At 42.8% G+C, this 72,089-nt stretch overlaps 1 protein-coding gene across 1 annotated transcript; it reads left to right on the top strand.

Moving 5' to 3' along the window:
- Positions 1-25,167: 25,167 nt before the first annotated feature.
- Positions 25,168-37,382, top strand: LOC310995676 (uncharacterized protein; the record flags this gene model as incomplete). The annotated part of the gene is made up of 7 exons (XM_083984793.1): positions 25,168-25,261; positions 29,702-29,826; positions 31,208-31,212; positions 31,831-31,998; positions 32,217-32,307; positions 32,872-32,940; positions 37,212-37,382. The coding sequence occupies 7 exons, from the start codon at positions 25,168-25,170 to the stop codon at positions 37,380-37,382; spliced, it is 723 nt and encodes a 240-aa protein (XP_083840919.1).
- Between the last annotated feature and the right edge of the window lie 34,707 nt (positions 37,383-72,089).

Here is a 72,089-nt window from a genome sequence, read left to right on the forward strand (position 1 = left end):
ATGTTTATTTTGCAGGGACGATACATACAACATTGTCACAAAGAATGAAAAATGTGATGCATACAAGACGTCTAGCTTCAGCTAATTTGCAAGTCCAGTCATTTTATGAGAAAAGGTTAAACAAATTGCAACAGTAGCAAACTCAACTGATTTTGTATCCTCAGCATGTCCTGAGTGAGAGAAAAAAAGCCCCGAAGAATCCCATTAGGGGAAAGTTTCGAAAAACACCCGCATACGCATATAAAACATTTTTTTCACATGAATAGGGTAACATTTTTAACCTTTAGATATCTCCATGAAAATTACTGAGTTGATTACTTACATTAAGACAAACAAAAAATGTATTACAAGTTTTTTGAAATTCTTTGTTAACATGAGCAAATGTGCATACATTTGCATAAATCTGCATAAATTGCACCGTTTTGATGGCACATGTACTGTATATATGAAGTTGCTGTGGTGGTACCGGCATGGAAATTGGAGTGAGTTGACTCCATCGGTCAACCGACAAGTTGACCACTTTAAATTTCAAGATGACTGTAAAATCCCCTGATCGCACAAACTGAAATACGCTGCTATGGCCGGGTTTTGGTTGATTTTTCAAGACAGCCACATCCTTAGTAGAGCAGGTATGACATGAGCCAATAGTGCATAATCCAATTATGTATGGCTAATTTGCATACATACAGCACTTGATCTAAACATTGGGTAGAGCAGGTGAAAATGTCTTGTTCAATCTTGTTAACATATTACAGTTAAAAAACTTAAGGAATGGAACCAATTTAGGCCCATGAGCATTAATAGAGACGGAGCATGTCATACCTGCTCTACTAAGGATGTGGCTGTCTTGAAAAATTGCAGTCATCTTGAAATTTAAAGTGGTCAACTTGTCGGTTGACCGATGGAGTCAACTCATTCCAATTTTCATGTTGGTACCACCACAGCAACTTCATACATGTGCCATCAAAACGGTGCATTTTATGCAGATTTATGCAAATTTGCTCATGTTAACAAATAATTTCAAAAAACTTGTAATACATTTTTTGTTTGTCTTAAAGCAGAAGTAAGTGATATATTTGTGTTAATATAAGTCTTAAATAGTTATATCTTCCGACAGCAATCACTTACATAGAGTGTTTGGACCGAAACACGGGTCTGTCAGTCACTCTGCTCTGCGCTGAGCCGAGGAGAAAACATTTATCGTATCCTACAGTTTTTATCCAATGAGGAGAGAGAACGGCATGCAGGGCTGTGTGTGCAGCCAAGGGACGCCGTGAATGTGGTGACGTAGCGACGAGGACTGTTATGGTGCGTTCAAGGAAACTCGTAGACTCGTGTTTTTCCGTCCTGTGAAGTTGTATCAGTTTGATCTGGTACGAGTTCACGGGTCGGAAGTTACGAGTGGCCGTTATAGTGACTTTCACCGGTAAAACAGGTCGGAAAAACACGAGTGGGTTGCCTGAAACGCTACAAAGTCGTAAGTTGTGACTTGAAGCTGTAATTTACGATTTCAAAAGCCTGCCTGGAACGCAGCATTAGCGAAAACGACCGGACCACTTACTTCTGCTTTAATGTAAGTAATCAACTCAGTAATTTTCATGGAGATATCTAAAGGTTAAAAATTTTACCCTATTCATGTGAAAAAAATTTTTTATATGCGTATAAATGGGATATGTTTGGGTGTTTTTCGAAACTTTCCCCTAATGGGATTCTTCGGGGCTTTTTTTTCCCTCACTCAGGACATGTTGAGGATACAAAACCAGTTGAGTTTGCTTCTGTTGCAATTTGTTTAACGTTGACCCCTTTTTTGGCCTAAAATTACTGGACTACTATGCAGATGACCTCATTCTGTTGTCCCCAACCAGTGACGGTCTCCAACATAACCTGACCATCCTGGAACAATACTGCCACAACTGGGCCTTGGATGTTAACCCTCTAGGCGCCAGAGTTTATTTAGGAAAATATTAAGTTTGGATTTCAGGATTTCACAAGGCTGTAGCTTTTAAATGGTCAGAGATAAATCTATGGTGTAAATGATAAAAATATTCACGGTTGACGAGTGTGTGTGTGTGTGTGGTGTGTGTGTGTGTGTGTGTGTGGGGCAGAGTCCTGCATCGGGTCGGATCCCCGCGGGTATCCGACGGGTACCCCGCAAAAACGGTGTTCAACGGGTGGATAAGCTGTCATGTGAAAATTCACGGGTCGGGCACGGGCGGAACTCAAATGAACGCGGGTGGGTACGCGGGTGTATGTGTAGGCCTACAGAGGAAAACTCACGCGCAGCTGCATGAACCAGCGCAGCAAATAATTTTTTTTTATCACTCACGGCAACAACAGAGCAGCATCTTGATGTAAATAAACGATCTTTGGCCGCTCGTGTGACCGCTCACAGCTTTCCCTGGAGTTTAGCCTGTCATGGCTTGTCTGCTCAGCTTCTGGGTAAGCTACAAACACACTGATGGGATCAATGTAAAGGCTGAAGTGTCCTGCTTTCATTAAAAAAAGAATTACGTCGCTATCATTCTCCGTTCCGGAAATAGCCGCGAAAGAGTACGCCCCCCCCCCCCTCCTCTCTCTTTTCTTTTTTCTAAAGAGTACGGCTGTACCTCCGTTATCGCCGGTGAAGACGGCGATCTAACGGGCAGCGGGTCGGGCAGCGGGTCTTAATATTGACGGGTGGGTCGGATCCGGGTTGTAATCAGAAATAATCACGGGTGACGGGTCGGGACACGGGCTTAAAAACCAACGGGTCGGGCGGGCGCGGGTTTCCAAAATTGGACCCGTGCAGGACTCTGGTGTGGGGGGGGGCGCACGGTGTTTCTCAAGACCTGAAGATCACTTCCTGGTCGCTCTGAGCTGCGTGAGCTCAGCGAGAAAAAGCGGAGCGCCTGTGCGCCAATCAAACTTTTTTTCCTCAGATATTTTGTAGAAAAACACACCCACAAATGACGTCAGGATTGAAGTTGAACGTGTTCACCATCTAGTGGTACCAAGCAGTAACAATATAGGGCAGTAGATTTAAAGATATGGGCTGTTTTATCCAAGCATGCTGCCTGTCGCAATAATGCGACTTTGGCGCCTAGAGGGTTAACTTCAAGAAAACCCAAATCATGATCTTTCAAAAAAAAAACAGATGTCTTGAAAACAAATATCATTTTACACTAAACAATAGGCTAATTGAACATACAAAACATTACACTTACCTTGGTCTGACTATATCTGCATCAGGAAGTTTCAATTTGGCAATAAATGCACTCAAAGATAAAGCACGTAGGGCAATGTACGCATTCAAAATAAACTAATCAACATCAACATTCCAATTCGAATTTGGACAAAAATATTTGATCATGTAATTTCACCAATTGATAGCTTTCATGTGACGTCACGGCCCGTATGGAACGCCCCCCTGGCGGTCAAAACAATCCACTTCCCCGCTGTCCGCGGATTAGGACAAGGCAGAAAAACACACACTGCTCCCTGCTGCTTCAAAAATACCGGTGTTATGGCCCAACTAGTGTCTGATTTAACTGGTTACCAAACCGAACAACAGCTGTGCTGCACTTCCGTCCGCAGATTTGTCACAAATTCACAAATAAAGCCGCAGTTCACATGTTACTGCAGCCAATATACGTCTGTGAGTGAACCTGTTCCACCAATCTACAGTCAGTCAGCGCCACACTACTCTCACTAGTCTGCACACCACTGCACAGTATGACAAAGCCTGTCATGTTAAAGTTACGAACTAATGGAAAACACTCTGAAAATACGCTAAACAACACCGGTCATCGTCCTCGCCGCGCCGCGGTCGGTCCCGACCCTCGTTACCGTGTCGCTGCCGCCGCGGGCGGTACTGTTGCCGGTGTCCGGTGGCGGCGGTCCCGCTGGGTTACCATCGCCGCCGCCGCCGGTCCCGCTGCTGTCGGACCGCCGTCAACGTTGCCGTCGGTAGCGGTGCGTAGCAAAGCTCCGGGGGGTAAAGAGGGGGCAGCTGGTCACCGTGCAGCCCAGCTAAGGGCTCTGGTTTGTGGGTGAGAGGAGCAGGGAGCCTGGGCTCAGTGGGCTGGAGCTCAGACTGTGGAGCTCAGCGGAGCTGCGGTACCAGGACGGTGTTCCCACACAGGAAAGTTACAGGTACATTTCTACCACTTCAATGAGTTCAGAAACATTATTTTAAGATAAAAAAAAAACTACTAAATGGGGCTTTTAATCAGAAACCAGTTGAGCCATAACACCGGAGGTATTGGTTGCAAGCGTGGAGGATGATGGATTCTCCACCAGGTAATAAACATCGCCCAACTGGAGCTTCGGCAGGGAACTGGTCATTTTAAACAGCTGGTATACAGCAGCTGGTGTTGAATATGGGTCACAAGTGCCCAAAACTTCAAAGTTGTTTTTATATCTTTCTTTCTCGGCCGCTGACAGATGATTTAAGTCATTACTCGGTTGTTTAGCTATAGCTTTCACTGACGTCACTTCCCAGGGACCTGGCGGTCAAAAAGCAACATTCCAAAGTGGCCCCGCAATGGACTTTCTATGGACAAACAACCGAGTAATGACTTAAATCATCTGTCAGCGGCCGAGAAAGAAAGATATAAAAACAACTTTGAAGTTTTGGGCACTTGTGACCCATATTCAACACCAGCTGCTGTATACCAGCTGTTTAAAATGACCAGTTCCCTGCCGAAGCTCCAGTTGAGCGATGTTTATTACCTGGTGGAGAATCCATCATCCTCCACCGCTTGCAACCAATACCTCCGGTGTTATGGCTCAACTGGTTTCTGATTAAAAGCCCCATTTTGTAGTTTTTTTTAAATCTTAAAATAATGTTTCTGAACTCATTGAAGTGGTAGAAATGTACCTGTAACTTTCCTGTGCGGGAACACCGTCCTGGTACCGCAGCTCCGCTGAGCTCCACAGCTGAGCTCCAGCCCACTGAGCCCAGGCTCCCTGCTCCTCTCACCCACAAACCAGAGCCCTTAGCTGGGCTGCACGGTGACCAGCTGCCCCCCCTTTACCCCCCGGAGCTTTGCTACGCACCGCTACCGACGGCAACGATGACGGCGGTCCGATAGCAGCAGGACCGGCGGCGGCGGCGATGGTAACCCGGCGGGACCGCCCGCCACCGGACACTGGCAACAGCACCGCCCGCGGCGGCAGCGACACGGTAACGGGGGTCGGGACCGACCGCGGCGCGGCGAGGACGATGACCGGTGTTGCTTAGCGTATTTTCAGAGTGTTTTCCATTAGTTCGTAACTTTAACATGACAGGCTTTGTCATACTGTGCAGTATTGTGCAGACTAGTGAGAGTAGTGTGGCGCTGACTGACTGTAGATTGGCGGAACAGGTTCACTCACAGAAGCATATGGCTGCAGTAACATGTGAACTGCGGCTTTATTTGTGAATTTGTGACAAATTTGCGGACGGAAGTGCAGCACAGCTGTTGTTCGGTTCGGTAACCAGTTAAATCAGACACCAGTTGGGCCATAACACCGGTATTTTTGAAGCAGCAGGGAGCAGTGTGTGTTTTTCTGCCTTGTCCTAATCCGCGGACAGCGGGGAAGTGAATTGTTTTGACCGCCAGGGGGGCGTTCCATACGGGCCGTGACGTCACATGAAAGCTATCAATAGCTCTGTATGGAAGTGAGGTCTGGGGTCCACTCAGTTGTTTACAGTGTGAGTCATGGGATAAACACCCAACAGAGGCCCTTCACACGGAATTCTGTAGAAGAATTCTGAAAGTTCAGAGAAAGACCCCAAATAACGCCTGCAGAGCAGAGCTGGGTCGTTTCCCATTATTACTAAATATCCAAAAACGGGCAATGACATTTTGGAACCATCTAAATAGTAGCCCAAAAGACACACTTCCCTTTAAAACATTAAAAACCCAAGAGCTGAACCCGGAAAACAGCCCCCTCACTCAGCTGATGGAGAAACTCAGTAACCTGGCTCCCATCAGCTCAGCCTCAAAACACCAGAGAATTAAAATTATCATTAATCAATCAAAAGATTTATATTTAGAATATTGGGAAAAGAAAACAAAAACTCAAAGCAGACTAAATTGAGAATATAAATTGGCAGAATACCTCCACTCTGTTAGAGACATAAAACAAAGAGGGATCCTGACCAAGTACAGGCTGAGTGACCACCAGCTGGCTGTAGAGAAAGGACGACACCGACAGACATGGCTGCCCAGAGAGCAGCGGCTATGTGCTCACTGCTCCACAGGAGAGATAGAGACAGAGATGCACTTCCTGCTCCACTGTGAGAAATACTCTTTAATAAGAGACTCTCACTTTAAAGAAATAAGTAAGAAAATCAAAAGATTCCACCTACTAACACCAGAGGAGAAAATGTCAGTCCTGCTAGGAGAAGGGACAGCAGCTCCTCTGGCAGCCAGGTATGTGTCTGCTTGCCACAACCTGAGGGACTCTTTAACATCCTGACTTGCACCATTGTTTGTACCTGATTGTACTGGATTCTATTGTGGTGTAGTTTTATGGAATATTGTTTATTTGTTATTGAATATTAAGATGTGTATATTTAAGCAATATCACACGAGAGGGAGTGCTGTTGTACTGTATATAAGCACGGCTGTGATTCGGTCGTAGGCACGAGGCCGCAGGCCGAGTGCCGCAGATAATCACACCGTGCTGATATACAGTACAACAGCACGACCTCGAGTGTGATATTGCTTTTATACAACAGTGCTACGAGCGCATTTTAGAACAGTAATAAACTACAAGAGATTATGATTTGTTTGTTTATTTAATCATTTATTTGGCTCCGCCAACAGAAATAGTTCCGCAACTGGGAAGGGAAACAAGGCTGTTGCCAGGCAACACATTAACATTTCATACTAGCTTGCTACTAGCTACAAGCTTTTCCACCGAGCTGCTTCCAGTGCTGGTTCTGGTTCTGAGCCCGTGTCTGATCAGCACCGCAGCAACAGGACCAGCGTGAAGACACAGAGACGTTATCGACACCGTATTGCATTTGTTTATCATCTATGTAATCAATATAAACACAGTTGAAGCTAAGTAGCTGAGCTACGTGGCTAACAACAGCTAATGCTAATATCAAAACACATCACCGTCAAAACGTAGTTGCCCCCGCGGCGATTTTTTTCCCAGCCGGGTTTAGTAGAGATGTATCGCCAATTAGACGGACCAGGTCAGGTCCAGGTTTTAATGTTCACGTCCGTTTATAACTGTAACAGCAGCAGCAGTAGCAGCAGCAGAGAGATGGGGCAGCTCCTGTATGGGGAGCCTGGCTCTGACTTAGCTTCTGTCCAGCTGAACAGCGGAGTGATACTGTCTGTAAAAAGTCCCAGTGCTGTTATACTGTATATCAGCACTATGGAACGTCTCGTTGTCCAATCAAATTGCTCGGTTGGGACCGGTCGGAACTAACTGTTGTATAAGTACTGTATATGGGTCATTCCAGAATTGGAGGACATTTCATGTCCCACCCATTCATTTTCAATAAATCATGCATGAAATTCCAAAACTTGCATTTGTGGTGAAAATTATAATTACTCTGAGACAAAATATAAATATAGTTATACAAAAACTGGTTCCAAAATATTATTTAAAATACAAAATAACTCTAAGCACCCCCTAAAATGGCCTTTTTCTCTTGTCCCACCCTCTTAATGGCCAACATGCATGTCAAATAAAGCGGTTAAAATAAGTTTAAAATTTTAATTTTTTTGTATGATTTTGTTGATTTATGTCTTTTGTAAGTGTAAAAACACTTAGTTTAATCATAAACATATTTTAAATAAAAGTAATTTTGCACTAAAGTTGTGTCCCTCAACATCCACGCAACCCTGTTACCAAAACCTTTTTAGCAGAGAAGAAGAAGAAAAAGAAGTATGAGACACATGACACAAAATAATTTGTATTATCAAACTGTTAGATAATAGCATGGGTAGACACAAGGTAAGTCCTCTCTTCTATTTTTCATATTTTTCATATTTCGTCTGCCCTGATTGAGTGCGTCACTCTAACCAATGCAACCCTGTTACTCATATTACCAGAATAAGGCAAAATATTTTCAAAGTTTTCTTTGTTCCTTTAAATAACTAAGTTTGTTCTCAACCTTACAGTAACATTACATTCCATAGCTAGCATCTTTCTTCTGCTAAACAGCTGACATAAGCATTGATTTGCAACCCTGTTACTTGCAACCCTGTTACTTCAGAGTAACAGGGTTGAGATTTATGTCACAATCTACAATCAAAAGTAATTAATCTATTCAACCCTGTTACTTTGTTCAACCCTGTTACTCTAATTTCAACCCTGTTACTGTGTAATTTATCTTAAAATTATCTTAAATGACTGTATCAGCTCATGAGGGTTTATCCTATTGTCATTTTGGTAGTGTGTATGATTATATTCATTATGTATTTTGGCAAATATTTATAGATAAATACTTATATAATACCTTTACAGGTTCCTGAGTATTGGTAACAGGGTTGCACCAAGCAGCACACACAATATATAGAATATCTAATAAAAAGTGTCACTTTGAGTCCTGAGCTGGCCAAACATAATTATTTGATGATTAATTACCTGTATTTCTTAAATATATAGCAGAAAATGATCAAATAAATAGTAAAATTTTGAGGTGTTTCAGTCCTTAAATGTCCTCCAATTCTGGAATGACCCATATATGTTATATTGAAATGTATTTGTGAGTGGTTTGTGCAGTGCTTTGGCAACAACGGGTTTCTGTTCATGCCAATAAAGCTAATTGAATTGAAATTGTGTGTGTGTGAGTGAGAGAGAAAGAGAGTGTGTGTGTGTGTGTGTGTGTGTGTGTGTGTGAGTGAGAGAGAGAGAGAGAGTGTGTGTGTGTGTGTGTGTGTGTGAGAGAGAGAGACAGACAGACAGAATAATCAACATTCTATTACAGTTTTTCTCGATTGCTAAGACACATTTCTTGAAAGCTTCTCACCTTTTCTCTAAACTGTGAACACAAATCCCAATTTTCAAGCTACATTCACAAAACCTCTAGCCTGATGCATCAGCCGCTTATTTCATTACATTTCATATAGCGTCTGAACACGAGCCATAGGGATTCGTTTGCTTCCGGGAGGCGGTTGCTTACATTTGCTTCAACTAATCGCTGCTGCTTGGTGGTCACGTGTGCTATACACCGGTTAAGCTCATAGGTTAATCTTGAGCGCTTGAGTTCAACGTCATCGCCTTCACTTACCCGTCTGTTCGCTGATTGGTCAAACCGAAACGCATTGCTAGTTCCCTGACTACATGGTTGAGGCAAATTAAATTTGCCGGAACCAGTAGGCGGCGCTAGCCTGGCTACAAAACCTCAGACTCTTCTTGCAAAACCAAACTTTCACCTCAAAACAGTTCAATCTGTGCCCAAAACTGAACTATGTTGTCAAATCATGCCCCAAGTCAATCAAAATTAAAAACACTACTGAGCAGTCACTAAACACTACATAGAAAAATAGAAAACACAATGCTCAGGACATGAAGCTGTAGAAATATATGTTTATCTTTCACTGTAGCTAAATGCAAGTTGCAAAACAAAAAACCTGTGCCTTTACACTGTAACACTTCTCTCCTTCCCGTTCTTTCACCCTCCTCCTTCCCTCCCCACGTCCATCTCATCCCCTTTTCCTTCCTTCTTCTTTTTTCTTCCCAGTTCATCCCTCCCTCCCTCCCTCCCTCCCTCATCCTTTCTTCCTTCACCCTGTCGTCTTTCATCTTCTCCTCTTGCAAAACAAAAAACCTGTGCATTTAGCACTTGTACAGTACAAAAACAAACAGAAATCTTGTGCATTTAGCACTTGTATACAGTAAGCCTACGTAAAAATAAAGTACAAACATATAGAAATGAGAAGTGCACAACTTGTAACAGCCAGAGTATAACAGTGCACTACCAGTTAACGCCACATGGTGGCGCCTCCTTTTGTTTGGTCACTTGATATCACCTTTCTCCCCTAGTCGACTTCCTTGACTCACTCTAGTAATGTGGACGCTGGTGAAGGCTACAGGTCACGAACTACTTTGTCCTCCGTTTATTGTTTTGCTGAGGGTAATAGTTTATGCCGTGAGACCTGGCTTGTATGGTCTGTATCTGTGAATAAATGTACAGTGCGGAAATCCCTCCACTTCGTCTCCGGCCTCTCAACTTTATTTCGTGCTGGAGCTGAGCTATTAGCATCCGTGGCTAAGCTTCTCGCCAACCCCACGTTACAAACTCAGCCACAGCATCATTTCTCTGTACTGGATCAGGCCACAGGACTTCATTCTGAACTAGCTTACAGTATATGTGCCCTCACATCATTGGACACAAGTAGGGTTGGGCACCGAAAAACGGTTCCAAATAGGAACCGGTTCCGGAATCGCTAAGAAGCCGTTTGAATTTCGATTCTTTTTTTCGGTTCCTAAATGTCCGCACTAGTTTGTTTTTTTTACTCCGCTCGCACTAGTTTGATGTAATTTGACCCGCCCCGCACCACCGCATCTATTTTCACAACCATCCCCGCCGCTATTACAGTTTTTTTACGATTGAATAAACACAATTTTGATTGTTTTGTTTTGTTTAGCAAAACCCAACACACGAATAGCACAACCACATACCCAATTAGCAAAACACCTTAACTCCTTTGCAAAATGAACCACTCTTGTAAAAACTATACACTAACTTATCAAAACCATATTTTTTTACCATATGAAACACACACGTTGCATATGACTTAACTCTGTTTGCCCCAGTTACACTCTGCTGTTGAAAACCTTAAACACTTTCGGCTAATTCTGCTTCTAAGTGCATAGAGTAGTATGGGTGAAGCACACAGTGAATTTGCAAAACATCGCTCGGATAAGTACAAAAAAAGAACCCCCCCCAAAAAAGAAAACACAGCACATAAATTGCTACTGTTGGTCTCTTCTCCTAGCTGGATCTGGCCAGAGAATTTCATCCACATCACAGGCGATATCCTCATTTGCAAGACAGCGGGGAAAGAATCGCCGTGCATGCCGTATCCACCCCTGTATGGCTGTGGCCTCAATCTGGTCACAGGCCTCCTCCATGGCCTGAATGAGGGCTACCCGAGCCAGGGGGTGCAGATCGTAAACCTTCCACCGCCATGCCGAGAAAAATTCTTCAATTGGGTTAAGAAATGGAGAATATGGTGGCAGGAAAAGGACTGTGAAATGTGGGTGCTGCGTAAACCAGTTCTGAACCAGAGCAGAGCGGTGGAATGAAACATTGTCCCAGGTGACAATGTATTGGATCTGCATGTTATTTATGATTGTGAGGTTGTATACTCTGTCCAAAAATGTAAGGATGTGAGGTGTTTTATACGGACCCATGTTGGCATGGCGGTGGAGGACCCCATTCTGGGTGATTGCCGCGCAAAGGGTGATGTTACACTAATAATTGCCCTCTGGCCAATTACATTTCTTCCCCTCCTTCTGACCTTTGAGAGGTTGAACCCCGCCTCGTCTATGTAGATGAACTCATGCTGAATGGCCTCAGCATCCATTTGTAAAACTCTCTAAAATACAGTGAAAGACAAGATTGTGTAGTTCAGCATAGATTTAGTGTACAGTACATTTACATGTAAAAAAAGGTTATGTGTGCAGTATGCAACATCAGAGTGCTAAAGTGAACAATACATACCTCCACATACTCATGCCGCAGCTGTTTGACCCTCTCTGAGTTCCTCTCAAAAGGCACTCGGTACAACTGTTTCATTTGTACCTGATGTGCCTTCAGGATACGAGCTATGGTGGACAGAGAGACCTGATTCACATTATGAAAGATGATTTGGTCTTCAATAATTTTGGCCTGGATTTCACGAAGCCTGATGGCATTATTTGCCAAAACCATATTCACAATCTCCCTCTCCTGCAGTGGTGTGAAAATGGGAGCCCTTCCTCCTCGTTGTACTCGACCCTCAATCCTATGTAGAACAAAATACATGTAACCTACTGTAAAATGTCACAGCAAGGGGTATCAAAAGTGCTGATATGGGGTGCATACAGTAAGAAGCTGTAAACAGGTAATTTTTTTTACCTGTTTTCCAGTCTGAATGCCCTTATGACAGATGCCACGGTGAATCTGCTGAGATTTGGCTGGACTCTCAGTCCAGCCTCCCTCAGCGTCAATCCATGGTTCACAACATGGTCCACAAGAGTTGCGCGAATTTCATTGCTTAAAGTTGGACCTCTTCTCCTTTGAGCTTCACCTACTCCTGCTTGAGGTCTTCCTCTTCCTCTTCCTCGGCCACGGCCTCTGCCTCCTTCTTCTCCTCCTTCTCCGATTCCCCCTCTCATCCTCACTCTTCCTCTTCCTTCCATTTTGGTTAAGCTTGGTGAACTCACCTGCTGCATTTTTATAGTGCTTAAACCTGATTGGTGTGTCTACAATTAAGCAATCTTGTGTTTGCACACCTGATGGCAGTGTTCAATCAACTGGCTCATAGGTGTGGTAATTTGACAGTCAGTGCTTTAGAATTGCAAGGAAGTGACATCTTGATATACTTCTGTGTCTAATGCATAGACGTGTGTGTTAGTGTTTCAAATCACGGTGTGTATTGTTTTGCACAAAGTGTGAACGGACTCATTGTGCTTACAGTGGTGCAAATCTGGGGCCAAGTTTTGCTCCTTGAGTGTAAGGTTTTGATAATTGGGCAAAACTTTAGATTTTAGTGTTTATTCAATCGTAAAAAACTGTAAACGTAAGACAGCGGCGTTTTACTTTGAAAGGGCAGACAGAGGCGCTGTGTTGCCGGTAGCTTGTCAGTGTGGAGCTCGTGAAGAGTGAGAGAGTCACAGTGTAGCGAGTGCAGCAGGCGCGGCGGCTGCCGCCTCTCACTCTCCCCGGTCTGCTCTCTGCTCTCAGTGAAACCAACCCCGCTCTGCTGATGCTCCCAGCCGCCGTATCACCCGGTTCCCTCACACCTCCGCCGGCTTTCCCGTCAACATCAGCGCGCCCCTGATAACACACTCTGGACTTCATCATCAGTGTTTTTAATGACCCGCCCCCCCGCGCCCCGCACCGCAAATAAAGTAAACATTTCTTGACCCGCATCGCGCGTCACTACAGGCCTCCTCAGCCTGAGAAGGCAGACATGATTATCTTCTTAAACAAAAACTGTTTTTGATTTGTCATCATGACTGCTCCAGTGTTTGTTTTATTTTGTTGCATATACAGTCACCTGTTCTACAGCTCTTTGTATGTTAGACTTTCAGTTTTATAGTTACAGTTAGGGACCCTCCCTTTTAACTCATTGAGTGCCAACCACGTAATTTCTCGTTTTTCGTTCCCATGCGTTGAGTGCCAAAAACGAGATTTTTCATTTTTTGCTTTTTTTTTAAATTATGAAAATAGACACTTTAATACACATTATATGTAAATTTGGGGACTCTACGACGAGGAGAACTGAAATAGATGACGATCAAAGTCACATGACAGCTCATGATCTGGAAATTTTTATCATAACTCGGCTTCTGCAAACGGAGTTCTGCATGCAGATGCAGCGCAGCTGCTCTGCTCTCACCCGCGCTGCTGCTCCAGCTGCTCCAGCAGCTCGGAGCAGAAACAGGAAGCTCTCAGCCGACTGTCCGCCCGGTCTTCAGCTGGAGCAACACCGTGTCCTCCCCAAAGTCCTCCCGCGGTAAAATCTGATGGTCTCTGGGCCAAAGCAGACCGCCGTCACCGACCCGAACCACAGAAGGACCGCGACCACCGGCGGGACCGGTCTTCCCGAGCCGCTGTGGCCGACTGACCCTCACGCTCCGCGGCGAGAAGCTGAGACACGGCACGGTGCGTCTGTGTTATTGTTGTTTAGTGGCGCCCCCCCGCCCCCGATGGTGGTTTTGTGAATAGAACAACAACTGTTGTATATATTTATCTTATACGAGCCCTTTGATCCAGAAATGCGAGTGTCAGAAGAGCGACAGACACAAACAGCGCACCTTTCATAAAAGACGCTGTATCTCCTTTTCTAGAAAAAAGGAGGGATTTTGGTGAAACCCAGCCATGTTTAGCTTGACTTTTCTCAGGAACGGAGGCACGTAGAAACAAACGGTTTGTGGTCATTTGAAGCATAAAGTTAAACCTTTCAATTGAGCTACAGTATGTGTTGGTGGCAATAATATAGAATACACTGTGGCTCTACATAAAAAGTCAAAAATGGTCTAAATTGCCGGTACACCTGACTAAAACTTTGGAAAGGAGCGCGGCACTCAATGAGTTAATTTAATACTATAGTTGGCAAAATCTATTTTTGGAGGCCTTTTGGAGGTCTTACAAGCTGTGTAAGATGTATGTTTGAAGTCCAAGCATGCATGCAAAAATGGCCTGTGTGAAGAGTTTGTCAAATAAAAAAATATCCTGTGAAATAAGTTGTGACCTGTTGACCTACACCTCAAAGAATCGGAATTGAGAATCGTTTAGAACCGGAATCGAAATAGAGAATCGGAATCGGAATCAGAATCGCTAAAATCCAAACAATGCTCAACCCTAGACACAAGTGTTATCAATTTTGAGTTGTTGTGTTCAACCGGTGAAACTTGTGCTTTACTTGTGTTTGACTTTTGCCACCTGTGCTCAGCATTATGCAACACAGGTACATCACAATGAAAATGTGTTGGTAAGTTGTGTCTAAACAGGTGAAAAGTGCTGATGTTTTTGCCAAAAGAGCGACTGATTCAATCAGTGGGCTCAGGCAACTGAGAATTTGGTTCAGACAACAGGGTTTAGTGTTTTAGCAATTGAGAAAAACTGTATTATTGAAGAGCTAAGGCAACTTTAGTTGAGGCCTACCCAGAGAGGGCATGGGAGGAGGAGACTACGGTGGCTGGGAGGTGCAAAACAACATTACAAATTCTGAAACACTTTTACAAAGCTTGAGACAAATTTACATTTTAGAAAACATTTTTACATATCATAAAACAAAATTACATTAGCTACCATAACACATTTACAAGTCCCAAAACAAATTTACATTTCAGGAAACAAATTAACAAGAAACGAAATACTTTTACAAACACCGCGACAAATTTACAAGTGTTGAAACACTTTTACAAGTCCCAAAACAAATTTACAAGTAACATATCAACCGGAAAGGGAATGTACCAACTACCGGAAGTGATAACGGGAGCAGCCAATACGAGTTGTTATTTTTCATGGCGACCCAAGATGGACAGTACCGAGTACTGTCACCGGCAGTAGACTAGCCTAAGTGAATTTGCCGCCGTCATTACCGGCAACGGCGACGGCAGCGGGCAGCAATGAAGCCGGCAGTAGCATGTGAATTTGCCGCAGTCATTACTGGTAGGCCTACGGTGTCGTCCCCGTTGCCGGTAACTAATGACTGTGGCAAATTCAGAACACTGAGAAAAACAATAGGGTCCTGGCAGCTGATGCTGCCCGGCCCCTAATAATAATATACTTACTATCATTTATTGTTATGTTGTTGTACTGCAAACTTCCATCAGTAAAAGGGTGACATGTCAAGGATGCACTGCTGCAGCATGAAGGGTGGCACTAGTGTAGGGAATGTTGCTGATTATCATTATATAATTATACGTCCAACACTGAAACATACCTTGTGACAGGCAGACACCCTGTCCTCCACTCCCTATAGAGGGATTATCTGTTTACCAACAAATCAGGATGCGTGCGCAACCTGACTGCAGAAAGAACCGGTTGTCATGGTTACCTCTATGGATCTAGTGTAGTCAAAGCGGTGTTAGCTAGCGATGTTGTCAGCCTACTACAACAGTTTATCACCTACTGATGTAGTGTGTGTTTTATACATAGACGGTTTTATAGTTTTATAACGGCAGGAAAAAAAACAAAACGTCAGGACGGAGGATCGAGTTTGTACCGCGGCAACGGCAACTCAGCCACGGGACAAACCACGGACTCTCACAGCACGGCGTCGGTCATCGGTAAAAACAACACTGTCACTGTGCATCCCTAACGTTACCTACAGTTATTTAACAGACAATAATGTTCAGGAAAATACTCACGATTACAAAACTCAGTGGCTGTGAGGACTGAGCTGCCTGGTCAGAGACGAGGGAAGAGGACGGACCTGTCTAAAGTCTGGAACAACTGCATAACGTAACTATAACGTTACGTGCATGGCTGAGTATGTACCGGTAATGTAAAACAATATATCTTAACGTTAATTAATCTCAGCTTGCTTTCCATTAGTATGTGACCTCGTCTTCAGTCACTGTCGTAGTAAACATTTCACAACTCATTCGCTGCAGTTCTCCAGCTGTGCCTGTGGGCATTTAGCTTTATCACCATTCAAACCAACGTATCTAACACGTTATATTGCTCGAAATTAATCGCCAATGTACTATTTTCTCTCTCGTTTGCCTTGAAAGGGGTGCGAGTTGAGGCTATTCTGTAAATTTTGCGCGTATTGTTATTTTTATCAAAACAATTAGTGCAACTAACAGCACAAAAAGACATGATCACGGCTCTTGCTGCTCTCTTTCTGCAGGCGACATGCGCAGTAGAACGTCAGTGACGTAGGCTGATAATCCCTCTATTGGTTGACACAATCAGATGACGTTAATGAGGACATCTATACCGTACTACTCTATATGTGAGCTATGATTAAGAGAAACTTGGAATGGAGCTGCTCAGGGTGGTGGAGCAGGTCTGATCAGTAGAGTCTCATGTTTCACATAGTTAGCAGGTCACATACCCTACACACCAACACTCAGGTACAGGACAGTATAGCTAACTTCTCTAAACTGACTTGAACCAGTTCTGACTGAACTCTGCTGCACTGACGAACGCAGATAAACACTTTAATTCAAACCTTTTCCATTGAGTGTCTGGAAACACAGATGTTTTTTTACATGTTGATTGTCTTCCACCGACAACGGTGCTCCCTTTCTTTAAGTGGGTGTTTATATAGTTTGGATGTCTAATCAAATAAGAGGCCACTGACTTCGGAGATGATGGAGGTCTTGATGTCATCTTCAGACAGAGGGAACATAGATGAGGTCCTCACTGTCAGATATAGGACAGCTATAAAGATAGTCAACATCACCAGAGAAGTCATATAACTACTGTTACCACACAAAATAAGCTGCTTAAACTTTGTCTTTCGTTTGAGGCTGGAAGGTTATCCCTGGTCTGAAATGAGTTTTTGAAGTCCTGCATTCAAAAGTTTTTGTTGTTGTTGTTGTTGTTTTTTGCAGTAGCACTAGAAGCAAGTAGAGACAGAAAGTGTGAAGCCCTGATCTTAATGTTACCACACCAGTAAACTGCACCACATCACTATGAAGAAATCCAAATCATCCAAATCATTTTTTCACATTATGTACAGAAGGATTAGAAGGGTTTCTCTACTCTAATTCATAATGTCGCCGATCTTTCCTCTCAATAAATCTTTAAATGAAACTTCATGATTAAAAAATATTAAAAGATTAATATAACAGCGGAGGAAAAGCTAATTAAAGTAATTTTGACAATTACAATTTTCACCATTGAGGGCAACTGAAAGCATCATGATCATGAGAGCCCTGATAGATGAGAGTGAAATCTGATGGCATTCCCCGTCTGATGAGCTCATCTCTAAGCTGTAGAGAAAACACACAGGGCCAGATCTACTAAAGGTTTGCGTGTATTAAAACGTGTGCAAACGTGATTGCACTGCAAACACTTGTGGAACCTGATCTACTAACCAGACGCACCGAGGATTGCGTCTCTCTAACGGGCAAAATAGCATGACGCAATCCATCTAGCGTGTTTGCCTTGATGAATATGTAAATATGGGTGTTTCTGCCAGAACGTGCAGAATACTGGGAGGAGTAGATGCAAATCCATTTATTTAGCGCGCGCAATGTGATTTACCAAACCAGGAAGAGATTGCGGTGGCTGTTTTTGCGTCTTTATTTACCACGTCTGAAAACCATGTACTAACTGATACAACTTTGTGAAAACGTATGCGTTTATTGATTTGATACCTGCCAGAGCCCCGTGATCTTACATCTCTGCATTTCCTCACGTCTGGGTAATTCTCTAACAGTTTTTCAGCCGTGTTAAAAGTCTTTTACGCGCCGTTACGCACGGCACACGTCTCTCCTGCAGTGCGCTCCTCGGTTACACCCCGCCTTTCCGAAAATAGTGTGTCGGAACAGCTGGGTGTCGGAGTGGAGGTGTGTCGGAATGGAGAGCCGTCCCCGCGCTCCTCTCCTCTCCTCTCCAGTACCTGGCTGCCCAGCTCCGTCCAGTGTTGCCAACTCCTCAGGAAGGGAAGTCGCTATTGGCTGTCCGAAAAGCCGCTTGTTACTGTTTAAAAGAGTAAAAAGGAAAGAGTCGGATCAGTTTAATCAGCACCGATTAATCTTGTAATAAATTAAATGTGTGCTCCGGCCATATATATAGGCTGTAATAGACTAGTCTCTGGCTCTTTCCTTGGGTCAGTCGGAGTTCTCGTCATCGGGCCCGACCGACTCGACCTGACCTGGGTTCGGGTCGAATAATGCATCCTTTTTTTGCAGCAGCAGCAGCAGTAGGGCCGAGAATTAGGTGCTTGTGAGAGGTTCATAAATAGATATATGCTTTTGATGTGATGCAGCCTGCCTGCTCCATACAGCAGCCTGGCATCTGGCATACTCAGGCTGCATCTGACAGCTCAGTGTGACGTATAGGCTACGGCCGACGGCCTTTATTTGAGGCAAGCTTTTATCTGAGGGAGGCTTTTATTTCTAAATCCCTCCTCGTCGTTCAGTAGCTCATCTTCATCTTCCTCACGCGCTGTTCTCCTCGCTGCGTCTCTGTGTCTGTTGCGCAATAGCGCTTCACTCCCATTCAAGTCAGAGCATTTCCACAGCGTGAACAGCATTTCCCAGAGCATTTCCCCAGCATTTTCCATGGGCAAAAACATAAATCTGCACCCATGCGGGAGACCAGCGTCTAGATTTGAGATTTCTCCTTTCTTCTTAAGTTTGGTTTAGTTTCTCGCCTACAAGTCACACTGAAACATGAACATAACATTTTATACATTTTTTGTAGGTCTATAAAGGATTTTAACCGGGAACATTAACAGAGACAATTAAATGAGACAGTAGCAAACAGACAATTGGACTCGAGTCATAGGGACTCGGACTCGAGTCAACTCGAGTCGCAAGTTTAACGACTTGCGACTTGACTCGACTTGGAAGGCAAAGACTTGAGACTCGTCTCGTACTTGGGAGACAATGTGACTGTAGACTCGACTCGACTTGAGACAAGATGACTCAGACGACTTATAGGCCAGTTTTTTTCGTTGTATATTTTTTAGTATGACCAGAGCAGTCCGTTTGTGTGCACGGCGCGCGCTCTAGCAGGTTCAGACGGGCTCTGTTTTTTTTCCCCCCCGAAGCGGGAGCACGCACTTTTGCGCTTGATTGCATGGGTTTACCGATCCATTGTTTCCCCTACAGTGTATTTTACATGTTTACTTTAAAAGAAAGGAGCTACAATATACATCTAATGCGTTGCTATTGTTTCATTACATTCATTATGATGCATTTCTCCTCTCTCCTCTGTGACGGGCGGCGCTCCCCCTCGCTCCTCTCACACACACACACACATGCCCTCAGTGAGGCGACTCTCCCGGTGCAGCCCATAATACTGTAGCCTAATACATCCATGGTACAGCCCTGTCCACTGCGCTTCCTGAGCTGCTTCCCCAGCTGACGTTACGAGTGGACTCTTGGTCCGAGTTGCCGTGGTGCGCAGTCCGAGCGGACCTGTTGGTGTATCAAGGGGTGTCAAACGTGCGGCCCGCGGGCCAAAAGCGGCCCGCCAGAGGGTCCAATCCGGCCCATAGGATGAATTTGCCAAGTGGGAAAATTACATAGAAGACAGAAGAGGCTTGATTATGTTGAAAATGCACATATTTTTTCAATAAATGTCAGGTTGTTCATAATGTTCTGTAAAAGTATAGTTAATTAACTGTAAACATCTTAATAATAGCTACTTGTAGCCTACTTCTTTGCACTAAATTAAAGGGAAAAACTTAGAGTTCTCATTATTCATTATTTTACTGGTCCAGCCTACTTGAGATTTAAAAAAAAAAAAAGCCATGCACACTAGTCTGCACACTCTTTTTTGACATTGACATTAGGAAGATAAGGGTTTTCTCTTCAAGATATAAACCCGGGTGCTTTTGGCTGGGGGACAATGGTGTGGGACTTGACTTGACTTGACTTGCCCACAAAAGAAAAGACTTGGGACTTGCTTGAGACTTGAACCAAATGACTTGAGACTCACTTTGGACTCGGATCGGAGGGACTTGGACAATTGTCTGGTAGCAAATGATAGAATGACTTGAACTGATTTATTGTTGTAGTTGTGTTTTTTTCCAGACCCCCCTCCACACATGCTGTGCTGGCTCACAGAAAGAGTATGTCATCTTCACTCTGGTCAAGGCTTTCTGTGGCAGGTTCAGCAACAGAGGGACCTGCCTTAAAGCAGATATCAGCTTCACGGCCGTTTCGGCTAATGTTGCGTTCAAGGCAGGCTTTTGAAACCGTAAGTTACAGCTTCAAGTCACAACTACGACTTGGTAGCGTTCCAGGTAACCCGTAGCTCGTGTTTTTACCATCCTGTTGTCTGTGAAAGTTCCCTATAACGGCCACTCGTAACTTCCGACCCGTGAACTCGTACCAGATCGAACTGGTATGACTTCACAGGAAGGAAAAACACAAAGTACGAGTTTCTTTGAACGCACCATGAGTTAGCAGCCCCCGCCCTTGTCAGGCATCAATTGGTCCTCGTGCTACGTCACCACATTCACGGGCATCCCTTGGCTGCACACACAGCCCTTCATGCCGTTCTCTCTCCTCATTGGATAACACTTGTATCCCACAAGGAAAATTTTCTCCTCGGGTACAGCAGAGCAGAGTGACGGAGAGACTCGTGTTTAGGCTGAAATACTTCATGTAAGTGATTGCTGACGGAAAATAGGACTATTTAGGACTTATATTAACAAAAACATTCCACTGATATCTGCACTGATATCTGCAGCTGATGTGCCAAAAAGCTGCAAAACATCATCAGGCAACTTGTGCTCATAGCAAGCCTCACCAGACAGCTTCAGACCATATCTGACATTCAGGATGGAGTTAAGGGTGTGCAAGGACATTCGATTTCTGAGTTTGGTTTTTACCACACTCATCTGGCTGAGTAAACGCTCGACTTCAGCATTAGTGTGTGGCAAGGACAACACAGACACAGCAGCCATGGCAAGTTCTTGAAATGGGTTGAAACCAGCTGCATCCCTTAACTTCCAAACCTCACTCCAGAAGCCTACTGTGCTTTTTGTTTCTACCCAATTGCTGAGATGGATGACACGCCATTGCTGGACAATCCTGTCTATCACAGCAGGAGAGTAGCCAAGGAGCTTGGCCATTTTTCCCATTTCTCCCAGGCTCTTGCTGTGCTTGAGAGTTTCCCCTACATTGAACACTAGGGATGGGTATCGAAAACCGGTTCCCCTTCGGAACCGGTTCCAACTTGGATCTTAGTGTACTCTACTCTTAGTGTTTATATCCACATGTCACCGTTTGTTCTCACAAAATAAAGTTAGTGGCGTGTCTGCGTGGAGCGGAGCTGCTGACAGATGCAGCTGACAGTGACGTTTCCTCATCACTAACCTGTGAGCCACCCTCCGGTCCTCCCTCCCTCACGTCGTGAGGACAGGACAACGTCTCCTGAACAGGCCACATGTCTATTCTTTGTGTTTTTCTCTCTTTATTATAACCACTTCCTTTCAGGTTTTGCTCGTAGCCACGTGAAACGGTGCGCCCTGTGTCTTTTCTCTCTCGCGTGCTCTCTCTCTTTCGCTCGCTCACTCGCTCACTCCGAATAAAAACGAACGTTATGAAAACAATAATAGTGAGAAGATACAGAAGCATAAAAACCATGTAATGGAAACATTGTTAAATTCCTCCTGTGAGCACAGCTGCCCCACAGCCGCAGTGGTCTAGTGTTAACCTGTCCAGGCAGGTCGGTCCTGTCTACTTTTTTAATGTTAGAGCCATTAAAGCAGAAGTGAGTGATATATTTGTGTTAATATAAGTCTTAAATAGTTATATCTTCCGACAGCAATCACTTACATAGAGTGTTTGGACTGAAACACGGGTCTCTCAGTCCCTCTGCTCTGCTCTGAGCCGAGGAGAAAACATTTATCGTATCCTACAGTTTTTATCCAATGAGGAGAGAGAACGGCATGCAGGGCTGTGTGTGCAGCCAAGGAACACCGTGAATGTGGTGACGTAGCGACGAGGACTGTTATGGTGCGTTCAAGGAAACTCGTATTTTTCCGACCGTGAAGTCATACCAGTTCGATCTGGTACGAGTTCACGGGTCGGAAGTTACGAGTGGCCGTTATAGTGACTTTCACCGGTAAAACAGGTCGGAAAAACACGAGTGGGTTGCCTGGAACGCTACAAAGTCGTAAGTTGTGACTTGAAGCTGTAATTTACGATTTCAAAAGCCTGCCTGGAACGCAGCATTAGCGAAAACGACCGGATCGCTTACTTCTGCTTTAATGCAGTGTTTTCAATCTTGGGGTTGGGACCCCGTGTGGGGTCGCATGGAATTCAAATGGGATCGCCTTAAATGTCTAGTAATTTAATTTAAAAAAAAAAATTAAATAAACTAATTATTTTTCTTTTTAAAATTATGATTAAAAACACCACAGACAATCTTAAACAACTATATTCTTTATACATTCACTTTCTTGAATATAATTCAAGATCAAATAAAATGCAGCATATACAAATATCTGAGCTTGCTCATCTTGATTGAGGGTCACCAGAAATTTGTGATGTCAAAAGGGGTCATGAGCCAAAAAAGGTTGGGAACCACTGCATTAATGCAAACAAACCCATTTCTCTTTTATTCCCTCACCCAATGAGAATCGATAAGAGAATCGATAAGGAATCGAATCGATAAGCAATATCGATAATGGAATCTGAATCGCTAAATTCTTATCAATACCCATCCCTATTGAACACTGACATGAACTGCAGTGTATCAATGTTGTCCGGCAGTCTCACTCTCAGCTCATGAGTGAGGGAGATGGTCAAGGCTATGCACCGCTTCTGGACATTGTCTGTCTCCTCAGGGGCAAGGTTGAGTTCAGCTGCCTTTGACTGGAAAAGGTAACCAAGATATGGTTTAGAACTAATGTGTCCGTCAATAGGCTGTTTCAGAACATCAATTTTTGCCAGCGGATTCAGTACCCTGCTACTCACTGATTTTATTAGGCCAACCAAGGTGTCCAGAAGTTTGAGGGGATCCACCTGATCTCCCTCAAAAGCCTTGATGGCAGACTGCACTTCACCCAGCACTGACTTTAAAAAGGTGAGATACAGTATGTTCTGAGGATCGCTGTACATCGAGTATTGACCCCTTGCACGTGACATCACGTTCCACTCGTGGTAGCTACGGACGCCATGATGGACGGCAAAAGAACAGTGGACGTCAGTTTAATTCAATGGGCGCGTTATAGTTTTGTGACATCCCGGGGTTGTAGGGTTTCCCCTCCTTTTCCACTGAGCTGGTTCCAGTGCTGGTTCGGAGCCAGAGCCTGACTAGCACCGGTTCTTTGCTTTTCCACCGCTTAAAAAACGGTTATTGGTACTTAAAACTGGTCGTCCCAAGCACCAACTCCTTGCTGGGCTAGAGCTAAGAACCGGGGGCTGGCCACTGGCGGCGGGGTTACATGAGCAACAGGACCAGTGCGAAGATATACAGACACGATATCGATGCCATTATAAGTTAGTTTATCTACAATGTATAGTTGATGTGAACACAGTTGAAGCTAACTAGCTGAGCTACATGCTGTGGCTAACAACAGCCACGTAGCAGTGTTCGCTAGATTTGGTCAGTGCAAAATGCAGTTTCAGCGCCTCCCACTGATCCAAAATACGCAAAACCGCTGGTTCAATTGACAACCAACGTGTAGCACACACCTTAGTTATCTGTAAGGGTTTCTCCCCACAGTTGATGGTCTCATACACGGCCTTATAGGCCTCTCTGCGCTTTGGAGACGCTGAAAACCAGTTGTACGTCTCCCGTACCAAGTACTCCACACTACGAGGGAGGTTGTCATTGGAAGCATGACTTACAGCAAGCTGCAGGCAAGCTCTTTTTCCGCTCTTGTAGCAGCCATTGGAAGGCTTTGAAACCATGCTAATTCCGCAAGCTACCTAGCCTGGTAATGCTAGCACAATAGGTCAGAACTTGGAACAACGTGGTCTGTTTCCAGATTCTCACCCATTGCATGCCTTTGCTTCCAGATAGGCTACTTCCTACACTGTCAGAAAAGAAGGTACAACTGAGGTACACTTTTGTTCTCTAAGGTACATTTGCTGGTGATGTACCTCCACAGGTTCTGAGTTGATCCACATGGTACTTAGATGTACCATTTTGGGGCTAAAAGGGTACATTTAATTAGGGGTCCATATCTGTACCATTTTCCCCATTAACAGGGGTACAACAACAATGTGAGGCTGTCAGTGGATGAACAGAGCAAAAATTGGAAGAGGTTTTTGCATTAGAATTGAGAAATTTAGTTTGTTTACACCAAGGGTGGGAAACTTGGGGGCCACAATGAGCTTTATGACACAAATGCAAAAAGTACAATACAAATGTAAAAGTCATTACCTAAAAGTAAATGATTAGCCTACATTCAATTTCAGTGGTAGCAGTGTTGTTGGTCACTATTTTTGCCAGTGCATCAAAGTTTGTGGTCTTTGCAAATTGTTGGATGATTTTGTTCTATTTGATGCGCCGTATTAAAAACCTGACATGCTGTGGCCCACAGGCCTTAGTTTGTCCATGCCTGAGTCATAAGAAGCAATAATATTGCCTCTTAATAATAATAATATTAATAATAATAAATCTTAACAGATTTGCTTTGATATGGTTTGCTTGGTGTCATATTGGTATGAGCTATATCACCTTAATTTGGTTTTATTTATACCTGGATCAGAAATTAAATCAGTGGAATCACACATCACTAACATTTAAGATCAACCAAGCTCAGACTGATATAAAACACACACACAAAAAAACTGTCCATCCATCCATCTGTCTGTCTATCAACTGCTCTTGCGAACACTCGCCACTTGGCTGCCGTCGTCGAGGCGGAGATGGAGTGGGCTCGGTGGTCGACGGATGAACTTCTCCAAAAGCTGGAGGAGGCTGGGATACACTTGACCGAGGAAGAAGGCCAGAAGTTTAGAGGTAAGTTAATTTCAAAATGACATTAAGTTAAAGATAGAGCTTTATATTTTCGAACAGAGAGCAGTCTTTCGTCGAAACTCAAGAAACCAGTCGGTAACGTTAAATCTTCAGCTAACTTAGCATTAATGTCGTCTAGAACATGATGCTAGCTCGGAAAAAAAACTCGGACATTCAGCTTCAGTCTAAGGTCAACATGACCAAATGGTTGTCGAGACATCCTTTGTGCTTTGTAACGTTAAGTTTAATCAAAGGGTTTGTGTTGTGTTGGATTGAAATTGTTTAATTAACGTTAATGCTAAATGTTAGGTAGCTAACATTAGCTAAAATCTGCTGATATCATTGCGCGGGCATTTAATATAGACTAAAATGTACCTTTATGGCCCACATTTGTACCTTTTAGTAACGGTCGAGCTCTCTTTTTGTTCTTGTTGTCCGCGAGTCACAACTCCCCCGCCCCCAACACACACACATTAAGTTTTCATCACAAAATGGCTCCGGGCTTAATTTAATTGTGGACGCTGTAAAAACATGTTGTGAAGGAGGTCTTAACCGAATGTATCGCGGTAAAAGGTCATGTTGACAGTCAATGGCAGCGTGAGTTTTTTTTTTTTTTTTTGCTGCGATGGAGGAGGGGTGGAAGTGGAGGTGAAATCACTGCCTGCTCTGCCTGCTCGGTGTCTTCCCTGGATAGCTTCAGTTAGCCTCTGTTGCAGCTTACTTGTTGCGGTGCTCTACTCCCTGTTTGTTCTGCTGTTAACGTTACTGCACACCACTTAAGAGCTGAAAGTGCTGGCATCGGTATGGTGAATCTGTTTACCAGTTGGCTTCGTTAGCAATGTTAGCAACGTTAGCTCCTTTAGCTTCGTTAGCACAACTACAGATGTAGCCACCTAGAAGTTCCCCCTGGTCCCTGTCGGGACCTCTGTGGGACCGTGATGGGTCCGTGGCGGGTCCGTGACGGGCTCCCGCTTGGCCCGTGGCGATAATGTAATCCCCCGCGATGACGTAGCGAACGCAGCCACGACTGTTACCACCCCTCTGCAGCCCGTGTGAAAATCAGCTGCAGTGTGGCCTTTGTCCACGGGGAGGAGCAGTGATTTTGACCCGAGTTAATCTGTCAATCACTTTTCCTCCTCCTTTCTTTTTTCCCTCAGATGAATTGCTATAATTGCCTCCAAAACAGGCGATCTATAAGTAGCTTCAAAGATAAATAAACACCGACAGAGCACAAATAAAAATGTATATCACTCGCAGTTTACCTGTCTACAGATTTTGCATTCTAGTAAATGTTTGCCTTGTGGTGGTTTTAATGTTAACACTGAAGCATACGGTGCGCAAATAAACCCTAACCAATAAATAAACAACATGCCGACATGTCCGTGAATATTAACGCATGAGACTGTATGTGTAAAATTAAAGTGTGGTCCTAAGTGACCGCCCTTATATTCAAACAAGAGGAAAGAAAAATAATTATGAGGTTCATAAATTAAAACCACACGTGCGTCATGCGCCCTCGCCATGGCACAGCTGGGACTTAACATAGGCTACTGGATGTTTTTTGTTTGTTTGTGTGAAACCTGTAACATAAACAGTTATTTACAAGCCCCTCTTTCAGTTTTTGCCAGTCGGCAACCATGAAATCTGCTGTGCATCTCTGGCTTGCTCATTCACTCCCGATCCGCAAATAAATAAATAAATTTCTAGTGACCACAGCGCGTCACGTCTCAGAACCACGGGCTACATTTGTGTATTTATTAGGGCTGGGCAAGTTGCGTTGTGGCAACTCATTAAACTATTAACGCCGACATTTATTTTACTGCGCATTAATGCATGTTGCTCACATGCTTTTATTTTGTAAAAGTCTGTTGCTGGCTGCTGCGGTGTAGGGGTCAGAGTTCTCAATAAAATTTCATGAATGAGTGTATTTTTCACCACAGAATACTAATATCCCTCCCCCTGCGCTATGCTGACCTGACGCATCTAGTGGTTGACAGCTCTCTCTCTCTCTCTCTCTCTCTCTCTCTTTTTTATTTTATTTTTTATTTTTTACTTTTAATGATAAAGTCACGTCAAACCAGCCATTCCCATTAGGAGGGCCAAATGCCTGACGCGCGATTCCGCGATGATCTAGTGGCACTGACGCACCTGTCTTAATATGGAACTCAACATGAGAGCGAAGGTGCGCTCTGCTCTTATTTCCATCTCACCCCACACACGTCGACCTGTGTCTTGTGAAGACGTACAGTGCGATAGAGAGAGAGAGAGAGAGAGAGAGAGAGAGACCATACAGTACGCTATACAGCGCGCACTGCACATCAGCTGATCCGCCGGTCCACTTGAAATAAGCAAGTTATCAGGGCCGTTGCTAGGAATTCTGGGGCCCCTGAAAGAATACTAAAGTGGGCCCCTGACTTTTCCACTTTTTTTCTTAGACTATGTATGTATGGTCATTTTTTATTTAGCCTACTTTGTTTTGATGCTAATGCAGCATTACTATGAGTATTAGTCAGGGTCTAAGCAGAATAATTCAGTCATACAAAGATTAGATAGGTGCAGCAGGTGTCTTCAACTTTGTGAAGTTGTGATATCAAATCGGAATGGGGTTTATAGGGGGATTGACAGTATAGGCTAGTGCTGCCTATAACTAGTAAATTATAGTGAAAAATCAATACATTTAATTAATACATTTAATCCAGAGGAAGTACAGAGTTAAATGAAATTCCAGCACTGACTCCATATGTTCAGACCATCTGCAATCCTGTTTGACACACTGTGTGTGTGTGTGTGTGTGTGTGTGTGTGTGTGTGTGTGTGTGTGTGTGTGTGTGTGTGTGTGTGACAGTTGAGGGTCCTGTCACTATGCCTCCTATTGATCATGCGCCCTGGCTACTTGGCCAAGGGGATGTCCCTTTGGCCGAATGGTTAGCGCACATGACTGTTACCCAAGAGTCTGGGGTTCGAAGCCCACCCTGGACCCTCTTCACCTTGCCACATGTGCCTAACCTCTGCCATGAAGCACTGTTGCAAAATTACAAAAAATGTTGTAAGATAGATAATAATGTAAGATAATCATGAAAATAAAAATGTTTAAAGCAGGACCTTCTAAGGAAATACCTGCTCATTTTCTAATCAATTCATAGTCAAAGTGGTGGGGGATGCTTGCAGATGGTAATGCTCTGGAGCAGGTGTGAATGTTCAGGGGTTTGGGGTGTGTTGTTGCTCAGGAGAGAGTCTGGTCCAGCTAGCCTTCCAACATAACCTCCCCTCCCCCGGTCCTCCTTCAAAGTTGAACAGCCAGCTCCATTGCAGGCTCTGTGCGATTTGTGTGACAATGGGTGACCAATAGGCGGCCCATTAGGGCAAACAAAAGATTGAGCAATGATAATGCTAATTCCCTGGTCGAAGGCATGCACTGAATACCTGCAACTGCAAACATCTTAAAAAGGCTTTCATCACTCCCTTAGTTTTTTCCTATTTAAATGTAGATTCACAGTAAATAAATTGTGATAAAAAAAAATTGACAGTAGGTATTATTAGCTACAACAATTTATTTCCAGATAAAACAGTGGCCAGCGCATCTCCAGTAGCTAGGTCTGTTATAATTTCACTTCTTAAATCAAACATGTACTCGTGGTTCTATGAATTATGTGAATTTCCACTCACCACCAGCGGCGGCACTTTAAATGCCGCCTCTGGCGATATGTACTGTTCTGTGAGAGAAGCGCCATCTCCTGGTCATGTCATGTATTTCATTGAATGGGTGGAGTTCCAGTAAAAACTAGTCACACCCAGGAAAAGGAGGGGGTCACTCCAGCTGCTGGGACTTTGCTGGAGCTCTGCTGGAACTCCCATGGGAACAGCATGGGAACAGCATGGCAGCAGCATGGCAGGGGAATTTCTATGTGGCTCCCACTGTATAGTCGAACTCGAGCAGTCAATTTATTAAACTAAATGAGGAAACATGATGCTTTGTCAGTACTACGGCATTTGGACCAGAATGATAACAACTGTGCACATCAGGTGAAAAATTAAACTATGTGGGTCATTCTATGAAATGGTAGCAATTTCATGTTTCATTTGTATTATTTTTTTTAACAACATGGTCACATAACAGTTAACCACTTACCATTACAAATCAACATGAATTACAGCTTAATGTATTAATGTATTAATATTTTTATCATATCAAAATTTCTAATGGTGGTTGGTGTTAATGATCATCACTGATGTTACCCACTGGTCACTGGTATTACTAATCTACATCCTCTAAAGCAATAGTTCAACATTTTAAAAAAAAGTCTGTAAAGCTAAGAAAGCATAATAGGTCCCCCTTTAAAGCTATGGATTAAGGTATTCACTTTTTTACTTTATCGTATATTGTGACAAATGACTATTTTGGTGTCTCTTGTACTCTCTGTGTGTCTCTCTCCCTCTTTTTCAGATAATGATGTGGATGGGGAGACTGTGGAGATTGGCTTAACAGACAGCATGGTTTCGTACCTTTTTTCTGGGTCTTTTAAAAAGCAAGCAAAATTTCAAAAATTTGTTAGGGAGCAGAAAGAAGTGGTGACATTAAAGCAGATATCAGTGGAATGTTTTTGTTAATATAAGTCCTAAATAGTCCTATTTTCCGTCAGCAATCACTTACATGAAGTATTTCAGCCTAAACACGAGTCTCTCCGTCACTCTGCTCTGCTGTAACCCGAGGAGAAAATTTTCCTTGTGGGATACAAGTGTTATCCAATGAGGAGAGAGAACGGCATGAAGGGCTGTGTGTGCAGCCAAGGGATGCGCGTGAATGTGGTGACGTAGCACGAGGACCAATTGATGCCTGACAAGGGCGGGGGCTGCTAACTCATGGTGCGTTCAAAGAAACTCGTACTTTGTGTTTTTCCTTCCTGTGAAGTCATACCAGTTCGATCTGGTACGAGTTCACGGGTCGGAAGTTACGAGTGGCCGTTATAGGGAACTTTCACAGACAACAGGATGGTAAAAACACGAGCTACGGGTTACCTGGAACGCTACCAAGTCGTAGTTGTGACTTGAAGCTGTAACTTACGGTTTCAAAAGCCTGCCTTGAACGCAGCATTAGCCGAAACGGCCGTGAAGCTGATATCTGCTTTAACATTGGAACCAGTTCCTGAAGAACTGTATTTACAGCCTTTAATAGGAGAAGGGTAAGTTTTGTTAATGAATTTATCCTGCAGTTTATGACATTTATCACAAACATTTAACAGTTAAAGGTTGAATATGTAGAATATTTATTAAAAGCTATATTAAAAAATATATAATACATCCACTGGGTGTTTTGAGGTGTTCAGAATGAAAGTATTGCTTCTCCATAAAACATTTTTTTTAGTCTGAATTAATGTTTTTAAAAAATTTTTGACGGGCTCGACAATGACTTTCTGTCAACGTTCTGTTTACATTCGTACCTGCCTGTAGCCAACACGTGGCTCAGTTCTCAGCTGTTTTCCTGCCTCCTCCCGGTCGTATGCGTCTGTTTTCAACGAAGCCTTTTCAATAATCAATCGGTGGATCAATGGATTATCATATTCATGTTAGGATGGGTATATTTGTGTAGTCTTATCAGTCATAAACACGTTTACTGTCGTCGACTCCCGGTGCCTCAGAGCTTCTTTTTTTTTTTCAACTTGACGAGAGCAGTGACAGCGGAGGCTCTGAGCGCAGGTTTGGTTTCCAGCAGCGGTGTGGAAGGCAGAGAGCCTCCACTCTCCCTGTAACAAGCTACGAGCTGTTAAATGACGGTAAAAAATAAACATAAGGTAAATCCTGCATAGTTCTCCTCCTCTGCTGTCCTCTGATCAGAACGGAGTCCCTAGCAACGACCCGTTTTACCTACCAACGGTCTAACGTTCTGTTAATGTTCTGGTAATCCTACACATTCAACCTTTAACACAGGTGATAAATTATTTTCACTGGATAGGCAAGGTACAAGCTATTAAACTGAAGTAACTTGTTCACTTTCAGACAAATTAAGTTGAATAAAAGTTGGAAGTTGCCCCTGAGATATACCCCTGAGAGTAGAAGTAGGCTATAAAGTAGCACAACTTGGAAATACTGAAATTAAGTGCAAGTACTACATAACAAGTACCAAGTAACAAATCTGTACTGTCACCTTTGGTGCTTTCCTACTACACAGGCACAACTTGGTAAAGTTGCTTTTCCATTACAGCTAAGTTTTCTTAGTTCCTCTTCAGCGGGGGTGGGGTCGTTGCTGGGCCACATTGTCTCTCTTTTTTTATCTCCTCATCAGCTCCAAACTCACTCTTCACCGTGATTACAGACCACAGTGTGGTTTTCCACACGGCAGTCATTTAACTAAGGTAAAAGAAAAACAGCAGTCTTGGTACAGATCAGTGGGGGCTTTTAGTATCACTTTGGCTTGCTTGGAACCAGGCAGTACTAAAATAGTACCTGGTACTAGGGGCTAGTGGAAAAGCAAAAAAAAAAAACAGTAGAGCTGTGCCATGCTATGCTGGACTGCGTGAGTTGAAAAGCACTACTTGGTTACTGCTAACACAAGGTCCTCTCCCTCTCCCATGTCAGAAATCTCCAATCGGTCTCCAATCGGAGACTTCCAGCTGTGTTTGCCATCCCACCTTTCCCTAAAGATCTGCAAAACAGGCTTGATAACAAGGAAGCATGTCAGAAGTCATCCAGAGATCGACATAGAATAATTCGTGTTCTCTACGAAGCAATTGTAGAACATACGATGTGAGTCAGAAATGTCCACAGGTTATCCATATATTTGTGTCATTGTCATTGCTTTAATGCTTTAAAGCTGTTCCAAATTTGCTCCCTCATGGATGAACATTTAAGGTAGAGTCTGTAGGATTGTTTGTTGAGGATTTCTTTTGTATAAGTTTTTGTCTTTTCAGGAAAATCCTGACTAGTTTTCATATCACTAATTTTTCATTTTATTTATCTCACAGGTACCCTACTAATGCTGAATATGTCCAGGTTGTCCAGACTCTTCTTGCTAGGTACCCCTTTCTTAAGGATCTGGAGGGAAATGGCTTGTATGTATGTATGTATGTATGTAAGTCAGAAAGTTTTGATATTACGTAGCTATATATTATCTGAAATAATGAAGAAAAAATTCTGAATACCTTATTGACCCGAATATAAGACGATGCCCCTTTTGCAAGACCGTTTTAAGACAAAATCATACATACGTCAATCAATAAAATTGATTCCTCTTGCCAGTTAAAATCTAATGCAAAGCAATTTTCAGACACCCCCAAGGTGGACTGTACCATATCTGAACCTCCGTCAGGTTAGACAGACAGCTATCTAAGGTGGCGCGTGTCACTTTATCAAGCAGAGCGATAGGCAGACACTACAGTCTAGGAGAGAGACTTACTGTATGTGCAGTTAGCTTCCTTGTTTCTTCAGTGTGATGTGGCATCTGCCCCAGGGTATAAAAAAAAACTTGTGGGATAATTTGAGTACTGATCATCGTTATTTAAAACATGGTCTTATATTTGGATCAGTACGGTAGTATAATTCATACATGTTCAACTTTTATTGGATATTTTTATTTAAGTACATTCAAAGCTGAGAGCTATTGTTTCGTTTTTCTATTAGCATACCTGGCATCAGTCACTGAAAAGAAAATTCAAAGCAGAGCGGGCACCATTGATACACCAAGATGAGGTGAGAAGAGTCAAAGAAAAGTTTGGCCACAAAAGAAAAATGTCTCCGCCTTTGGATGCTGCAGACAAACGGCGCAGATCTATGTCAGGGGTAAGTGGATTCATGTAGCTAGCATGCACCTATTACAAAAGTTAGTATGCACAATGGGGGTGGGGTGGGGTTCATCTGAGCACCAATCAGGTTGTGTTTTACAGCGTTTAGCAGAGGAAAAAAAAAACCCAAAACAATGATTGATTAATCTCAATCTACAACAGAGGATTGGGTTGCTGATGGCACAAGCCTAGTCACAGGGATTCAATAAAGCAGGGGTTTTTAAACTGTGAGACGCGCCAGAGACTTTGGGGGGGGACGAGAAAAAGAAAAACTGTAAACATTCAAACAAAAGATGAGGTACATACAGATGTTACTGGTTCAAAATTGCGGGGTTTTTCCTGCACTGCAGGATCGTGTGAACGCGTGTCTTTTCACCACAACTGTTTTCCTCTAGGTGGCAGCACCGTACTAAATACTGCTCAGACGTTTTGGGGACAATGATGACACGTCACACAATGTAGCCGCGATTAGGAGTGGCGCTGTTCATGATACAGAATACAAGAGGATGAAAGGAGAACTAGCTGCAGACAGTAAATAATATAGTAGCCTAGTTTTTCAATGACAAAATGTAACGACGGCAGCTACAGTAGACTATAGCCCACGTCTCACTCTCTTTTTTCGGTCATCTGTCTCGTCATCTCCAAAATGTGTTTTTAAAATGAGCCAACTACAGTACTGTGCAGTAGTGCCGCAGATTTCTCACTCCGCACCTTGTTTGAGAGTGCAGCTGGATGATTTCTTGTGAATGAACGGGTCTGTGTCACTTTGGGGCTGGGTGATAAAACATAGGATAAATAACTTTCCCTCGATAGAAGACGCGGCCGATACAAAGTCGGTTTCATTCATCCATTTTTTGACAGACAACACAAACAGCCAGTGATAATGAGAGTGGTGACACCGTCAGCCATGCAGCCGGCCTGGACTTTTTATTTTTAATTATGAAGGATCATCTGCGCAAGGCAAAGATGATAGCATCAACAAAACACGGCGTAACACACGCGGCTGTATGGGACAGGCTTTTATTTAATTCAGAACAAACCGCTTAGCAAAAATGGAAAATATAGTCTATAATAATTAATTGATCTGTTGTTTGGCCACTGTTTGAAAATAACCCGAATTATGAGCAAATAATCTGATCCAGAGCAGCAGTCATAATCAGACTTCTTCTAAATAAACCTAAACATTAAATAACTGGGTCAGGTCGGACCATGGGCTTCTTTTTTCTCTTCTTCTTCACAGGAGAAAATGAGGTGCGCTGCGCTCATGGACGCGTTGATGTTTTGTGATTTATCTGCTGCCTTGACTCTGCCCTTGACGTTATGTAAACAAACATTTTTATCATGTGATCAGCAACTCACATGTCTATTCTCTTAGTTACATAGGCTATAATTTAACACATATGTTGGATGATCGCGCTGTTTATAACTTTAAACGTATGTTGTTATTTGTCTCAAACGCCCCACCTATGCGGGTCGTTTGAGACACAGAGGAGGGGCGGTTGAAACAGCATGTTTTAAACAGAAACTACTGACATTAGGCTACTCCCGTTATGAAGCTTATCTGTGAAACGTGCGCTGCTCAGAGACTGGGCAGAACGGTCCCACTTGCTTTCTCCCCGGCTACGTTGGTGGAGATCTCCCACACAGTAAAAGATTTAGGCAACACATTCTTCCAGCTGGCTGTTTTTCTTCCAGTTACAGAAAGTAGCCTATGTGCAAAGTACCACATTAACATCTCTATTCATATAACGCCCATCGAAACAGCTGATTTACATGTCGGCCGTATGGCGATTGGCCATTCACGCGGCTTTGTTCTTGGTTTCGGCCAATCAGCTTATAAGCACATGGCTAATTATCAGCTTTCAAGCAATCGCACTGTTTTAATGTGTGTGTGAAAGTTATTTTCTTTAGTTCATTTTCGTTTCTTTTGGATTTTTTTTTACAACAATGTATCAATATAATATTGTTTTCGTTTCATTTCGTTATAAAAATTATTCCCTTTTCTTTGAAACAATGAGATTGAGCAGCTAAAAACCAGACCAGTTCAACTGTAGCGATTTTCATACTAGTGTACTCGTTATTGCCAAAATGTCACATAATTTCTCACAATATAAATAGGTCAAATAAATATTTTTGTCCCGTGCGTAATTGTCAGGATCCGCATTTCGATTAAACTCACCTTTCTTCTTCTGTACGAGTTGTTGGATGACTGCATTTTCATTTCATTTACTTATTTCCCTGTCGTAAGTCATGTTTATGGAGACACAGTTGAACATATTGTCATTTTACCCTCGGCATTTTACCCTCACTTTGCTGAATATCTGTTGATTCATGTCATAAACACGAACATTAAAAATATGTGGTGTTTATTAAAAATACATGTTGTTCATTCAAATCAGTTGTTGTTCATTGCAAAACAGTTAGGCTATTAATTTGGTGATTTATATACAGATATTGATCGCGCTATGTGACCACAATCACTACGCACGGTAGCGTGAGGGACATTTGAAACAGCTGTATCAATCGTCCCTGCAGCGACTACTGACACTTCAACCTGTTTTGCCTCTAAACTTCAAAACTATGACATTGCATTTATTGCATACATTAGGACCTGTTTATGTACGAATTCATCTGTTGTTAGGTCATATTATTATTGCATGAAACACACAATACAACTTTTGATCACAAAAAAACTACCGCACCTAACATTTTACTTTCCGTAGTCAAAAACCGGTTTGCGCTAATAACTTTTGAATGGCGTGACGTAATTTCACAAGCTTTCCCAGGATTGGTCGGTGTTGAGTGCTGAACATAGTGACAAAATCTGACGGCTCAAGCTTGTGTGGTTTTCGAGGAAATCGCTGTGTATCAATCGTCCCGTGTATCAATCGACCCGGCTCTCCCCTACAATAGTTTCTGTGATTTAGGCAGGGTATACAGTAGTTAGTTCTAGTTTAATAGCCTAGAGTTTAAGCTGTGGATTACTGCACAGATCACTGAGTCATCCGCCTGTCGTCCTCCGTTCTCACAGATGCCACCTGGTGGTTGTTTTGGCACATTGAGGCTTTTCATTAAAACCTCTTGTCTCGCCAAAGAAAAAAAATGCCTGAGTCTTGTGCCGTCTCGCGTGGACCACGCGTGAAGTCCGCAATTTTGAACCAGTAACATCTGTCCTACTAGGCTAAAACGTATACACACACACACATACACACACACACACCCTTCACACTGCTAGGTACACGTAAATTAAGGTCCAATTCCAATCCGACCCCTCACGGACTCACTGACTTAGAGGCGCGTTCACAGGAAGTCCCGTAAGTCAACACCGATGCTGACTTTGGGTGAGGGAATTACCCACAGTTCATAGCGCTGTGCAGGATGCCGTCAGAATACCCGGAAATATCAACAACAACAAAAAAAAAAGGAGGAAAAAAACGATCTGTAAATAAACCAAAGCGGTCCGATGGAAGGAGCCAGAAAGAAGAAGTTTGTATGTAAGTAAAACGTTGATTGTCACAACTGTGTGTAGATTGTGATTATTGCAGTCTGATGATTTGGTCAGATCGATCCTTAAGGGCATAGGTTTTGCTTACAAACAGGGAGTGAGCAACAAACAATACAATTCATCAGGCTCAGAGTGGAAAGAGATGCACAATTCACTGGACACAGGAACGCGTCTCCTCAGGGATTAGAGTAAGTAGGCCTATTCACTTAGCCAACTTTACAACTGTCAGTTATTATTGTTACTGTAGCCAAAGAATGACTGTAAACACAAGACGTGTGTGTGTGTGTGTGTGTGTGTGTGTGTGTGTGTGTGTGTGTGTGTGTGTGTGTGTGTGTGTGTGTGTGTGTGTGTGTCTGTCTGCTTTTGTCATCAGTTTATTGTTAAAGGAAATGGGTTTAGATACAGAAGTGACCGCATCCCAAGCTTAAAAAAAAAAGGGAAAATCTAAAGAAAAAAATACAGGGTATACAAAGTCTTATCTTGTGTTATGGGCCCCTGGATCACATGTGTTTCTGTATGTGGGTGGTTTTCTTTACACTGGTGGTAAAGCTTTGTGAATTATCTGACTACAGTCCTTTAAATAACCAAACCAAAGGTTTTTTTTTTCTTTTCTTTTTTTGTTTCAATCAGAAAATGTAATATGGTAATTGACTCTTGTCTTATTCTTCACGCAGGACCTGATTCTACCACGAACTGGGTCAGGGACTGAGGGTGGTGAGAGCACCCCAGCCACCTGGCCCTATTTCGATGAAATGCATAAAGCATTAGGGGACAAGGACTCTGTCAAACCCCTGAACCCCATCGCCATAGCGGTTGACTCTGATGTCGCAGAGGAGCCTGGATAGGAGGTGTCCTCCTCGTCCAGCTCCTCTGCGACATCAGAGTCAACCGCTGTCGAGCAGCCACACTCCCCATCTCCTGGTCCATCCACATCTGCACTGCCTTCAAGTCCTAAAAAAAGAAAAAATGAGGTCCTGGAGTACATAAAAGAGTACAGTGAAATGCAGGAGAAAAGGCAGAGGGAGCTGGACACCAGGGAGGAGGAGAGGGAGAAGAAAAAAGAGGAGCGGATGGACGCGCTCATAGGGATTCTTGGCAAGTTGGTGGAGAAGAACAACTAGCTTTCTCCACCAACTTGCCATATTTGTGTTTCTGTTTTCAACTTGTCATAGGGACAACAACCAATTTCAGTTTAATTGTATAATAAACAATGGTTTGCAGCATCCATTTCAGTGCAGTGTTCTTTGTATTGTAAAACAAATGTGTTGATATGTCATTTTTGAGTATTCAGAAAATTATCAGAATCAGAATCAGAACTGTTTTTATTGCCAAGAGCAGCAAAGATCAGTTTACAGCACGAGGAACTTGTCTTGGTGTTAGGTGCCAACATAAAGGTACCAAGAATAGTTTAAAGGTTTTCCCTGTTAAAAGGGTTTTCCATGGAGTTTTTCCTCAGTTGATGTGAGGGTCTAAGGACAGAGGATGTTGTTATGATGCCATGTAAAGCCCTTTGAAACAAACTGTTGGTAAAAATGGGCTATACAAATAAAATTGCCTTGCCAAGGCAGGGATAAAAATAGAAATAAGAATTAAATTAAATTAAAATTCAGTCAAGTGCCAATTCAGAGCTAAATGAAGTAGGAGAGAAGGTAAACTGAAAAAGGGGATTTCCCACAGTCCAGCAGTCATGTTAAAAAAAAAAATGATGTCACTTCAAAATGAATGTGGGAAAGCCATCATAAATTGCCCTTCTCACAATTTAACTATTAAAATTTTTTTAGGCCATTGTATAATCATGGTCGGTTAAAGGGACAACGAGGAGTTTTGGAAAAGCGAAGCGTTTTCACACTACATTTATGAGCCTCCGCGCACACCGTAGAATTCTTCGACCGGCGCAAGACAGACTCATGTTTTCATTCATCAAGAATTAAAGCCAAAAGAAAATAACCTGGTGGGGGGTACAGTGATCTGAAATAAACTGGGCTATTTCTTAAAACCCTGGTGTCACGAGCAGACCCCCCATACCCAACAAAAATGTCCAAGAACCTTCCAGTGGAGTCGCAGATGCCCTGCAGTTAGATGGAGTAAAATCCTTTATAGTAATCGTAGCAGGCCTTGTTTCTTTTTGGAGGCTTTATACGGATGTGACACCCATCTATGGCCCCCACAGCCTTGTTGAATGCTGCATGACGTGCCAGCTGGGCAAAGCCTTGGCCAACTTCTTCCAGGGTGTCAGGGGGAGGGAAGGAGATGACCTTGGATTTGGCCTGACGTATTGCCTTTGCAATTCTGTGCACAACTCTGTGAATTGTAGTTGTTGGCACATCAAATGCCCGTGCTGCCACCCTGTATGACACACCATGGGCCAGCCAATATATTAAAATGAGTGCCTCCAGATGATGACCCCATCCATGGTCCCTCTCCTGGGACAGGATATTGAGAAGGCCAGTGAAGGCCTGCCTGGACAGCCTGAAGTCATGCCTCATGTCTCTCTCTGGGTCCAAAAACACCTGAATTATTGCCATTCGGGTGTTCAGTCGGGCGTACTGGCGCTGGATTGCCTGATAGACAATGAAACATTGAAGAAGGTGTTTTTTTTTTTTTTTTTACTAAAGATATGGAGACTTGTCTTAAAGCTGTCCAATCAGGTCTCAGTGCTGTGAGATACCAGTGGAAGCACTGGTATGACTGTCTCTTTTAAATGTGTACGTGTGTTTGTTTGTCTTTTTAAAATGGACCTTGAGATTAACTAGAAAAAACATTTCCAAGAATGGAAATGGTGTGAATGCTGAAAGCAATGCTGAATGAGCTGAAGAAATTGTTGAAAGAAAGAAAGAAAGAAAGATTGAAACAAGAGAGAAAAAAGAAAAGGACAGAAAGAAAGAAAGAAAGAAACAAACAAAGAAGTAAAAAGACAGAAATGGAGTGAAAGAAAGAAAGAAAGAAAGAAAGAAAGAAAGAAAGAAAGAAAGAAATGGAGTAAAAACAAAGGAAGAGAAAAGGAGTAGAAAGAAAGAAAGAAAGAAACAATCAAACAAACAAAGAAGTAAAAAGACAGAAATGGAGTGAAAGAAAGAAAGAAAGAAAGAAAGAAATGGAGTAAAAACAAAGGAAGAGAAAAGGAATAGAAAGAAAGAAACAAACAAACAAAGAAGTAAAAAGACAGAAATGGAGTGAAAGAAAGAAAAAAAGAAAGAAAGAAGAAAGAGAGAGAGGGGGATGATAGATAGAAAGAGGTAGATGGATGGATGGATGGATGGATGGATAGAGAGGGAAGGATAGAAAAAGTTACGTAAAATACACATGAAGGAGTAGAAGAAAGAAAGAAAGAAAGAAAGAAAGAAAGGAGACAGAGGGGTTAAAAAATAGGGAGGGGTATAGATAGATAGATAGATAGATAGATAGATAGATAGATAGATAGATAGATAGATAGATAGATAGATAGATAGATAGATAGATAGATAGATAGATAGATAGACAGACAGACATCCTATGTCCTAGGCTCCACCTGTAATTGTACTACTATTAATAGAGTTGGAAAGACTAAACGTCTGAACTTAAATTCATGAGAAAAATATAAATTGTTGGAGATGTTTACATCAAAAGTATAAAATAATTGAGAGACTGATGAATTTGAGCTGAAAACCTGTGTGTGTGTGTGTGTGTGTGTGTCTGGGTGTGTGAGTCTGACGGTCTCTCTGTCTGTGTGTACATGTGCAGAAAGTAAAACTGTTGATAAGCGCCACAGAACTCCTCTCTCCCTAATGATCTGATTGATTACACCTGTGTGGCAGCCTGCCCTCTGAAGTTACCATGGTGACTTTTAACTGCTTACATTTTACTGTGTGGAACAGTGTTGTGTTTGTGTGTTGTGTCTGTTTGTGTATGCGTGCATGTGTGACTGTGTGTGAGTGTCTGTGTGTGTCTGTCTGTGTGAGTGTGATGCCTGTGTTTGTGCGTGGACATCCTCTGTCAGTCTGGTTTATCATGTGTCTGTGTGGGGCTGTGTTTAAAAACATCTTAACGAGCGGCCAGGCTGCACCTGCACTGTTCTATTTATAGACGTTGATAACGAACTGGCCAGTACAGCTGCCACTGCACTACACAGAGCAGAGCAGAGCAGAGAGATTTGAGGTCTGTGCAGCTTTCCAAAACAGCCCAGTAAAAGAGAACCGTACCTTTTATCGAAATGTGGCCATGACTACTGGGGCAAGGAGACCTTCCTGAGCACATTGATGTGCATTAAATGTTTGTAGGGCAAAAACTTTTCTCAGGGTCGCAAGGTAGAAAAGGGGGGCATTTCTGCTTTTCTAAAAAAAATCAGCTCCTACTTTTATATTGAAGTGGATGAGCCACTGGAGCGGGTCTAGCTGCACAATTAGGCTCATAGAGACAATTCTGTAAGTCTGTCTGCTGTTTTGAGCACATCAAATGAGAGACGACAAGTGTGGTACAAACCGGTGAGGAAATCATGTGTCTAGAGTTTAATTTGTGGCCGTGCTGGCAATTTATCCAGAAAAAATCCTGAATGTTTTTTCGATCCCTCTCACTCTAACGATGATGTCACTCACTCTAAGCCCTGCTCGTTAAGCGCAATACACAACCATTATAAAGTTGGATTTTGTCGAAAATTTTAATGATTTTAAAATGGCCACATATCAGAAACTGTTGAAGATATTAATAAGCTGAGTAATATGTGAATAGATTAAAAGTTTGTCTACAATTTAAAAGACAAATGGAGTCTGTGGGAGAAAGTATGCTGAAGTTTTAGAGGTTCAAAGTAGTAAGAAGATTTTAAAAGTTTGAAGACGTTTTCAATGCATTCCTATGGGAAAAAATTTGCAGAAAAAGTTAAATATTTTTAAAAGTATAAAAAGTTTAAAAGAGAAAAGTCATTCCGATAAAGTCCAGAAAAAGCTGCACGTTTTGATATATGAATTGTTGAAATAGCACAAAGTATGAAGGACTAGTTTAAGTCCGTAGAAAGGCGGAAAGTAGTAAGAATAAAAATAAAAAAAGAGAATAAAGATTTGAATAACAATAGTGTGAATGCCTTCAGCATTCACACTAATAATAAAAGTCTATCTTTCAATACAGAACAAACACTCTTCATTTTATCAGAAGCTATTTGACTCATAGGCAAAAATAAATAAATAAATAATAATAATAATATGCCCATATTGCCCTATGGCCAGTCTGTCACTGAATACAATCATTATTTTGAAAATACCTCTTGTCCATCCTGCAAAGCAAGTGCTTGGATAAAGATGGACTGATGAGGGAGTCTAGTTGCTCACCTTGTGCGTGCTGTAAGTAGTTTGTAGATCAACAGACCCAGAGTTGCCAGCGTCAACAGCATTTTTGTTGTCAGGGTAACGTGAAAGGGTGGAAGTGCTGTTCCAATTCTATTTATAAGATCCTGGACCCTCACAGGCTCTCACACTCAGTCACTTACAGCTGACGTCAATCAAGTCAATGAGGGTTCAGGGCGTGAGTCTTTATGGGGCGGATTGGAATTGGGCCTAAAAGGTTGCTTTACTGGGGTATTGCACAAAAGTAGAATAATGAAATCCAGGATAACTGAGTAAGCGCGAGTTTGACCTAGGCCTTGTCCACACGAGCCCGGGTATTTTTGAAACCGTGAACATATGTTCCCGGTTGTATGTCCTGTCCACACGCAACCGCGCTTTTGCAACCCTGAAACCGTGGTTTTTTGAAACCAGAGTCCAGGGTGGGGTTTTGGGCCGGGGTTGGTTTCACCGGGTGCGTGTGGACACTGCAACTGTGATTGTTTTACTCGTTTACGTCATAGCTGCACACGTGCTGATGTAAACACTGCCCGCCCGCAGAGGTTGTTTGCAGCGGTTTGCAGGAGTTGACGTGAGCTCGCAAAAATAGAGGTGACAAAGTGGATTATCACTTTTTTTTACATCATCTAAATGCTATTTGTATAGTTTTTCGATGAGAAAAATATAACGAAACGGTCGTCAGGGTGATCCTCTTAACTCACCCTCAATCACAGACCACAGCTGGTTTTCCACACAGCATCATTTACAGTAACAAGTGACGCTGCAGATCAGCGGGGGCCGCTGCGGTGTGTTTTTAAAATTACAGAACTACTACAGTAGTGCTGCAGTTTCTTATTCCCCACATTCATTGATTGAGAGTTTTTCGGGATGATTTTCATGAATGAACAGGCAATAGCCTATGTCACTGTCAGGCCGGGTACGACGGGAGGTGAGGGGCGGGGGGGGTCGCATCATGCAGTGATAAAAAAGAGCCTATGCGGAGATGAGGAACGAGCCAAAAGCCGAAAATGTATTCGTGACGTCCGCGGTCGATATAAAGTGGATATGTTTCATTCATCCATGTTTTGACAGACAACACAACAGCCAGTGATAAAGAGTTGAGCCGCACCGACAGTCATGTGGCTCAGCAGCCAGGTGATGCACACAGCACAACAACACAGCACACAACAACACACAGCACAACAACACAGCGCAGCAACATGTGCAGGCTGCTGCAGCAGTGCACGTCAAAGGGACACCGCCGAAAATAAAATAAATAGGCTACACATAGTTTTGAAATTGTTTTTGCGCATGTTTTCATCCATAAAATGACCAAAAATGAACACTATAAGCGGATTTCTTGATGACGAATTATTTAAACAGCATTTGTATAAAAATGATTCCGTCCCAAGCCTTTTGATCCATAAGCGGTTTCCACTGTATTTTGATTGGTTAAAACAGCCTTCCACACGTGCATTGCGTCACTTGGTAGCGGATTCCACGGTTGCGTGTGTACGGAGTGTTTTTATTACACCACTCGTGTGGATGCGGAGCAAAACTCCGGTTTCAAAAATACCCGGGCTCGTGTGGCAAGGCCCTAGCCTGGTCGGCGCATCTTGGCTTAATTGGTTGCACTAACGCCGAGCCAGGCTGAGGAGCAGCGGCTTGGTCAAGCCAGGTGGAACTTATTCTCTCGTCAGTAGACCACAGAGATTGATCACAGATTCACCGATGAGAGGACAGGTGTGGCTACTTTCCTCCAATCTTGAAAAGAACGTGGTAGGAGCGCACACCAGAATTGAAGAGGAGCCGACAGCCGGAACAAAAGCAGTGAAGGAAGAAAAAAGCAGTCGCTCAACTCATAGCCTTGATGTAGATAAAATATATATAATTTATTAAAAAAGGCCCGACGTTTCGACCTCACACAGGTCTTCCTCAGGGTGTACTGGCACAGAACACTGATGAGGGGATAAATAGGAACAGGTGTGTGGGGCTCGAGGGGGGCGTGTCCATCCACAGTCGAGCCAAAACAACATCAGTATAAACAGGGTAACCTCATCACATATTGTCACAATGCATGGCACAAGCAATAATACAAAAAAATATATAGAAAATCTTATGGACACCACCATAATGCGGTGCCAAAAAAATGCAACAGGTACAGCCACAACACGAAATACATAGAAAAATGTGTTTGCAAAAATGTCTATGTAGGCTACGAGACCCAATCAAATAAAAGGGATGAATAACAATTAGTAGGAATGGGTGTCTGCTACTTTCCTCCAATCAACAGCAGATCTTAATGCTGACGTCAGGTGACTCACCTCTTGAAAAAAAAGAAGCCCTGCTGCTGTCGTAAAGCTCAGAGAGCAGACGGCAGACTGAAAACTAAAATCACAACTCAAGTTCCTTTCACAAATGAACAGTTGTGCACTTTGCCTTAATGATGAGCAGTGGAAGCTGATTCATCGCACAAATTCCAAATGTCACAGTGCCACTTAAGGTTTTCTCAAATGTGGACATGTTCTGTTTTCGCTGACAGTGATCACATCTGTGATATTTGTCCATGGGATTGTAATTCTCTGTCTGGTGACTTTTACAAATGATGCAACGTAATTTGGTTTTAATATCCACTGCATCCGCTTGTCCCTGTAGAGTTTTGATGTTTTGATCTACATCAATGTCTTCATGTTTGGCAGTGTAATATCGTTACAAAAAAAAGTGAAAGTTGAGTATGGAGTTGTGGTAAGGAGACATTGTCCATTAAAATGCCTTACTGAGACACAGCAGTTGTTCCATCGTTTCCCACCACAGTAATGACCTCCTGTTTACTGCCATGGACAGAGACTGTGCATTTGTTCATAGCAACTGATGTGATCTTGCATCTGATTGAGTCAATCTGATGAAATGAGATAATATTAATGCTTAAACTGTTAAGTTATTAATGTTAAAGATTAAACAGTGGAGAAAGAGGAGTTAGTGATGATGAGAGGGTAGCAGCTTTACTTCTGCCAGTCTGCTTTCTTCAACCTTTTGTTGTCGTGGATTAAAGTTGACATTGGTAGGTTCCATTGTGCTGTTGAATTTGCAGATCACATCGTACTCTGAGTGTTGTCGGTAACCTGTTCATTAGAAAACAAAAAGTAAAATAATTAGTCTTGATATTTTTATTGGCAATTTAATGAAGCATGCGCCAAATTCTTTTTTTAAAAAAAGAGAGCGAAAAGGAAAAAAAGCTGATTTTCAAATTATTTAAAGGGACAACGAGGAGTTTTGGAAAAGCAAAGCGTTTTCACACTACATTTATGAGCCTCCGTGCGCACCGTACATTTCTTTGACCGGGCGCAAGACGGACTCATGTTTTCATTCATCAATAATTAAAGTCAGGGGTTCAAAGAGGTTCACATACCACCGTAGTTCCGACCATAAACGGCGATGCGGCTGCGTTATTCTCATGATTCGCAACGAAGGAAACGCTGGTCGGCTCGACCAGCACTTCCGCCACCACTAATAATAACAAAATAACGATAGAGACAGAACGATATATTTATCGAAAATGGGCCCATTAACAAGTGTGGGTAGCGGAGATTCATCCACATTAACGTGAGACTTTTTTATAACCAAATAGAAACTCCTCGTTGTCCCTTTAAGGCAGGAGCTCTTCATGTAGTATCAGACCCTTGGATATGTCAAACATTAGTAACAAAACTTTTTGTTAGTGTTTTTGTAGTTTCAGTTTTTCAATTGTACTCACACTTAAAGGGATAGTTCAACATTTTGGCAAATTGGCCCATTGCCATAATCGCTATAGTCATAGCAGTAGGTTTGTTACCTTTATTTGTCAGTGTAAAGGTGCGTTCACACCGGACCTTTTATTTTTGTCGCTGTCGCTCGTATCGCTCCGAAAAAACGCTACGACGCTGTCGCTCCGGGCCGTAGCGAAGTAAGCGGAATGTTTGCGTTAATATAAGTCTTAAATAGTTGTATCTTCCGACAGCAATCACTTATATAGAGTGTTTGGTCTGAAACACGGGTCTGTCAGTCACTCTGCTCTGCTGTAAGCCGAGGAGAAAACTTTCCTTGTATCCTACAAGCTTTATCCAATGAGGAGAGAGAACGGCATAAAGGGGCGGTCCTCTCTGTGTGTGCAGCCAAGGGATACGTGTGAATGTGGTGACGTAGGGACGAGGGCGGGGACTGTTAACTCCATCGGCTGACAGGAAGTTAGCCAAAACCACCGGATCGCTTACTTCTGCTTTAAACGCTCAATCGCTCGTTTGCATTCACTTAACATGTAAACTCGTCGCTCGTTCTAAAAACAAAAGGTCCGGTGTGAACGCAGCTTAAGCTATTTTTACAACGGCGGAACGCAGCCCCGAGCTGCTCAGAGCTACACTAATGGAATTTCTTGGTTTCCCTCATCAAACTCATCAAATACACAATCCAAAAACTCCAAACTGCTCTCATGGACAAGTTGTGACCTGCACATTCACCACGCTATGAGATAATAACGGAATGTTAAAAGACAGAATCGTTTTAGAGGTAAATTCATGCAAAACCCCTGGCGTTGCCTTCAGGGACAGTTTTTCAGCAAGCAGTCTCTGTATTTACCTCGAAAACAGCTCCGTCTGGTAACATTCCATTATTGTCTCATAGCGTGGTGAATGTGCAGGTCACAACTTGTCCACCAGAGCGTTGTGGAGTTGTTGGATTGTGTATTTGATGAGTTTGATGAGGGAAACCAAGAAAACCCATGAGCCTCCGTAGCGTAGCTCTGAGCAGCTCGCGGCTCTCCTCCGCCGTTCTAAAAATAGCTTTCGCAAAACCCCGCCCCCGAACGGTCATTGTCCAATCAGACATCATAGTGTTACAATTGGACATGTTCTGGGACGTTACGTACTTTGTTTTTATACTTCAATGACGTCATGTATGCTTTGAGATATCATGTATTCTAATTTAGTACTTGAACGCACATAACCTGATGTGTGTGAACATGAAGCCAGATATTGTGACTCTAGCCTGATAACCAAGGACATACTGTAACTGCTGAGTTCTCTTAGTCTGTCAGTTAGGTCTGTTGCATTAGATACACGCCTGAACAACAACACACACATCATGTTGCTTATCACATTCTGAGAACATCCAACCTCTGTACGGGGCAGGCCCAGCCCAAGAAGATAAATGTGACCCATTTCCTGAAATCTGGACTCACTCCTGACCGAGATCCTGCGAGAGCTCTGTCACTTTGAGTCCAGCGCTGATGTACTTTATCTGTGACCTGAGTAAACACTACTACTTTTGTACGAAAGACTTCTCTGGTTTGTTCTTGGGCTTCCAATACAAAGAATCGGGACTAACAAATGGTGCCATGACCCGGATTGGTTGACTCTGAGACTGTGTCTGACTGAGGACCACCAGAGTGGATCGAAGGAAAACTTTTTTCAGACAATTCAAAGCCGGCTAAACGAAGGGTAAGCAGGGAACCTTTTCTATAAAATTTCTGCACATTGGAGACTACTAAATTAAATTGTCTGAATAAGGTAATCCTAACATCCCTAAAACTATTTTGAAAAAAAAAAAAAAAAAAAAAAAGCTGTGTTTCATACCATTAAGAGAATTGTCTTGTTGTATACTGAATGGGCACATATAAAGTATTAAAACACATAGCTTCACGTGCAAGTTTTTGAAGACCACTAAAGGTTGTCTTTGAAGGCTTATATCATATGAACAAGTGTCCTAGTCAAGTTTTTGAAGACCACTAAAGGTTGTCTTTGAAGGCTTATAGCATATGAACAAGTGTCCTAGTCAAGTTTTTGAAGACCACTAAGGGTTGTCTTTGAAGGCTTATATCATATGAACAAGTGTCCTAGTCAATTTTATGAAGACCACTAAGGGTTGTCTTTGAAGGCTTATATCATATAAGCAAGTGTCCTAGCCTAGCTGTTCTTGAAAGATGTAAAACTCATTACTTGAATGGAAAACCACTAAGGGTTGTCTTTAACCAAGCCCAGCTGTTTTTGGAAGACGCAAAACTCATCACTTGCATGGAAAACCTCTAAAGGTTGTCTTCTAAAATTCATAAGGACATTTTAATACCGGGAATGTGCCCGATGCCGCAATGAGGCGATGCCGGGGACAGGAATGTGCCCGATGCCGCAATGAGGCGATGCCGGAATGTGCCGATGCCGCAATGAGGCGATGCCGCAATGAGGTGAAGACTACTATTAATTAGTAGTGTTGTTCCTGTTAATCAATAAAGTCAAATACTTTATGAAGACACAGGGATAACTTTGTTATTTTTCATATTAGGCCTAACTGTGGGGTGGTTTCCTACTTGATGATCATTTGATTGTGTGAGTGTTGTGATATCGAGCAGTCGAGACTGATCGAGAATTCCTTCACTGACACAGATCTCAAGTAGTTCTGTATTGGGGGGCATTGGAATAGGGTAAAGGGAAACTGTTAACTACGGTGTGACAGAGCTTGGTGAATTAAAACGAGTGATTAGACTGGGCGAACCCCCTGCGGTCAAGCGCACGGAGTAAAAGACTCTGTGTAGAAGCTTCTTGATCGGGTCCTCACTCGGACATTGTGTCATTCACCCTTATCTGTCTAACACGTGCAATACTATTTAAAGATGTCACAGAAAATTGTGGAGAAATTGTAAACCCGGCTCTCTGGGGCTGGTACTGTATGAAACAATAACAAGATGGCAAAAGAAAGTCCCAAGGGACCAGGAAAAGGAAGCCATGGACAGATTTGTAGACTGGACAAGTGATATGCAAGATAAAGGAATGTTTAAAGACTGTGAAAGCGCTCCGCCTACACTGAGTGAATGCACCATGTTTTCAAAACAAGCAGCAGAAAGTGTGGAGCACACAAAGATTAAGCTACCCAAGGCAGGGATTCTGCAGAAGGTAAAAACAGAGAGAGATTTGAAAAGGGCAGAAACATTCCTGACAAACTGTCAGTGTTTTTTAGGAGAGGTTAAATTCTCCATCAAAACCCAGTGCCTGATGCTCCTTGGAAAGAGATAGTAATCGACTTTACTGACATGAGAACAAATCACAGAACAGAAGGTAAAAGGTATCTACTAGTCTGTGTAGATCCATTCTCTAGGTGGGTAGAAGCCACACCTACCAAAACTGAAAAAGGAAAAGAAGTCGTTAAATGGTTAACGAGAGAGATCATTCCCAGATTCGGGGTACCAGAAATAGTACGATCTGATAATGGTTCTCATTTTTCTAATGAAGAACTCAGAGAGGTGGAGGAGAAGTTTGGGATCAGACACAAGTTTGGGGCGGTTTATCACCCAGCATCACAGGGACTGGTGGAATGGGCAAATCGGACCATTAAAGAAGGCCTGGCAAAGGTCTGTGCTGACACAAAGCTGACCTGGATTGAAGCCCTACCTATTGTTTTGTTTAATCTAAGGTCTACCCCAAACGCCACCTTGAATGTCAGCCCACATGAGATCCTGACAGGAAGAAAAATGCCCTGTCCATTCACCACTGCACCGACAGACTCACCACCTGTTGTATTGCAGTATGAAAATACATGTGAATATGTGAAACAGTTGAACAACACCGTGATGAGTATCTCTCAACAGGTAACAGAGATACTCACCAAGGAACAGGACCCTGAAACTGCACTTGTTGAAGTGGGAGACTGGGTCCTCAGAAAGGTCAATAAGCTCAATTGGTCTTTTCCACGGTGGAAGGGACCATACAAGGTAGCAGAAGCTACTTCTCATTGTGTAAAGGTATGGTTGACAGACGACAGACTGAGTAACTGGACTCTTACTCAGGACCCTACCGACAGAACATTGACTGAGGTGCGGACTGACATTGCAACCTCATCGACTGACAAGGACTCTACCACACCTGCACAAGCTGAAACTTACAGTGAACAGACATGATGATGATGTCACAGTGGAGACTAGCCTGTAGGGCCAGAGTCTCAGTAACAATAAAACCAGTCACTCTGCTCGGTGTCATGCAAAAAGTCAGATACTGAGTACTTAGTTCTTGGATCCTACAAAACTGGGACTGATCCCATAGGTTACTTGATGATAACTCTTACCTCACGAGCCCCTGGCCCAGTGATAAATAAGGACCATTACAAAAGAGAGCTGAAACCAAAATGGTAAGTGCAGGATAGGTTAAAAACCCTGAATGGGCTATTGAAAAACACCTCCCCAAAATATATGCAAAAATTCAAGTAAAAACAAACAAAAAAAACCACAACAAGCAAACTTCCTGGGCCTGTTTCAAAGTTAAAAAAAAAAATAAAAACACAGCTGATGTTCCAGAAGGAGGTCACCTCTTATATGGTAAAAACAGTCCACACTTCACCCTAGAAACCCATCACCTTGATGTAAACAACTAGGACCTTCACAACAAATTTTAGATTTTTTCCCGAGCTGGAATACAAGGGTGTGTGCATGGTATAGACATTGGGGGGTTCAAATGAGATCCCTTCCTCAGAATTTGCTAAATGATTTCCCACAATTCTATTATATTAACAGAAAATTTGCTATTTTAGAACATAGAGGACTCTCTCCATGCCTCTCTCTGCTGCCTGTAGTGTGAATAGACATAACAATGATTGACCCTGAGACACAGCACACACACATGGTGCAAGAGAGAGAGAGGCACACACATGGATGACATCAGTGTTCAGGATCCCCTTTAAAAAAAAAAAAAAAAAAAAAAAAAAGTCCCCCCCAACCAGAATCCAGCCGAACTTTGGAGCATTATTTAGCCCGTTTCTGACAAGCCCCATGTCTCCTGGTTTCATATGATATCTGAATCTTGACTCTAGCTTTAATACTGTGCCGTTTATAACGCAATTACATACTTCACATTAATCTATATCTAGACTCACCTGCTTACATAGACGCAATTGGGATTCCCAGAGGTGTGCCTGATGAATATAAGTTAGTAAACCAAGTTGCTGCAGGATTTGAATCATCCTTGTTCTGGTGGGTAACAAGAATGTAGATAGAGTTGATTACGTCCACTTTAATGTTAAAAGACTTAATAACTTGACCAGAGATGCCATAGCTGGCCTGCACAACTGTCTGCAACTTCACTGATGACTTACCAAAATAGAGTAGCCATGGATTTTCTTTTAGCTGAGAGAGGTGGTGTATGCTCCATGTTTGGCCAGGACTGTTGTGTGTTCATTCCTAATAACACTGCTCCAGACGGCTCTATAACTCGAGCCCCTTCTGGCCTCAAAACTATGTCTGAAGATTTAGCAGAACACTCAGGGATAGAGAATCCGTTAGCTGACTGGTTAGACAAAGCATTTGGCAAATGGAAATCTTTGATTTCGTCAGTAATTCTTTCACTGATTGCAGCAGTGACCCTGTTAACTTTATGTGGATGTTGCTGCATTCCATGCATCAGGCACCTCTGTCTAAAATGTATTACTACAGCTATTAATGATAAATTCCCTACACCACCTCCTTACCAGTTAGTACAACACCCTGGAGAAGTGATGCCGCTGGTCTCCCTCTCTGAGCCCGGAGAGGACGAGACTGAAGAACCCAAATCCGAGGATGATTGCTTGTACACCTGAACCCTTTCCCTATACATGACAAACTGCTAATGCCTATTACATTTCTACATATAGTTCTTGCATACACGTAGAGGCGTGAGACTTATAGTTTTTCTTTTTAGTTAGGATGCTCAAGGCAGAGTTCTGTTAGGGCTTTAAAGAATGTGTTTTTAATGTGTTTTGTTAACTCATTGAGTGCCATTGACGTATATATACGTCAATCAAAATCCAACGCTTGAGTGCCATTGACGTATATATACGTCAAATGCAGTTTTCTGCGGCTGGTAAATGGGGGCGCTGTTGCGCACACTGTGAGTAATTTTGGGGCTTCTGGGATGTGTAGAACGAAGAAGACTGTAGATCAGAGCAAGAAGTGAAGAGGAAGGAGAAGACGAGTGCGATCGGTACAGAGATAAAAAAGTTGGGAAAAGTTTCTATTTCTAGAGGAAAACGACGGGCAGAGCCTGGAACAAGTGTAACGTGGAGCTGGAGGAAAGCTTAGCCACGGATGCTATTAGCATAGCTCCAGCATGAAGTGATCGGAGGAGGCAGGAAAGGTAAACTCATCTAGATGATCAGCACCGAAATGCCGAAGCGAAAGCGGATCACGGAGTCAGTTTCACCAGTTGCTGTAAACCGACGTCGTGACGACGAACCGAGAGATCAGCGCGGTGCGTCGCTGCCGCGGCCGCGTCCAGCAGAGAGGCTGAAGACGCCATGACGTCTCCCTCCCTCCTTCAGAGACGAAGGGAAGCAGCAGGAGGAGAAGTAGGAGAGGGGAGGGGCAGAGAGGGGGTGAGGGGAGGGGGAGAGGAGGGGGGAGGAGAGGGTGAGGGGGCAGCAACTGCAGGAGGAGTAGGAGAGCAGGCATCACTCTGCATAGTAGGACTCCTACTTGTTGTATTTTAGTTTTTTTTTTTTTTGTACAATGAAAAAACATGTGAAATGAAACTTTCAGATGTCTTACATGTTTTTGAAGCCAAAATTAAAACGGATAAATCACTGTTTTTCTTGAGAGACTCTCTTTCACAAAAATGCATTTTTCTCAGCTTTCTAGAAAAAAAGTGGTCTTTTTGGTGCAACCAGGCTCTATTCAACTTAAGATAAATTAAGAATGGAACAAGGTACAAACAAATGGTTTTTCCCTAGTTAAATAGAGAGTCTCCTCTTTCCTTTGAGCTATTTTGTGTTTTCAGAGTCATAATACAAAATATTCTCTTGGTCTTAAAATATTACTCAAAATGCCCCGAAACGCTGGCACATGGCACTGACCATTTTATAAAAGGGCTGGCACTCAATGAGTTAAAAAGAAAAAAAAAAATGTTTTACTTAACCAATCATGAGACTGTTTAAATATTTCCACATGCGTGTGCAATGAAGAAATGCTTGCTGCTAGTAATTGCAAAGAAGAACAGCTTACACATAGTCGCTCACATATAGGCTGCTATGAAGACCTGCTTACGCACAATATTTGATTTAGGTGATTGTTGATATGAATGATTTATATCAAAAGGGGGATACATAAAAATCTCCTGCCTGGTTGTGTTACATCTTAAAGAATGTGGTCACCTGCAGTTTGGGGGCCTGCTGGGATGGCTACTGCCAGTAGATGTGATACAATACAGGGATAACGTCCCTACTTCTATTTGATTGACATAATAAAATCATGTCAAAAGGGGGATTGTTACAATTGGATATGTTCTGGGACGTTACGTACTTTGTTTTTATACTTCAATGACGTCATGTATGCTTTGAGATATCATGTATTCTAATTTAGTACTTGAACGCACATAACCTGATGTGTGTGAACATGAAGCCAGATATTGTGACTCTAGCCTGATAAACAAGGACATAATGTAACTGCTGAGTTCTCTTAGTCTGTCAGTTAGGTCTGTTGCATTAGATACACGCCTGAACAACAACACACACATCATGTTGCTTATCACATTCTGAGAACATCCAACCTCTGTACGGGGCAGGCCCAGCCCAAGAAGATAAATGTGACCCATTTCCTGAAATCTGGACTCACTCCTGACCGAGATCCTGCGAGAGCTCTGTCACTTTGAGTCCAGCGCTGATGTACTTTATCTGTGAACTAAGTAAACACTACTACTTTTGTACGAAAGACTTCTCTGGTTTGTTCTTGGGCTTCCAATACAAAGAATCGGGACTAACAATAGCAACCTATAGCTATGTAAACATGGTCCGTCAAGCTTCGGACCTCCGACAAGCAAAGTGTATTGTCGGACAGTATTACCCGAAGAGTTTGGCTGGGGGAGTCGTGTTCTTTCCCTTCCCAAAGCTGAAAACACAACAGGTGCCTACAATGGGTCAAACCGTGTGGAAGCCCCCCACAGCCGGACCCTTCTCCCACTCCCAGCTAAATGTCATGAAAATAAACAAGCATAGGCTACATAGCCTATCTGCTCCAAGGTAAGCTAGCAGGACTAGGGCTGTATCCCAAATCACTCACTCACTATTAGTGTTTCCTCTAGGATTCACTTTCACCACGCACTGCTGCAGCATGCGCGCTTCTCTCTCTCTCTCTCTGTGTGAATGCCAATAACAAACAGCGCTATGAGGAGATGAATGAACGGAAGACATGCAGCGGTGTATTTGCGACAATTTAAAAAAAATAGAAGGAGATGTACGTATGAGGAAACACTGTAGCCTAGTATAGTGTACTTCCATAGATTGAATCCTCTCGGTGGGGAGAAGAAAAGCAAAGAAGAAGCTCTGGTCTCGGTCCGCGACACAAACACCACGTCCTGTTACCCGTATTCTCTTGCAGATGCGCCACATGATGCAATTTATGAATCGATAAAAGCCGTATTTTGATCATCAAAATAGGGGCGAACGAGAGGTCAGGGCTCCATGAAGCTGCCTAACTAACAAGCGAGCGCATCCTCCCTTTACATGTTGTTTACAGTCCAGAGTGTGTGTCCCGGCCGGTCAGTCTGCACCTTCAAATGCTGCTGTACTGTGTCACCTTCTGCGCCCGATGTCACGTCTCACTCCTAGGCTGTATAGATCTCACTCTGACGTGAGAGTGAGACGATGTCGGCAGCAGACGGTGACAGTACAGACATGACGTGTGTCTGTGTCTGGTCAGTCAGCAGCACCTCAGGCTGTCTACTGTCGCCGTCTCTCTCTGGATCGGATCGAGGTCGGGCTGCGGGGTGGTGTCGAAGCTGGACCGAGACCCCGTCACCCCACGCGGCCGTTTTGGTGTTAATTACATACGTTGTGTAATTAAAATGTTCCGACCGTGATCATAACGGCCGGTAACGGCGATCCATGGCCGTTTTGGTGGCAGCACAGTTGAGCCAGGCCGACCTGCTGGACGCTGCCTGTGTGAAAACACTTGGTCTGTTCTAGTGTTGTCACGATACCAACATTTTGGTACCGTATCGGTACCAACATGTTTTTCGATACTTTTCGGTACTTTTCCACATAAAAAGAGAACACAAAAAATGTCATTATTGGCTTTATTTTAATAGAAAAATTTTGGACCATAAAACAGGAAATCAGTAAACAGTTAGGCTACTGCTGCTGGAGGATTAACATTCCATCTATATTAATCTGAACCCTTCCTAAATTAAAAAATGTCTGTTTAAAAATGAACATCAACTTGTTTTCTTTGCATTATTTGAGGTCTGAAAACACTGCATCTTTTTTTGTTATTTTGACCAGTTGTAATTTTTGGGAGAAATTGTTATTGTTGTTTATAAAATGAAACACAAATGTTCATGTTACTCAAACACACACCTATTGTTTCCCATATGTAGACCAAATTGATTCTGTTCCCCCCACCCCCATCAACGCAATATCGTTCCGTTAATTCATCTCTGCGTAGCGCTGCTTCGCCGTGCTCACTCACTCACAGAGAGAGAGAGAGAGAGGTGATCCGCGGTAAAAACAAAACTTATTAACGAGGCTGTGGCGGCCGTCTCGCTCTCGCGCGCGGCGCACAGGCACATGGACAGGTGGCGCTGTAACGGTAATGATAAAAAGCACCTTGCTTCGTTTGTGACTCGCTCTCTCGCTCCTCGCGGCTCAAATTACAATGCGGCGACTTCACGCGTACGTACGTACCCCGGTACCAATCTAGTACCGGTATACCGTGCAACCCTAGTCTGTTCATTAAATGTTTTTAATTCGTTCCAAATTGCTGCTGAACCACCCGTGCTGTGCTTTGGTCCATGCTAGACAGACTCTTGCCCACACATCTCTGTGTATCATTGATGGCAAAAAATATTTTTTACCTATAGCCTACTCTGAAATTACATTTCAGAGCCTGTACTTTCTTACTTTTATTTGAGTAAGTTAAAGGAGTTGAATCAGCAGCTACTTCTACCAGATTTATTTTTTATTTTTTGTTTTTTACACAAGTATCTGTACGCTACTGTACAGAATGACACCTCTGCACTCTGCAATGGCATTTATTTTTCGCTAGCCCTTTGTCTTGGGTAAATTTTATTTTAGGCTATTATTTATTTTTATTTTACGTTTTATTTTGAACTGAAAGTCTTGTTCACATAGCCTATTGTTTGTTTCAAATAGAAAGTGCAATAAAAACATGTTTTATCTAACATAATGTATAATCGTGATTTCAATATCGACAAAAATAATCGTGATTATCATTTTGGCCATGATCGTGCAGCCCTATTGTGACCACGCAATTTTGTAGTGGTGTCAGAATGTTTAGTGATTATTAATATTCATAAATATAGCGCTCATATGCCTCTGAGACTCTGATGCCTCAAGACGCTCAATATAAAAACACTGTTGACACTCGGGCGACGTCCAGAAGCTTGTCGGGCTAGCAACGGTAACTAAGGGGGGCGGGGCCTTTGCGAAAGGTCAATTAAAGGTAATGAACCAACTGCTATGACTATAGCGATTAAGGCAATGGGACCAAAGGAGGGGTTGATCATTTGGACCAGGTAGGCTCATTATTCACATGTTGCTAATTGTCGATTTATTTATTTATTTGTTTGTTTATTTCTTTTTTACTTAGTAGGCATAACGACAAATGTTAATGTAATAATTTATTCATTTTCGCTTTTCTCTCTCTCCCTCTCCAGCAGGTTGCCCTCTATTCCTGCAAACGGAAGACCAGGCGCTGGCCACTCTGCCTCTTTTACAACATGTTGGACATTTCATGTTACAATGCTTTCGTCTTGTGGAGCCACATCGCCCCGGACTGGAAACCTGGAAGCTCGTACCGGCGCCGCCTGTTCATAGAGGAGCTGGGGAAAGCTCTCATCGTGCCGATGATTGAGTCCAGAAGCAGGCTACTGCGAGCTCTTTTTGCTAGGGCCTATGTGGAGGCTGTCAAAGCCAAGGCAGCTGGGGCTCCTGCTGGAGCGGCAGCAGCGGAGTGGTCATCGGAGCCAGAGGGGGAGAGTTTGACGGGCCGCCGGCGTCAATGTTTCTCGTGTCTCCCTCGAGCGAGCACTGGTAAAAGGCAGAAACGGGTGACAACCAGATGTTACAGCTGTGACAAACCGGTCTGCAGAGTCCTTATTTGCTATGAATGTACCGAGTGAGTTATTATTTCAAAAGCCAAAGTCCAACAAAGTCAGTTTTGTTGTTAATTTTTTACAGAACTGATGCTGTTGAATGTTATGTTTTTTTTTTTTTATCATAGTCAGGTCTTATCTAGCTATTTGAAAGTACTCATCCATACTATTTGATATGTATAGTTAGGGCAGAACTTGCTTTACAAAATAAAATAAAAAGATTGCATTGTGTGGTATTAGGGTCAAAAATTACCCGGTTGCCACATTTAATGGCAGAAAAAACCCACTAAACGACATTTTTCTGACTTGAAATTCAATGACTTTTCCTAAAATGACCCCATCAATAGAAAAAGTATAATTTCTGACCCGCCAGTTAAAATCACCTTCAAAGTAAATTGCACACCACATAAAATCACACAGACACCTATGCAGACTCAGACAAAGACACACACACACACACACACACACACACACACACACACACACACACACACACACACACACACACACACACAGACTTTGAGATTTTGTGCTACTGTTTGATCTTGGGTGCAGGTGTAAGGTCATCTATCCACGACCCTACACTTGACTCGTTCACAAACAAAACACACACACAGAGAGAGAGAGAGCCTTTTTATTCTATTTTGTGCCATCCTTATCCATCCTTATCTTGTTTTATTATATTTCGTTCTATTTTTATTTTGTCTTTATGTCAATTTTCCTTTGTTGTGTCATACTTGTTATCAAGTCCCTATAAGCAGGTAGGTTGTATGTAGGTTTTTGTTCCTATTGATTTTGAGGATTTTGATTATCCAATTGGATGTGTTATTGGAATTTTAAAATTTCAATATGCACAAATCTAATTTTGATAACCTCACAACCTCAGAACAAACAAAGCTCTGTGGACCCCCTGACATTCCTGACGCCCCCCTGAAGGGGGCCCCCTACCCAAGGTTGGGAACCAGTGCTCTAAATATTTATTTTTTTTTTGGAGGGGAAAAACTGTGCCACATCAGTTTGCTTTAACCTGGAAAACAGACAGATAAAGCAAAGCAGAGTGCACACTGAAATATTAGCACAATGATTTTGAATAGGCACATTTATTTAGTATAGTCATGGAGCAGACCAGTGACCAGAAAAAAAAGACAACATGAGGGCATGTTTACATCTATGGATACATAAAGCAAGGAGACTGTGGCGGGTGGTCTGATTGTCCGACAAGGGAGGGGGGCGCGGGGGGTCCGCGATTGGACTGTATGAGTTTAGCTTTTACCGCGCACTGCATGTGCCCTTCGCTCTGTGTGTGTGTGAGTTAGGGCTGTGTGTGTGTGAGTTAGGGCTGTTTACCTCATTATAGGGGGGGGGGGGGATTACAGTGGCGACAATGACACAGCAGAACAATCCTGCATAGGAGCTGTCCATGGTTACTTAACCAAAAGTCTCTTTAAGTGTTAAAGAGAACTATGGACTGTGGAAGTTTGAATAGCAAAAATACAGAAGTTATCTTGACGTGAACCATATGTTGCGGTATTAAAAAAAAGAGGATCATTGATTCGGTGGAAACACGGCTTCACAGGCGATTAAAAAAAAAAAAAGGTGTGCGTGTAGTGTGGGGACACATACGTGCACCGTGGCGGCCGAATGAACGGGCAATTTAAAAAACTCTGCTCGTATATTTGAAGCTGCAGCTTTACCTTGTGCACAACAACTGCATTTTGTTTTATCAACATTGTGTACTACTCCGAACGTCGCGACTCACTACGTTAATTTGGGGGTCCGCCCGCTATTCCGACATGTCTCTATTTAGACATCCCGCTATTACGACATCCCTCTATCTAGACATGCCGGTAGTCCGACACTTTTTGATACCGCTATTCCGACACGTCTTTTTTTTTTTTTTTTTTTTTTACAGCTGCGATACCCAGGCGCGTCTCTCTCTCTCTTTTCTTTTCAGCATGCCTATCACTGGTTTGATGTTCTTAATCTCAACAACTAAACTATCAAGTCACAAACAAAACTGACACACATGATAAACAAACAGAACTATGCTGCAGTTTGTTTGTCAAGTTAACCTGTCACCTTCAGCACCACGGACAGCGCCGCGGATGAGCCGCGGAGAAGCTGTGAGCGTCTCTGGGCTTAGGGCCTGGGGCCTCATTTATCAAAACTGTAAGTAAGCAGTGTAAAACTGCTGCTACTAAATTTTTTGCTTAGGCCTACGGCGAAAAGACACCCAAAATATTTACACCTTTTTCAGATCTATCAAACTGTGCGTGCACAACTCTCCACAATTTCTCTTTGATAAATCAAACTGGATCCAATGGTGCGCAGTTGCGCACGTGAACACACCTCCGCCCCCGGAATGCCTAGACACAACCATATATGGTCAGCACGTGCATATTAATTAGCCATGTGCTCTCTGTGGAGCGACAACAAAGTGACAACGAAGACAACGGGCGGAGGGTGGGGGAAAGAAAGCGAGATACACGGCATCGGGCAATAAATCAGTCAGAAAAATGATCTTGCATTTTAAAGCAATACTTACCGATCTGGCATTTCACTCAGCACAGCACAAACATTTGAAAATCAACAGCTCCACCTCCCTCACAAGTCCCACCCACCTCTCACTCCTGCCGCATCTCCACGAGCCCCCTCCCTCCCTGCTGCATGCGTTGGCATGGCAACGGTAAACAGAACATGAACGCGAGTGAAACGGGAACAACACAAACAAACACAACACCGGAGTTTTAAACCGTATAAACGGACTCAGTGATGATGACTGATGAGTTTTATAATAAACTGTTGTTAGCCTACTGCTACTGGAGACGCAGGGGAAGTGATTGTTACAGATTACAGTTCTCAACGAGCCGGGCTGGCGGCCGGACCAGCGCCACCTGATGCGCTGGTTCAGGCCGAAAATAAATCCAGACCGAGCCGAGTCGAGCTGCGCCGGTCCGGAGTTCAACCGGGTCCGGACCGCTGAGAACTCACAGAGCTAACAGTAGCCTAGCCGTTAGCACAGAGCTAACAGTAGCCTAGCCCCCTAGCCGTTAGCACTGGATGCTTTATAGACACATGTGACTTCCTGTGTTTACGTATCACTCGGGGCTGCTCACTATCAACGTTACAATATCAGACATGAAACTCCACGACCAGCTGCGGCTGCAGCTATTGGTCTTTTAAAAAACTATTTATTTCCAAAAACCTTCTTTCTAGTGTGTGTTGTGACTCTAGTCTCCTCTGCTCTCTGTGTCCTGCTACTCTGCTCTGTCAATAAGCGTTCTTCCTGGTCGGGAGGGGGGAGAGGAGGAGAGGGGTGCACAAAGTGATTACATATTAAGTAGGTTTGGTCGCTCGTCAAATCTTATTAATCGGACCGAATAATATTATTGGTCAGACTTTTCTCAGAATTATATGAGAATGAAAAAATGATGAGTTTTTAACCCTGTTGGGTTTCTCTTACATTTTAATGTATCATCAGATTATTAATAGCATTTTAACTTAGACAAAGAAATGTGCAAAAGTTCCAGAAAGGTAAGTATTGCTTTAATAAGCTACAATTAAAACAAAAACCTCCCAAATCTCAGCTGCCTGTGTGTTTTTAAACTTGGAGGGTTTGTTTTTTCTTCTCTAATAGGCCTATGTATTTGTGTATGAGAAACAGTGTCTCAGATGAAGAAAAAAAAAAAAATCAGAAGGACACGTCTGACTATAAGGTAATCAATCAATGTCGGAAAAGCGGAATGTTTGAAAAATAGTAAAGTGCAGCTACTCCGACAATGAAAAAAAAAATGTCGGAATAGTGGGACGCTTGAAAAATAATGTTAAAGCAGATATCAGTGGAATGTTTTTGTTAATATAAGTCCTAAATAGTCCTATTTTCCGTCAGCAATCACTTACATGAAGTATTTCAGCCTAAACACGAGTCTCTCCGTCACTCTGCTCTGCTGTAACCCGAGGAGAAAATTTTCCTTGTGGGATACAAGTGTTATCCAATGAGGAGAGAGAACGGCATGAAGGGCTGTGTGTGCAGCCAAGGGATGCGCGTGAATGTGGTGACGTAGCACGAGGACCAATTGATGCCTGACAAGGGCGGGGGCTGCTAACTCATGGTGCGTTCAAGGAAACTCGTACTTTGTGTTTTTCCTTCCTGTGAAGTCATACCAGTTCGATCTGGTACGAGTTCACGGGTCGGAAGTTACGAGTGGCCGTTATAGGGAACTTTCACAGACAACAGGATGGTAAAAACACGAGCTACGGGTTACCTGGAACGCTACAAAGTCGTAGTTGTGACTTGAAGCTGTAACTTACGGTTTCAAAAGCCTGCCTTGAACGCAGCATTAGCCGAAACGGCCGTGCCAGTGATATCTGCTTTAATGCCGCTATTCCGACAATTAGAAGTCAATGTCGAAATAGCGGCATGTCGGAATAACAGCATGTAGGTAACCGATTCAGCCAACGTTCTTGACTGGGCTTGCTGCCTTTGTTTTCCACGTTCTACACCTTTAATCTTCAGTACCGAGAAGAGGCAGCATGCACCCTCGAGTTCATCCAGAGGTTAGATACTTTAAGTAGAACCTGGATTTTTCTTGTGTTTTCAATCCTACATCTATTTCTGCCTTTTATTGTGTTATCTATCAGATTGAGTTCAACAACTTGATTTTACACACTGAAGAATAGGGGTGGGTATTGCCAAGGACCTCACGATACGATACGCATCACGATACTTGAGTCACGATACGATGCGATATCCAAATTTTGCGATATATTGCGATATATTACGATATTCTACATAGTTCACTGAAAAATGTAAAAGGCATTATGCATCTTAAAATCCGAGTTGTATGTACATCAGATGATAGTGATAATCTATGGGACAAACTGAGTCAAAACAATGTAATTCAAATGATCCATGCCATTTTATACAAGTGCAAGTTACAACAACATATTTGCACGTACAACACACTGTCTGAGGTAGCAGTACAGTGACACCTCGCGGAGCAGAGGTGCGGAAGTCGTACTGGATTTACGTCTGAAACATGATTTATTATTTGAAATTTTTTTTTTTTTTTTGAATTTTTTAAATAGATATTTAAAGGTTGAATATGTAGAATATTTATTAAAAGCTATATTTTTTCACAAATAATACATCCATGGGGCCTTTAGAGGGGTACAGAATGAAAGTATTGCTTTTCCATAAAAATTTTTTTTTTTTGTCTGAATTATTATTTTTAACTTTTTTGACGGGGTCGACAACTGACTATCTGTCAACGTTCTGTTTACATTCGTACCTGCCTGTAGCCGACATGTGGCTCAGTTCTCCGCTGTTTTCCTGCCTCCTCCCGGTCCTATGCGTTTGTTTCCAACCAAGCCTTTTTAACTCTAGTCTCCTCTGCTCTCTGTGTCCTGCTGCTCTGTCAATAAGCGTTCTTCCTGGTCGGGAGGGGGGAGAGGAGGAGAGGGGTGCACAAAGTGATTACATATTAAGTATCGCAATATATTGCCATATCGATATTTTTGCCCACCCCTACTGAAGAAACAGTATCATTTCTCAGACGTTTCATTGGAATAAACCCTGAGAGAGGCAGTAAGACTGGATGAGGCAAAGTCACAACCAAAAAGAGTACAACAGTCAACCCACATGTGTCCACTCTGCTAAAGAGACTAATGGATTTTGAGTGGGACTTCATTTGAGATGGTGAGATTACTCAATCCCGTTAATCTATTTGTCAAAACACCAATTTGTCATAATCTTCTAATTCTCTTTTCCTCTCATTGTTACCCACTTTCTTCCTTCATCTCTCTACCTGTCTGAACCACTCTTTTGTTCTCTCTCTCTCTGATATTTTCTATTCTCTCAGTCATTCTTTTCCTCATGACATCTCTATCTTACACCTTGTATTTGTTCTGTCATTCTTTATGTGTTGTTGTGTTTTGTTTCTGAAACTATGAGGCCGTCCACACGAACGGGGGTATTTTTGAAACCGTGTGTTTCTCTTCACGGTTTCACCTTTCATCCACACGTAACCGCAGCTGTGGGCTCCTGAAACCGGAGTTTTTTGTAACCGGAGTCCAGGGTGAACTTTTTTTTTTTTGAAAAGTCCGGTTTCAGTGGTCATGTGGGGGGGAACTGCCCATTGGTCCGACCTCCCATTGGTTCGACCTCCCGTTACTCCGACAAAATCAACCACAAGTCGGACCAATAGGAGGTCGGACCAGTGGGTGGTCTCGTTAGTTCGAACTGTCATTCATCGCTACTTTCTGACAAGCTCTTCCATTGATAGGAGCATGCAGCTTTCTCTCTCTCTCTCTCTCTCTCTCTTTCTCGGTGAGAGAGAGCTCCCAGAAACACAGAAACGCACATCACACATACACAGGTTACATGCTGCCACTCCGACATATCGCCATTCCGACATTTTACTATTCAGACATGTCACCATTCAGACATACCACCATTCCGACATGCAAACGTCCTGCCATTCCGACAGTTTCGTCCCGCCATTCCGACAAGGCTTTAATTTCCATAAGGAAATGTTCGTTACTCCGAGCGGCGGTTAGGTGTATGTTTTTTTTTTTTTTTTTTCATGTTTTAAGACATGTGTACAGATGTGATACAGTCAGTGGAAGCTTAATAAATAAACAAACACAAAGTCTCGCTATGTACAACCACACACTCCGATGTCAGTTTGTAACAATTTCCCTTACAATAAGGATATAAGAGGAACTGACACAACTGCTGCAGGCGGATCTAGGCTCGCGCTACTGGTGCGTCCAGGGAAGCAATAATCAAAGTCGCTACTTAGTCTGAGTCTCTGTATTTCACTGAACTCAAAACGCGCCCATCACAGGCGGCATATAATAAACAATTACACACAGATCAACAAAACCCGAAAGCCCTCCCCCCTCCCACTGTTCATTAAGTCCGAGTGGGAATGAGTGTGCGTGTGGGTGCGCGAGCGCACTGTCACTGTCCGTGCCGGCGTGTATAAGTGTGTGCGGGGGTGCGCGAGCTCACAGTCAATGTGTGTGTGTGCGTGTGTGCGCGTGCGTGCGTGGCGTGCGTATGTGTGTGTGTGTTGGTGCGTGGTGAGGGTGAGTGAGAGAGAGTTTGTTTGTCCTACTGTCCACACGGGAGAGACGCCGCGGCTCCGCCGAGGTGACCACCAGTCCTCTCCCTCGTCCCGCTTGGCTGAAAACGGGCTGTGAGGTGTCCAAACGGGCCTTTATGATCCACAGGGTAATCCACCGGGAAAAATAATCCACTATGCCGCCTCTCCTCCCCTCTCACCACGTCACTTCTCCATTTAAACCCTCGGTCCCACTAATGCACTTTTACGCATTACGCACACAACTTACAGCAAAAAAGAAACATTCATTCATTCATTAAAGGTCCGCACGTCCCAGTGCGCAAACCACAAGGATAATTGGTCATTTCCCTGGCCTAATACACAATGAAAAAAACCTGGGGAGCAAACCTGCAAATCAACTACCCCAGCTGGCCAGGCAAAACCCAGTGGATCACTACAAGTTGTTGCAACTTTTGGGAATTTACTCCTGGTAAAAAGGCTTACAAACATGGACCAGGACGGCTCCATAATGAGCACAAAAATCAAAAGGAAACGAAAGGTAACTTTAAAAAAAATAGCAACAGCACGAAGTAGTCAAAATATGTGTTTTCCGCATGCCTCTGTGCGTCTGCAGATCAAATTGTCTATAATTAAACTTGGAGCCAGACCCGGCCAGGCTACAGGAGAGATCAAAAATATGCAGGGGTCCAGGACCCCCATGAGAACCACTGATCCTGTTGAACGTACTGTAACCACTGTGATACAATAAAAAACAACATCACTGATCTGATTCACCGGCGTAGCGGTCCCTCTCTCCATTAACTCTCTAGTTCTCTCGACCACAGCTGCAAACTAAGTAGCACAGCGCCAATAATAATAATAATATGAATAATAATAATAATAATAATTAAAGCCGCAAGCGGCGATGACGGGCCCTCGCTCGTCCATGCCACCGCGGGGGCCTGAGGCGCACGGGGGCTGTGGCGTCTGCAGCAGAGGAACTTGGTGTGGAGAACATCAGGTTTCTCAGTGAAGAACATCTTTTGGCTACAGTATCTATGTGTGGTCCAGTCAAAGAAGCTTCTCTGTGCCTTTCAATTGCCAGGTAACCATTCAGATGTAAGACATGTACATAGGGTTCTTTTTTTTTTACCTCTCTCTTTGATTTGAGAAACCCCAAAATGCATAAGATGAGTTGTGTCACATCCCTAGGCAACAGAATCAAGTTATGTAGACAGTTAATTTGATTCAGTTGTACAACGATGCCTTTGACCTGAAGTAATGAGAATTTCACAGGATGATTTGTCACATGCTTTTAGGAAAAGTCAGTGACTTGGAGACATAGATTGTGTATTTAAACCAATTCACATTCAGTGTAATCGCTGAGAGAGATCAAAATGAAATCACGGCTGTTGTTGTGTTGATGGATTCATGTCAGGAATCTTAAATGTGCACTTAGGGTTGATGTTTTTTTTGTTTTGTTTTTTTGCATTGAGGTGAGCCTCATTGGTCCAGCTCAGAGGGAACAACGTTCAGATGGAAGCCCTACTGTGAGTCTTTCCAATTCATCCTCCCACACTGGACAGGTGAACAGTCCTTCACCTTTTCCACTCTATGAAATGTCATTTATCCATCCCATTAAATCATCTAATGAGGAAGTGAGTCTTCAGGAGGAGCCACTGTGGATCAGAGGGGAGGTGCAGTGGCGTCCCTAGGCTAAAACATTCGGGGCTAAAGCCCCGGATGTTTTTTAATTAGCCCCGAATATTAATTTTCAAAAAAAAAAAAAAAAAAAAATTTTTTTTTTTTTTTTTTTTTTAAGATCACATCCTCAAACTACGGTTATCTTATGTTGATGCTTCGATAAAACAGTGTTTTTGGACAGGTTTGAGTAACAATTAATTATATTTTTAAAAAGCCACTACTTTGGCTTTGGCACACAAGTGGTTAACACCTCCAGGTCGCACTTGACGTCATTCACCCAAAACAGCGGCGCATTTAACTTGACAACAAATACCTGACAGCAGGCAGGTTTGACAACAGCAAGCTGCAGCTGTTTGGTAGCTAGTAGCAGCTAAAGTGTATCAAGATGCCACAAAAAAAGATTTCCATGTTTTCCCCCAAAGGTGGTCAGCAATCAAAAAGGTAATGGGAATAGAAATTATGTAAAAATGTATAATTTCGAAAAGAGTGTTGCAGCTGGAACTACAAGAGGGTAGTAGCTAACGTTAGCTAGCTAGCAGCTAGTTGATATTGCTCTGGTTGATATTACATGAGAAAAAAAGCAATCTGTAATTATTGGCATCTGTAAATGCAATTGTAGGGTGTGAGAATTGTGTACCTAGAAATAACTAAGTTTGGGCTTCTTCTAGAGGGGAAAGTTGCTGAAGTTAATGTGCTATAACATCGAACCATCTTGTTTATTTTCTTTTTCATGCATGATAGCAGCTAGTTAGCAGACAGGGATCCCGCACAGCCTGCCTCTTTTACTGTAGCTGCTAATGTGTTAAATGGAAACACAATGTGTTGTTACGTAGCTAGCTAATGTCAGTACATAGAACTAAATTCAAAATGGGTCATTCATTTGATGATCTGTGGATTGCATCGAATTCACCTTTTTCACCAATGATGGAGAATGTCTCTATGCCTAAAAATTTCGGCGCGCGCTCTGCGCGCGCATATATTGCATGTGTCACTCTTCCGGGCTAAGCCCCGGATGTGTCAAAATCCTAGAGACGCCCCTGGGGAGGTGGTGGAGGAAGATGAGGAATCCCAAATACCTTGGAGTGGTGATTGACAACAGACTGGACTGGAAATCTAACACAGAGGCTGTTCAAAAGTCTGTTTTTGGCTGCGCCATCTTCTTTGCTATTATGTGTTGGGGCAGCAGCATCAGAGCCAGCGACACCAACAGACTTGATAGGATCATCAAGAAGGCTGGCTCTGTGCTGGGTCTCAGGCTGGATTCCTTTGCGACTGTGGTGGAGAGGAGGACACTGAATAAACTGTTCTTCATCATGGACAATGAGCAGCACCGTCTCCATCCCACAGTGGACAGACAGTGGAGCAGCTTCTCACAAAGGCTGCTGCAGCTCCGCTGTCGAAGGGACAGCATCACACTGTATGAAAACAGCTAAAAAAAACTGTGGTCATATTTTAAAGTCACTAATCACTTTATAATTCTACACACAGTTACACACATTGCAAATTCCTACTTTGCACTAAATCAACACTGCAAATTTATTGTTTTATATACTTGAACATCACATTAATTCTATTGCTATTTTAATATGTATAGTTTGTTTTTTATATTTTAATATTTTATCATGTATAGTTTGTTATTGTGGTAGCCTATAGTAGGAAAATTATTAATTGTTCCTCACAGAGTAACAGTTGCAGTCATAGGCAGTTTGTATGTATTTTACCTTTTTTGAGGTGTAGTACCTGAGAGTCCAGTAGGGGGCGTATATGTATTATCATATCTCAAGGTTGTTGTTCACCTAGAAGAAGTTACACGCCGGAAGAGAGTCCATGTTGTTGTTGTGCTGCAATGCTGTTGATTGTCCAGTAAAGAAAGCTAAACCGCATTCCAGCCTCGTGGACAATAATTATGTTTTTATGAATATTCAACATTCTTTGTACTATATCGTCTCTGTCCAATTTGAGTTTTTTCAACAACTAGAGCGACCCCCCCCCCCCCAAACAAACCATAGTTATGGGTGTTAGACCCTAGCTATATTTGAAGAAAAAACTCACTCACTTAACCCTTTAAAATCCAGCCTATTTTTTAGGCCTTTTCTCGAAAATTGCATATCCATAATAAAATGAGTATATCTCTGCAACCACAAGATCTATTTGAATACTTTTGGTGTCATAGTAAAGGGGAAAAAATGAGGAATTGCTGAAATGTGTAAATTTCAGTATATCTGTTACTGGTGAAGAGTAAATGAAGATGACACACAAAAAAATTAATAAAATTAATATTCGCCTAAAAAAAAAATCATATTTTTGATGAGTGCCCTTTAGAATAATGCTGATGAAGCTCAAACTCTCTATAAAATCATTGTACAACATGTGAACATTGTCTCTGCAGTGGTTGATTCTGATTAATTGAAGCAGGACAAAATGATTGAGATTTTACTACAAAATATCCAGGCGAACTTTCCAAAATGTCCATTTTTGGCACAGCTTGGAACCACCTGCTACTATAAACTATTGTTTAATCTTTATTTTCACACAATTTGGATAAACTAACTGAAAATAAATCTACTGGAACCGATTGGAAATAACTAACATAGTGGATTCAGTGTCTCTGCGTCCTGCTGCACTCTGCAGCTTATTTGGGTGGGTTGGGCTTTCAGCCTCTATCTCTGCAGCGGAGTGGTCGATTCGAGTGAGTGGCGGCTCATTTTAACCAATAGAGAGCAGAGAATGACGCTAGACCCAGGTCGATGTGATTGGCCGCACTGGCAGCCATGTGACAGCCATGAACCAATCAGATCAGCAGATCCACGTGCAGGCCAACGTGGGGTTGTATGCGCTCCGTCAGGCTCCGTGCAGGGTCCTAGAGCCGTCGGATTTCGGCCCGGCTGATTCAGATGTAAACACTAGGCAGAGTTCAACTGGAAATATTGTGGATTTACCCATAACACAACCTTTTCACGGCAAAACAGCAAAGGTAAGAGCAAATGTACGACCATGTTTTGGCCACGCAGCGTTTGTGTTTGCTCGACTTTGCTGGTTGTTGTCTTCTCCCTCTGCCGTGCTGCTGCTAGCTGCTGTGTTAGCTGCGGTTGTTGAGGGACCCCCTGATGTTTACGTTCAGATGAGAGGTCGCTGATGTGTTTTGCATAATGTACAGTAGTATACGAGCCAGAAATGTGGCCACTGGGTCCACACAGAGGTGCTTTATGAAGTTTGATGTCTAGTTGTTTGTTTGAGTAGTGTTTGGGCTGTGTTTGGGTCATATAAACATGGTTTTTACACGTGTGTGTGTGTGTGTGTGTGTGTGTGTGTGTGTGTGTGTGTGTGAGAGAGAGAGAGAGAGAGAGAGAGAGAGAAGGAAATGAAAAACTACTACACTACATTAGCCTAAACATTACTACTATTATGTTGTAGTTTTAATGAATTCATGTTATAGGCAGTTTAAATGTAGTTGACATTTCTCTGTTTTGTTTTGATTTTCATTGAGGTGTGTTTGCTGAAACAACGCCGAGAAGGAAGCCCCACTCCGAGTCTCTCCAGTTCATCCTCCCACACCGGACAGCAACATTCTCTCACCTTTTCCACTCTGCAATGTCATTCATTCATCCTATTAAATCATCTAATGGTACTTTGTTGTTGCGTAATCTTTGCTAGTTAAAGTGGTGTATTTGTAATGGACCATACCATTTCGCAATGTGATGTATGAAAAAACATATAGGCTACAGTTGTAACGCGCAGCCTTGTTCTGGGCTGAACATTAACTCTCCAAGGGGTTCATGGAAAAATAGATTTCATGTAAAAAATTAAACAAACGAAACGTCACCGTGGTGCAATTTAACGTAAAGATCCACGTCTCTTTTAATTTAGACGGGCTTTCCCAGCTCGGCCGCTCCGAGGGCAAAATGATCACCAAAATAAATAAATTACATACAAGGTACCAAAAAAACCCCGGTCTTTATACTTTGTAAATTAAGTAAATAACCCCCCCAAACGAAATATCACTTATTGAACCGAATGGTTCACGATAAATATGTCCACACAAGTCACAAACTTTCCGATACTCAGGAACAATACAACGCCGAGCGGCTCGTGCGCCGGAGGAAAAACAAACAAACAAAAAGAGTCGGTCTCACCCCGTTTACCCGCGGTCCTTTGTGTCAGTCCACCGGGAACAGAGTCAACCAGGAGGGAAACTCAACTGGCCTCCGCCGGACCAGGAGGGAAACTCAACTGGCGGCTCCGTTTGCTTAGTCCGTGTGTCGGCTCCGTCCGATACAACGCAGTCTAAGTTACACCGCTCTCCCCCATCTACCGCCAGCCGTCCACCATCTCCTCCGACCCTCACCAGGTGTTCTCTTCCCCCCGGTCCACGTCACATCCTCCCTTTATCCCCTCGGCCCATAAATTTTGCTATTATTATTTTTAATAATTTCAAGGCACCCACACTACCCATTTAGTTTACAGACTACATCACACATCAGGCAACCAAGTGCACTTTTCTTTTAAACCTTTGTCTGCACACTGTACATTTTATTTCATATCAAGGTGACGCTGTCACACAGTCTAAGGTGACCAGATTTCTGAAATGAAAATCTGGGGCATTTTCAGCGCGGTAGTCAAAATGCAAATATTATGAATAACAGGGGCAATTACAGGAATGTATGGACCCCCTCAAAAATGAGATGACACATCTCAAGGGGCTATGCTGTCAATAAAGACTTAATGTAGGCCTACTGTATTTTGACAAAGCAAATGAGTAGCCAATAAGAAGTTAACCTTAACCCTTCCAACTTCTCAGTCACTTCTGGCGACCAGTTCAACAACATCAGCAATAAACAACATCATCAAATGCTTATAATTAGAGAACCACCACCTCTGTTCATGCTGCAGAAGCGGAGCAGAGCTGTAACAATCCAAACCATGGAAACAATCAGGACAAAAACAACAACAACAAAACAGAAGCCAGTGCTGAAAGAGGCTTTTGCCTCAAATAATTAAGCACTTTCACACTCCTGGGTGGATTTTTAGCTTTTCAACCTTTTTTGAGTTATGTCACATTTGGTGCATTAAAAAAAAAACAACCTTGGCACACTACTAACCAAAATGTTACAAATTGACACAGTTACAAAATGAATGCCTCAACAAAATAAAAAACAAAAAATCTGAGATTAAGACATGTTGTATTCAATATTCACCTGTGGGTAGGGAAATCGAGAAAATCATCAAACAGCACTGGTTCATCCTGGACTCGGATCCCGCATTGAAGGGATGCTTCAAGGACCCTCCTCGAATGATCCATAAAAGACCTCCGAACCTGCATAACATACTGGTGAGAGCAGACCGACCACCACCCGTCGCCTCACATTTCCTCACCCAAATCCAACCTGGTAACTACAGATGTGGGAACTGCCAACAATGCAATTCCACATACAAAACACACTCCTTTAACCACCCTCACTCTGGAAAGAGATACCCTATTAAGAGCATCATCTCCTGTAAAACTAAAAATGTCATCTACATGCTCCAATGTCCCTGTGGTCTCGCCTACATTGGGAAAACCACAAGGCCTTTAAAAACAAGGATCACAGAGCACAGATGTGCTATCCGAAACCATGACCCATCCAGTCCAGTTGCAGTTCACTTCACAGAAGAGCGTCACAGCGTTGCCTCATTAAAATATATTGGGATTGAATCAATCAAACTCCCTCGCAGAGGTGGCAATGTTGACACTTTACTCCTTAAGAGAGAACTATACTGGATATACATGTTAGACACCTTAACTCCCAAGGGTCTAAACGAGGACTTTAACATCAGACCTTTTATGTGATCTTTTTTTGTGAGCTCTTCTTGAGCTTTTTTGGTTGGGGGCTTGATGAAGAAATTGAACATTGTGAAAGAGTCTGTGTAATATTGTAATATTTTAATAATGTGTAAAATTTTAATAATGTGTAATATTGAAGATGATTCTCCCCTGATGTATTTTCCATTAGGGTCGACTGTGACGGGTCTTGGTATTTGCTATATTTGCTATCTTGTTTCTTTTTTGTTATTTGCTATTTGTGATTTGCTATTTTCTATTTGTTTATATTCCATTTTTTGTGATAGGTGGTCTCTTGAGGAGTTCTGCGTATAATCATTGCAGTAGTCACTTCTCATGTTATATTTATCATGGGGGAATTCTACTGTTTGGATTATATGCATATTTGATCGTCTATATATTATTTTTTGTGGTTGGATTGTTCCTTACCTAGCTCAAGGTTATAAATAAGTGAACTTCAATATATGTTAAATCTTTAAACATGATTGAAATGTTTGGAATATTAATAATGTGATAACCTTGTCCTAGACTTTGAAAATTAGCCATCCTATTACTAGAGGCGCCTCTAATTCAGTAGATCTGTATG

This window comes from Trachurus trachurus (assembly GCF_905171665.1).
Source record: "Trachurus trachurus genome assembly, chromosome: 13".
Lineage (NCBI taxonomy): Eukaryota > Metazoa > Chordata > Actinopteri > Carangiformes > Carangidae > Trachurus > Trachurus trachurus.